We start from the raw sequence: 72,089 nt of genomic DNA, 5'->3' as shown, positions 1-72,089 counted from the left end.
TCGACAGAATACCAATTATATTTTATACGAACTCCAAGGAGTTCTCGTTCTGGAAAGTAAATCCGAATTCACTGGCAAACGAGGGGCTTGGTATCGCACAAGAAGCAATTCTGTCCCACAGAATCACAAAGGATGGTAGTCTCGCAGTGAGTGTCGCTTCACTACCTGCAGCGAATAAATTGCTAGCGACTACTTCTCTCACGGTTTTCGAATTAAAGCCATCCACGCCAAAGTCATATTTGGAAAACATAGGAAAAATCAAAGGAGTTTCACTACAGTTCACAGTCAACGACCTTCTGGAGTACTTACATGATGCAGGTGTTACGTACGTAAAAAGGCAGGTCGCATACAGAAGACAAGAGGACGGCAACTCAACGCCACACCCCAAGGACAGCGTGATTCTTAGTTTTATACAAGATTGTCCGATGCCAAGTCGTGTGCGTCTAGGTTTCACGAGCCACCCTGTGGAGGGATACTTTGGCGCCCCAATTCAGTGCTACCAATGCCAACGGTTTGGAGATATCACAGAAAACTGCCGGAGCACAAGATGTTGCAAGATCTGTGCCGGTCCACATCACCACAAGGACTGCAACTATTGCTCTGAACCAAACTGCGCATATTGCGGATGTTCTCAAGCGGCAACATATGCCGGCTGCGCCAGCAAGAAAGCTAACACCGTGCTAAGGAAACAGAAAATACTGAACGGTCGCGCCCCCATTCGCAGATCGCCACCTCCGAATCCAGGGACGGTACACCAGCCTGAAACACCGAGTCAAAGAGAAAAATCAACGCCTCAGAAAAAAACGGATGTACTCGCATGATTTGCCACGACCGCCGAAGAAACAGGCAAGTACCACAAGTGAGAAAGCTCAGTGTGATCCAATGACCACTGCACCAATTTGACAGAGAGTATCTCAACAGTCAGGGTCACCGGTGCCTACTGCATCTGCTGCCCGCAGATCTTCAAGACCCTCAACTTCCCATGTAAAAATATCGACCAGTTGTGACACGGCCATCATCGGTACAGGCATACCAGTCACCCCACCATGCCAAGGGGTAGATCAACAATTGATTCTCTAAATTGTCTTTCCGGCAGTGAAAGCAATCATTAAATCGATTCCCGATGCCCTGAACATCTCGAAGGTAAAAACGCTTCTAGCTATGGAGCCACTTTTACTGGCTTCGAATAGGTCGATGTAACTGAATGAAGAATGTCGCCGAACGACAATATTTCAGTGGAACGCCAATTCTCTTCGTACAAAAATGGGCGACTTCAGGAAGCTCGTCGCCGAATTTAAGTTTCCTGTTATTGCAATTTTTGAAGGATACGCGGATGACCAATTCAGACTCGCTGGCTATGTCTTATACAGCTCAAAACGTTCACGTGGTCCAAGTCGAGCCTTGATTTGTGTGAACAAACAATACAATTCGAGCTTTTTATACACATCTTCTGATGGGCCAGAATATGTTGCATGCAAAGTCCGGTTTGGTGAGAAAGTATTGAGCGTAATTAGCATTTATATCGAACCAGCTATAGCTATCCCCGAAAAAGATATCTCGTCCATCTTAGATGCTGTTAATAGTCCGTTCGTTATGTGTGGCGATTTTAGCGCACGTAATACACTATGGGGAGGTATGCAATGTGACAAACATAGTAAAATAAAAGGAGACATCATTGACAAAAATATAAGGGCTCACAAACCATTCGTGGATGCAGTTATTTGAGCGTTCTGGACCTAACAATTTGCTCGCAATGATACCTTTTCTGATATGGTCTGGGACATAGATGTTGAAACGCACGGGAGTGACCACCTTCCCATTCTTGTACAGTATTCAAAAGCAATGTTTTCAAGCCGGAAAGAAAGAAAGATCAATATCACGAACTGGCATAGCTTCCGGCGACTGAATACAATGCACTGCAAAGTATGGACAGGTTAGAAGATGTTTATCTCGATTGTGAAGGCGAATTTTGATCGTGTAACACGGCAGTAATTGCCCCCGAAGGGTAGGCGGGAATAGATGCATCACACGAGAAAGGGCGATACGCCGTAGAGCAGAAAGAAAATATCGAAGGTCGGGGATGATAGAGGAATATTGAAAAGATCAGCACATACACGACCTTATCCGCCGCAAGTTGAAATAGCTATTCAGGCATCGATGGCGACAGCTTTGTGCCAAGATGGCAGCTGTGAGAGATCTCACAGGGCAGTGAAACATAGTCAAAGCACTCCGTTCACCAGCTATACAGAGGTATCCCCTCCGCGCAGTGGCGTTGTCAAGAGGAGTATCAGATTTGGTACTCGCAGACCAATTTTGTGGATTAATGGTAAACTCGAGCAATGCAGCTCAGACCTCAAAGTACCGTGCATCGTGTGTAATACCCCAAAAAAGCCGTTGACTGCGAATTACATGCCTCCGATACACAAATGGACCGTCCTTTACTACTTAGTGAAATGAAATGCGCCTTACAATCAACTCGCAGACGGAAGTCACACGGTCCCGACTTGATAACATGGGAAATACTGGCGAATCTCGGTCTGACCGCCACTAGCAATCTACTCAAAATGTTTAACTCTGTCAAGATTGGCGAAGCTGTGCCTGAACAGTAGGGGACAACCAAAGTCACGGCTTTCCTGAAACCAGGATAGACACCTATATGGAATTAGCTTCGTTTCGGCCAATGAGCCTCACTAGCTGCGTTAAAAACCTTTTTGAAAAAAAAAATATTAATCAACGCTTACAATGGTGGCTTCAAACAACCAAAAGCCTTCCGGATGAATTAGCCGGGTTTCGTTCAAAACGTTACACAATGAACTGCATTCTAGACTTAGTCATTTTGGTGCAACACGAACGTAAGCTTGGAAAGATTACAGTTGCCGTATTCTTAGATATTAAGCGAGCATATGACACTGTTAGTCATGTAACGTTATACACAGCTTTCTAAAGCTCTAAGTGTTTTACGATCGATTAAAAACGTCATTACAAATAGAACTATATTTACGCAGACAACAACTGGAGAGACCAGAAGACGTTCTCAAACACGTTCGGCAGGGAAGTGTGCTCAGTCCAACTCTATTTAATTGAATCATGGCTGAGCTACCAAGTCGTCTTCCATCACCGATGGGCATCACAATATATGCAGATGATATTTGTATATAGATTTCAGATAGCTGTGTCGAAACATTAAAAAGACAGCCTCAAACTGGACTCAACATCATTGAGCAATACGTAAATGAACAAGCCATGAACATAGCCCATACCAAATCGGTTATGCTCCTTTTCACCAGGAAGCACCTTAAAGGACTTCATATCTCAAGAAAGGGTCAGATACTCAAACGCATAAAACGCCACCGATTTGTCGGAATAATCATGGATCAATGTCTTACATGGGTCAAACATGTGGACATGTTGGTAGACAAAATGCATGGAGCATAAATATTATTTTGCTGGGCCAAACTGGGAAGTGTCAACGGGGTCACCAGTCAGTTTTACACTCATCTCTGCACTGTTAGAAAAACTCCTGTCAAAATATGGGACACATACATGCTAACCTTGTTGCCACAACATGTACTGTATTACCGGACTACAGAACATGTTCCATACTTCTTTAGTACGGGGCATTTTGTTGCTGTATGGGCAGCCACAACAAGTTCCATACACCATCATCACGGAACAAGTACTGTATGCTACAGGAAATGTACCATCGTGGCACACAGCAGCACATGTTCTGTTGCAAGCCATGCCAGAACATGTACCATTTTTACGAAGTACATTACATGTTCCAATGCGTCCAAAACAACACAGGTTACATTTCTTGTACGTACGGAAAAAGTTCAGTCTTGTTTGTGATAGTACTCGCCCCATTTTATGTTACTGCCGCTATTCATGAGTACATCCGGGCTTTGTATGTCACATGCCAAGCCCCTCCTTGAAAAAGTTGATATGCGACATGCAAAACAGGGATGTCCTGGCAGTTTGCAGGCGCAACTTGATGCACGTCTTTGCAACATAAAATTACCTGCAATGCGCAAATGTTCCCAAACTTGTATGTATGGAAAATTTGAACTGTCGTATCTACTGCGAGCACTATCCTGAAAACAGAACTATGAATCTGTGACATATATACTCAATAGAACAGCCAGGAATGCCATGAGAAAGTGTTCACATGGTACGTCAAGTTTAGAGAACATTGTACATGTAGTGACGGGGATAAAGGCAAATAAACATTTGTAAAAAAAATCGTTATCAAACTAAGTTCACGCTTGGTCCTTTTGGTTCCAACCCATAGCAACGGACGCATTGCAAAGAAGACTGAACAGTTTGCTGCTTCAAAAATATTTACATTTATTTTTCTTTTAAATGACTAGAGCAGATACACAATAAAAAAAAACACAGTTCATGCCGCAAATATTTTGGGGGGCAGCTCAGCCATAAAAAAAAATCAAAGTGAGCAGTCTCCTAAAAAAATCTGACCAAAAATTATGCTGACATGCTACATCTCGAAAAGAACCATCTTGGCCTATACAACAAATTGTAATATTAACAATAGAAAAGAAAGATTAATCTAAACAAGCACCGAAGTTTCTTTCCACTTCTTTTGGAACTTCGAGAACTTTTGGAGGGCTCCCTGCGCCTTCAGATGCACCAGAGCAACTTTTCTTGACGACTGCCGGGACCCCTCCTGCGGGTTCATTGCCACAAGTCGCCTGAAAAAAAAAGATAACATAAATAATGGGTGGGATTTCTTAGAGGAGGATGTATAACAGAAGCTAAGGAGTTCCTGGCTCCTTCTTTAACTTCTCTATCGGTTAGTAATCCAATCTGGACAAATTCTAAACCTCGTCTATAGTATACTTTCAAGCCGAGACACGCCCTTAATTTGGACGGTCCGTGCACACACCATGAGCCTCCAAGTCTGATCCTTGCATCAAGGCGAATTGTGATTGTACACAAAAAAACAAAAACAAAAAACGATTCAGCTTACTGGCATCAGTTCTCAGTAATAACTGGACACATTTCGGATCTTGTGTCAGCACACAACGCTAAAACATTCTACAACCCGAGACGGAGGCTACAAAGAAGGACGAACACATCAGTCTCAATTGAAACGTATGTCTTCGAAGCCTCCATCTCGGTTTGTAGAATGTCATATTAACCAGCTCGCCTGTCTAGTAAAGTTGTACCCAACGATACTTCGGTTAAAAAAAGGAATTCACAGTACCAGTAAATGCAATATTACAAAAAAACTTGCCTGAAGTGCTTAAGCAGAATATTCTGGTTATTATTAAAGGGAGGTTATCATTTGAGCCCGTTCTCGTTTCGCCCTTCTCACTTGGACCTGGCGCATTTGGTCCTTTCCCGTTTCGTCCTTCGCATTTCAACCCTCCTCATTTGAGTCCGTTCTCGTTTCGCCCTTTTCACCTGGCCCTTTTCAAAACAGCCATTCTCAAGAATATCTCGCCTTGACCCGTCGCACTTGACTCGTTCTATACGAAAATCGTTTTTTTTTTTTTTTTTTTGGGGGGGGGGTTATATTAATAAGTACATTGATATATTTTGTGCGTGCGTGTGTGTGTGTGCCACGCTACAGGCATACTCTCTCTGCCAAGGATTTTAGCAGTGCGTCGAGATCGTCGTGAAAAGCTACTAGCTGACAATAAAACAGACCAAGTATTTATCGCAGCCAGATCATATTCCGAAATGTCACGTTTTTTGGGGTCTCTCGACCTGGGACAATGCCACCACTTCTATATTGCAGTGTTTCTCAAATGGGGGTCGCGAAGGCATCTGAGGGGTCCGCGAAGCCATGTCTTATCAGTCAAGCACGACAATATTAGTTGTCTTTCTTCACGTCGTTAAGAAACGTTCAAATTTTTGGGTGAGTAGTCTCGTGCGTGTGTCAATGAGATAAGTCTACTTCACACTAGCAATTAGTTATATCCATTTATTAAATCATTATCATGATAGCCTATACCTTTTTATTCCCCTCACCCCGAGCGGGTTCCTCCATCATCTCCGCCTTTCTATAAGGGGTCTGTGAAACATATATGGTTGGGAACCACTGCTAATATGTATGCTATTTCTGTTCAAACAAAGTTTCCAGATTCAATGCTCATCGCTTTTTTTTTTTTTCATTTGCTTAGAGGAAGGGAAGGACGCGTCATTGTACTATTCTCAGTGCGCACCTCTACACATAACATACATCTGATGGTATGTTGGGGGCCCAAGCAAGGTAAGGCTCATCAACAAAGCCGCGAAGGCATAACAACGTTAGAAGCATGCCGAAGTAATGCCATTCGGTCGTAGGGCGAACGGGCAAAATGAGAATGGGCCCAGTTGCGAAAAACACGATTCGGATCTTATGAGAAGGTTCAAACGAGAAGGACCAAATGAGAATAGGACGAAATGTGCAAGGTTCAAATGCGAATGGGACGTTTTGAGATACACCCATTATTAGAATGCTGAACATTCACGTCTTTTGGTTCATATTACTTATTCTAACTGATAAGCATAGCCCGGTCACAGGTATATTCGTGTGCCCTTGCAGAACAAGGGCTCATGTATTTGAAGCCGATCGATACTAAGGCGGATTAAAATATAAGTTGCATGCTCCGTAGGATGCACAAGTTCTAGTATTGGTTCTATATGACAATGTATCTGAATACCATATTCATACTGATTCTTTCATTATATTGCAACATAATAATATGACTTACAGAGAAACGGTCCTCCCAAGCAGGTCACGCAGTTACTGCAGCACATCCAATTAATGTGAGCAACGAATATTTTCAAGCGAATTGTGAATAAGGGTGTCTAGAAAGCAGCACGTTAACATCAGGCCTTTGCCTTTCTTAGTTCGAAGTTTCAACAAAAACATGGTACAACATGTTCCAGGTTGCTGTTGAACGTGCCAAACAAACACAAATGCTAACCCTAATATGCTGCTCTACAAAACATATTTCTTTCCGAATTACTGCCGAAAGTTAGACACTTTGTTTAATGTAATTGACAATGCCTCAGCGAAAGTGTGACCAAGCTGAATGAAACCCTTAATATCTACATGGGAATACTGCAATACGTTTGAGGAATCGTTATGCGTCTGCTACACCGAGCGTTTTTTTTTTTTTTTTTTTTTCTTACAGTTTTGTTTAAAAAAAAAAGCCATGAAAGCTACACTTATCCGATTTGTGCGAGTGAGTTATACGCCCAGGGAGGATTTGGGGGTGGTTAATCTTCGTGATAAGTCGGCTAATTAATTAAAATTCGTTAATTAACTTTTTAATTGCTGAAAAAAGTCATATGGTTCCAATTAGAAATTTGCTGAGCGTCGTCCAAAACCCCTAAGTCAGTAATTTTTAGAAAGACTTTGAGCGCGTGAAGAGAGCAACACTGCGCTGAAGTTACTACTCGTGGAGCAGGTACAAGGCTGGGGCTAGATAAGAGACAGACAAATCGCACAGGCGCCTTACCGCGACAGCTAGCTTTGTATGTGCTCCACGAGTTGTAACTTAAATGCACTACTACGCTTCTCACGCGCTGAAAGTCTTTCTAAAAATGACTGATTTAGTGGTTTTTGATAACGCTCAGCAAGTTTCTAATTGGAGCCATATGTCTATTTTCACTAATTAGAAAGTTATTTAACAAAATTTAATTAATTAGCCGACTAATCGCAAAGATTAGCCACCCACATAATGTCCCCATTGGCGTATAACTCACTCGCAGAAACCGAATAACTGTAGCTTTCATGGCTTTCTTTAAACAAATCTGTAAGAATATAAAAAGAACGCCCTCTGTATGTACTCACCAAAGGAACACGCTACTGTATTACCTCTGGAGATTACATCAATCCATGACGTAGCGCACAAAATTGTTGCATTAAGCAACATGTTATAGTCGTCGTTCGGCCACCGACAAGTTAGCACTTTTATGAGGTAATGAACAGTTGGTGTGTTCCTATAAGTTTCGGAAACATTGTACATTGCCGAATGAAAACAGAATTTGAACTTTTTTGACTTGTACCACATTATATAATGTAAACGAAATATGTTTCGAGGGCTCAATATTTCCCGATTGAGGTCAAAGTTGAAGTTTTGGAATAATTTGCGGGTTCTAATTTTCACGATGCGGTGCGATCTCAATATAGTTTCCAATGTGTTTATATTTTACCAGAATTGTTCGCGGGACCTTTTTTTTTTCTTTTTTTTTAAATTGTGGGCGATTTGCGAAAATTAGGTTCTTGCGAAAAATAAGTCGATTACAGTCTTCGAAATTTCTAATTTTGAGCCAAATTGGCTTTGCCGGAAATACGTTGAAGAGCACACCATCATTCAAAAGTATGCCAAACTGCTTAGGATGTTGGCAAGGACACGATAACAGATTAGCTACATAATTTATTGCTAACGGCCTATTATGTCATTAACGCTGTCAAAAAGCAGTTAGCAGTTATCGCTGCTTCCCAGACAAAAAAATCGCCTATTTATTTCTTCATGAAATGCAATATCCACTAGACGATTCTACCACCTGAAGGAATTAGAACTGTCCATACGATACATTTTTCCAAAGCAAATTCACAGCGCACATTTTCATAACTGAAAGGAACATCTATAGTTACCTCTAAACGAACTTCAAAGCTGCTAGCAGCTCAGCAGGGTACTTTAGATATGTGGCGTACATCAGCTCCATGGCAGAGAGGAAGCTGACTCCTTCGAAGCACCTGGTGCCATCCAGTGGCTGTCGAAGATGCTTCTGCCTGAAAAAAAGTCGATTTTTTTAGTCATAAAGGAACGCTGAACCGAACGTTTATGATTTTAACGGTGTTTGAGAGCATTAATACCTAGGACTTCGGGAGTTATAATTGTTTTCAAACATGGCACACCTTTTCAGTTTTTATCTGGGGAGGAGATTCTCAGTTTCTTCCGGTTAACATATATATCCACGAGTTTTATCGCTTTATTCCGGTGATATATACAGTATTTTCCTTTAATTCACAAGGAGAAATCGCACCCCGTTGAGGTGAAGGAACTTGATAAGCGATGAAAACAAGTCAAATCCCATCCTCAAAAAAAAAAAAAAAAAGTGAACTTGACATTTAACACCCAAGTACAATTCACGAGCATGCTCCTGAATGTGTGAGGCTGCATGCATAATGCGCGACTCTGGTCGCATATTCACGAGCAAGCTCGTGAATTGCGAGGTTGGTTAGGTCATGATGGGGCGAAAATATTTGTTTGAGGGGCTCTACAGTAATTTTTATTGGCAGAGCGAAGCTCTGCCACTATGGCCAGGATTCGGGTCGTCCAATCAAAGAACATCAACGCGCGTCGTGCGTACAGCCACTTCCGCTTGAGCTGCACGACGTCGTGCATGTAAAATTACTCTACATAAAAAGGGTGTCCTCAGGCCATAAGCGGGAGTTCACTCTGAGCATGCGCAGCGTTCAGAGAGCTCCGATGTGGCGTCCAGTGAATACCACCTATTACAATAAAAGTTTCAACTCGACCGGGGTAATTTCGAAGTAAATTCGTTTATCAGAAACTCAAGTTATTTAGGAAATATCAGTCCTCAAAAAATGGCATTAATTTGGTACGCAAAACGCCCGGAGCATCCGCGGCACGCACACGAGTATTACCACGACGATGATTGATTATACTGGCACAGCGCGGATAAGTTTACTGGGCGACTCAAAATATCGCACGATAATGCGTTACTATTCCTAAGATGCAAAAGCTTGCACTATTTCTCTGCATCAAGCAGGTGCCACCCTTATTTCACCGCATATTTAGCAAGCTGCCAAGATCGCTCACACGGTCGAGTAGCAGAGGAACGCAGTGCTCCATTATGCTTTCAGACGCATTTAAAAAAAGAAAGTTAAAAACAAGCTCCGTTTCTCAAACGCTGTATTGAGAATATATTACGCTTTCGACCTTATGAAAATACTCCGTTCCTTAAAACATAACTGACCAATGTTCACGCCTTCTAATCCAATCTTCCCTCATCCTCCAATTGCCCCATCCCCCTCCCCGATCAAGCGCTAAACTTTGAACCATGTGAGGTTGAACTTGGCGGCGAAACAAGTTTAATTCGACGCGCTGAAGCACGCATGTTGACAGCGGCTTGGCATAATAATGCGGGAGTACTGCGAAAACTGTGCCCTCCTAGTGCCCAACTACTAAGTAGGAATAATGAATCCTTGGAGTTGGGCTAGTTGGTTTGACATTGATGGTATGCTGCGCTGCGTAGTTACGCGGAAAAAAACTGGAGAAATGAAGTTAATGCAGAAGGACAGACAAAAACATGCATGGATCGGCGCAGACTAACAACTGTTTAATTTCTTTCTCTTTTTTCTCCCCCGACCCGTATTTCCAAAATTGCGGCTAAGAAAACGAATGGTTGATGTCTTGAATTTGTTGGCTTCTGAACTTGATGGTGTTTGTTGTAGCTGTCTCTTGGATGTACGAACTGGATGGTGTGTTTTTTGTAGCGTTTACCTGGGGCCTGATGTTTGCTCCGACAAGTTTGGTATCTTATTGAGTAGATCTATTTCTTCTTGACGCAAAGCTAGTGATGGCTTACTGACGCACGCTCCGTGTCTACCCGAGGCCATGTGAAAAGCCTCGATTATTTCACGCTTTGTTCTGTCCTTTGATTTGGCCAAGATGGAAGTAGTGTCAAGGAGAGCTTTGCAGTTGCATTTTGAACAATGCGCTGCAAGGTTGCCAAGTGCTTGCAGTTGTCCGCATGCATGGTTGTGCTCCCTTAGTCTCTCTTTGAGGCATCTTCCAGTCTGCCCGACGTAGGATCTTCCACACGACAGTGGTATTTTGGATACCACACCTTCGACACATTCAACAAATTTGCTCCTGTGTTTCACTTGACACAGTGCCTTGCTGTTAGTCTCGTCCACTTCATTGTTGACCTTCCTGCATAATCCTTTGAGCCTGAAAGGGGCAGATAGTGACACTCTGACTTCGTACCTTGCGGCGATGTTTTTTTATCCTGTTTGAAAAATTGTGTATATATGGCAGTACCACCTGTACATGGCAAAAGAAAATAGAGAACTACAGGGGTTTTTCCAGAAAAATGGAGTCAGCAAGTGCTTTAGATATGTAGACGATTTTCTGGTGTGTTTTCCAATACGCAAACTAACAGACAAGGTACGTTCAAAGATCATGGAGAAGTTTCGAGAAGCGCACAGAGGACTGGATTTTACTTTTGAGTTACCCGAGAAAAGCAGCCTTCAGTTCTTGGACATCCACATGACTTGATTACAGACACACATGCTGGATGTACAAAACTAGAAGAAAAAAACGAATTCTGCCGTATGACTCTGGACACACAAAGTTAGTAAAGAGGAGTGTTGCCTCAGGATGCATGTGGCGAGCAATTCAAAAATCGTGTCACCACAAAGTCTCAGAAAGTTTACAGAGGCAGACAAGCAGACTACACGCAAGTGATTATCCTGAACCCATACTGGTAGCTGTCGCAGAAAAACGTATTTCCACACTTACAGGAAAATGCAAAACCAAGGAGAAGATCTTGGACATAAGACCAATGGTGGTACTGCCATATATACACAATTTTTCACACAGGATAAAAAACATCGCCGCAAGGTACGAAGTCAGAGTGTCACTATCTGCACCTTTCAGGCACAAAGGATTATGCAGGAGGGTCAACAATGACGTGGACGAGACTAACAGCAAGGCACTGTGTCAAGTGAAACACAGGAGCAAATTTGTTGAATGTGTCGAAGGTGTCGTATTCAAAATACCACTGTCGTGTGGAAGATCCTACGTCGGGCAGACTGGGAGATGTCTTAACGAGAGACTAAGGGAGCACAACCATGCATGCGGACAACTGCAAGCACCTGGCAACCTTGCAGCGCATTCTTCAAAATGCAACTGCAAAGCTCTCTTTGACACTACTTCTATCTTGGCCAGATCAAAGGACAGAACAAAGCGTGAAATAATCGAGGCTTTTCACATGGCCTCGGGTAGACACGGAGCGTGCATCAGTGAGCTATCACTAGCTTTGCGACAAGAAGAAATAGATCTACTCAATAAGATACCAAACTTGTCGGAGCAAACATCAGGCCCCAGGTAAACGCTACAAAAAACACACCATCCAGTTCGTATATCAAAGAGGCAGCTACAGCAAACACCATCAAGTTCAGAAGCCAACAAATTCAAGACATCAACCATTCGTTTTCTTAGCCGCAATTTTGGAAATACGGGTCGGGGAGAAAAAAGAGAAAGAAATTAAACAGTTGTTAGTCTGCGCCAATACATGCATGTTTTTGTCTGTCCTTCTGCATTAACTTCATTTCTCCAGTTTTTTCCGCGTAACTACGCAGCGCAGCATACCATCAATACTAAGTAGGGTCGGGCAGTATGCCGCCCCGAATCAGGAACTATAAAAGGCCTAGCTTTATGCAGCTGGGAAGACGAGACGCTACACGCTGGGCATCCCGAACTTGGAATATACGACACCCTTAGAGATAGTAAAATAACACTGCGTTAGGAACAACTTAACGTATACGTACCTTGGAAAACAAAGCCGTCTACGCACCGCTGAACGCCTCTAACGACGCGATAACAACGTCGAACTCGCCTTCCGAACGAGCAGCAGCACTCCGCAGCTCGCGGGCCCACACCGACGGGCAGCGGCTTGCGCATGCGCGGGTGAGAGATGTCTTCCTGCGCGTGGCGTAACACGGCTCACGGGCACTGTACTTCCGCAGTCTGATAGAGTTCTATAAAAATTGCTGGATATCCGGCACTTTTGGGCGCGTTCAATCCGCTTATACCAGTTGAACCGACTATAAACTGTAGTCTTGTAAGGCTTTTTTTATTTATACGGATAAGCTCCTACTTATTGCCTAAATAGCACATTTCAATGCATATGGTACAGTTCCCGTTTTTGAAAGCAAACAGCACATTGTATGCATTTCCAGAAAACGGGACATGTTCTATTCGGTTTTTCCACGTAGATTGATGGAATTTTCTAACAGTGTGGTACGGCAAACAATTGCTTACTCAATCCCAGCACTATCTGGTGTATCAGCAACTCAAGAGAATAGAATACATTTTATGCTGGCTCGAAGTGTGCGAGTTTGTCTCGGCGTACCACGATCGACGTCGGGAACCCTTGTATTAGCAGAGGACAAGCAATTACCACTATCATCATTACGTTAACGGGAACTACTGCGTCATTTACTACGAGTATCGACGCAGCACTGTAACCACCCGCTTGCTGACCTGTTATTGACTTGAAGCGAATCCTGTACAAGCTACGCACTTGCAACATCAACTTTTCCACTCCCTAACTATACGGTGGGGGTTCAAGAACCTAATAAACCACTCTGGATATACGAGACTCCAGAAATCAAAATAGATCTGCCAGATTTCAAATCGAAAGTAAAAGCGACTGCATTGGTTATTGCTCGAAGTGCCCTTACATACATAGAGGTAACATATACTGATCATATACACGTATACACCGATGGATCCACAAAGGAGGACTGATCAACATCGGCATAAATCATACCAACACTTCGAGTCCAAAACTCATCCCGACCCTCCCACAAAACGTCATCAACAACAGCATAGCTACAGGCTATCCTCTCTTCAACAGAACAGATAAGAGAGACAAGCGGTTCAAACAAGTGGCTGATATGTACAGATTTTCAGGCAATATCAATGCAATGAGCCCTCAAAGACCAAACTGATCACTCGTTTATAGAATTATAGGAACTAGCTTCTCTAACAATGGAAGCTAGCTTCTATTGTAACCTTATTGCTTCTTCATAATTTAAGCATCCATTGATAGATATCAACGATTTCTTAAATTGTGGACAGGCAATATGGTTACAATGGATCCCAGGCCATAGTGGTATCCAAGGCAATATGGAGGCGGACAAGCTTACCACAAACGGACACACTTGTAACAGGGTGCAAATGATACCTTATGCAAGTACCGACATAAAGTCTATGATAGAGAATCACTCCGAAGAAATATGATAGAATATATGGTTTAAAGGGACAATGAAGGCGATTTTATTTAATTTTTTTAAATGGTGTTTTTAGGCTTCTTGGGAACCTAGCATGCTGACCAATTTTTTTGTAGACATTTGTGACGGGTATTTCTGTGTCTACAAAAGAACTGAAGAAACCGAAACTGAACTATCTCCATTCTCATTTCTGGGCCTTCAAAAACGGAGGTGACGTAGGGAGTGACGTCAAGTGTGAATAGTCGGTATCGGTAGCATTTAGGAGAACGAGACTGGTTACCGCGATGGGTTATAGCACCGCGGTGGCGCAATCGTTTCGTCGGATCTGTCAACATGGACGACAATGCCGCTCTCGCGAGCGAGTTTGGTTCGGGCTTCCGTTCAGTGACCTAACACCAACGGAACGGGAGTACGTGTGTGGCGTTCTTCGCTATCACCCGAGGCCGACGGTGACCGCCCATGCCGGCAACGAGCGGCCCGCTGGCTCCGAGCAGCAGAGCTGTAAGCAACATTCGCACGGGCGAGACGAGAGCGGCGCGTTGCCGAAGGACAGGCCCTGTCCCTGTCCGACAGGGACGCGGGGGAAATGCCGAGGGGAAAGCGGCAGCGATCCGGGAACCGGTTCCACCGCGGGGGACGCCTCCCCGAGATGGAGAAAATGAACAGCACCATTTTTGTTTTCGCCGGAGTCGGACGTCCACTCATTTCGTCGTCAAAGAACAAGGACGATTACTGGTCTTCAGTCGACCGTTTTAACAGCCATCTACGGCGAACAAATTTGGCATGACTACAACTTTGCAGAATCCTTCGAGTACCGTGTTCCCAAAGTAAACACGACATCGACGTCTCCAGCGTGCTCCACGCTGTGTTCTTTTTTATTTATTTCGTTTGCTCATAGTTGCTCGTTGCCCGTTTCGCGTTCAACGTAGCAAAGAAAAAATAAGTATGCTGTTTTATTTACGGTTTAGTAATCATCTCGGGTCCGATTTATACTTTTCATGGTTATTCAAGCGGAAATTAGAACAGCATTCCTAAAAACTGCGAACCAAAACGTGACCGAGGGAACGTCTCTCGTTCCGACCAATGACTGACGCGTCTCTTGTGACGTCACGCTTCTTGGCCCCGCATCGGTCACGTGAGCTCCGCTTCTCCTGGCTTCTCCCGCAACTCTCGGGGCGTCGCCCCAGTCGATCTCGGTACGATTATTACCGCGACTGTTTTATTGATTTGCGCGGCACGCAAGCGCTGGTTTCGGCTGAAATTTGGGCAACGTGGCCTGAGACGTGCCTGGAACCAACTTCAATCGTCAAAAAAAAAAAAAAATATCTGAAATTGTCTTCATTGTTCCTTTAATGATCGAGGTAGAAACACTATATTATATCAAGTAGAGCCAAAATATCCTTCTACCAATGCAAAATGACATTTCAAGAAAGATCGAAGCGTTAATACATCGCTTACGCTTCGGAATAGCATACACGAATGAATTTTTTTTTCTTCATAAAATTAACCGAATAAATGACCCTTGCTGTGATAGTGTGCACGAGACAGAAACAATAGAACATCTTTTCATCGATTGCCCTCGGTTCGACCAGAATCGATCACGACTAAAAGTACGACTGAACATTATTGACAACCGAGCATTTTCTCTCAACAAGGTACAAGGGCCGTGGCCTAACCATAGCTCGGAGAAACAAGCATTTTCGCAAATCAAACAATTCCTAATAATAAATAATTACTAAAATGGGATGTACTAAATAATGTAATATGTATCTGTTCAAGTGACTGATAATGTCACGAATGGCGATGTGACAAACAAGGAATAACTGATGAAACTGAAACGTATGATGGGGCGAACTTGTGCCCAAAATAAAAAGGAAACAGACGATAACAGCAGAGCGTCGCGGGCGTCGAAATCGGCGTAAAAGCAGAGTCGAACGCTGGGGCGAAAACTGACTGCATTCGCTACTCGCGTTCATAAGCTTGCAACGCTCTCGCGGCTGCGGATGCGAGCATGTGGCCCCTTCTGGCCCGATTCAACGTATGCGAGCGAAGCCTGTGCGAAACGCACAAGTATGCTTTCTCTCCAAACATTAAAAAAAGAAAAAAAAAAATAGCGAGGTATTTGAAATCGTGGAGAATATAATTGTAATTGTGCGGTTTCTATGAGGATTAAAAACGGTTTGCGATTCCTTTGAAACCGAAGGGCCGGACAAGTACCCATGAAGCACTGACCGATAATTCCACTCGGTAGGGACGATTGGGACGACTATACAAAGCACTTTTGGGATTCACGGTTGACCGAACAGACCTAGGGTGGCTTCATGCAGGGCGGTCGGATGCGAATGCGGGCTCTAAATGAGGTCGTTGCCATACTTATATGACGAGAGAAGTCCACACGACCGTCATCGCGCCATTCCAGCTGACCGAGACCTGGAGACGCTTGGGAACATCCAGAGGGCGCCTCCGTCGCAAACCGGAAGTTAGAGGTGGGGTAAGGAAGGTTTTTTGGAGGAGGGGTGACGAGAATGCGCCACTTTTCCCACGTAGAGGGGCTTTAGAAACGCACGCATTCAGGTGTCACGTTTCGCTACAGTTGTAGCTCTCGCTACAGTTACTCTCATGGGTACTGAGTTACTCTCGAGCTCAAGGTCCGAGAGTAACTCCCTACTGAGAGGAGATTAGGATTTAAGGATGCAGGGGAAAAAGGGTACTGATATGTAGAGAGAGTTAAAGGGACCATGAAGGCAGTTTCGAAGTTTTATTCGACGATTGAAATGGATGTCAGGCACGTCTCAGATACTGTTGACCAAGTTCTAGCCCGAACAGAAGTTTGGGTGCCGCACCAATCCAGCAAACAGGCGCGATAATAATAGCGCCGGGAACGACGCCTGAGACCCCACCGAGGCGGCGGCAGAAAGGTGAACTAAAGTGCGCCGTCGAAGCGTGACGACAACGGGCTCCTCGTCTGGCGATTGGTTCAAACGATAGACGCGCTCTTGGTTTCGATTTTGGTGGTGAGATGTGATGAAAAAGTGAAAGCCGTTTACAACTCCCTGTAACGCCGAATTGGAGCGCAGCTCTTGAGGAGGAGGAGTGAAGGGTACTAGGGGAGGGTAGACCCCTCCTCGTTCTCCTCCTCCTTCCCTCATTCTTTAATATGCTCCGGGGGGGGGTCACGTGACCTCGGGAGGGTGTCACGTGACTTCGGGGAGGGGAGGGTCACGTGACCTCAGGGAGGCCTGACCTGGGGAGTCACGTGACCTTGGGGTGTCACGTGGGGGTCACCTTGGGGGTCACGTGACCTTGAGGTGACCTTCGGGGGGGACCACGTGACCTCGGAGGGGTCACGTGACCTGGGGGTCATGTGACCTTGTGTCACGTGACCTTCAGGGGGTCACCTTGGGGGTCACGTGACCTTGATGTGACCTTGGGAGGGGTCACATGACCTTGGGGGTCACGTGACGTGGAGGGGTCACGTGACCTTGGGGTGACCTTGGGGGTCATGTGACCTTGGGATGGCCTTGGTTACGCCGACGGCGACGGCGACGCCGCTCAAGCCGGAAACGGGCGCCTAAGAGCTGCGCTCTAAAAAGTTTATTTGAACGTTGGATAATCTTTTGAAGTTGTAGTTGGGAATTAATACGTTTCATATCGTGTATAAAAGCATAATCTGAAGCGATCCCTCCGTTTGTCACTGGTTGAACGCATCCCGCACTGCTACCTCGGGCACGTAACAAGCATCGAGCAACCATGGACAAAAAAAAAAAAAAAAAAAGAAAAAGAGGTACGAGCGCCGGGGGCGGCGGACTCTTGGTTCTGGTTTCGTGTGTCGTCTCGTGTTCGCTTTGCGAACTGGTGTCTCACCAATCATGCCGCGTTTATGTGCAGTAGTAGGTTGCGCGAAAGGTCGGCTAAAGACGTGCGGTCGATCGGGCGACGTTAGTTTGCATAAACTGCCGACCGATGCAGCAATGCGCAGCATTTGGTTGCGCGCCGTCGTCTTGCGTATAGCTGTGGACAGTGGTGTCAGGATTTGTTCGTTGCATTTCCGACCAGACGACTTTGGGCAGCACCTTCACGTCAGCCGGAGTCTGGCTAAAACTGGGGCGGGGAGTCGCTCTGAGGCGGCGACCGAGGAGTTGGTGGTAGGTCTGAGGCGCCCTCGTAAAGCGCCAATCCAGAGTTCTGCGTCCTTAGCAGCATCTCCCGTTCAGTCGGCGTGAGGTCGCTGAACGGGAGCTCAAACTCGTTCGCGAGCGCGGCGTTGTCGTCCATTTCTTCCAGGTTTTCTTCACAGACCGCCGTGCACTAGAGCGTACCACGGGAACCACACTGAGTGTGCACTAAATCCTACCGTTGCCGACAGTGCTCCCTGACGTCACTTCTCTTTCCAGAGGTGAAAAAGGGAAGAAATCTGAATGTTTGTTTCGGTTTCGCAAATTTATTTGCAGGTACAGAAATAAGAGTCACAACGTTCTAGAAAAAAAATTGTGTGGCATGCCAGGACCCCAATGCTTCCGAAAACACCTTCTCTTTAAAAAAAAAAATAAAAAATAAATTGCCTTCATGGTCCCTTTAAGGTAGCGTAACTCCTTCCGCTTAATCCACTTTTACACCTTTTTTTTAGAGCGCAGCTCCTAGGCGCCCGTTTCCGGAAGATGCACGTATCCTCCCGCACATCGCGATCTAACAAGACGCGAGGCCGTCCAATGGCGCAAACTACAAAGAGGCAGCTTTCCACACCCGCTTTTATACAATAAAATCTTTCCACAACAGATAGCATCCAGGTGCAAACACCGCTCAGCTCCGGGCACCCTCATACACATGGTGTGGACATGTACACACTACAACGCAGACAACTTGAACACCCCAGAGACATGGGAGTCCCTCCTGCGTACGTCCGAGCCGGAAGACCAACGCCGGTTTATCCAGCGCGCGGTGGAGGCCGCGACATCCCAAAGGATCGCCGCCGACCTCCTCTAAGCGAGCGCAACCGGTCCTGGGACTGGTCCCCTGTGTTTATGGGAGAAATAAAGAGTTCACCACCACCACCGGTTGAGCGTCGTCGTCGTCGGCTCAACCGCGCGGTGCATTATGGGTAAATTGCCCCTCTAAATTTAGCGGAAAAACTTCCCCGCTAAATTTAGCTGAAAAATTCCCGGCTAAATTTAGTGAGAAAATTACCCGCTAAATTTAGCAGAAAAATTTCCCTCCAAACTTAGCGTGAAAAACTTTCCGCCAAATTTAGCGGAAAATTTCCCCCAAATGAAATGGGAGGCGAGCAGGAGAGGAAGAGGGGTATAGCCCCCTCTCAGTACCTTCCCCTCCTCCTCCTCTAGAGCTGCGCTCTAATTCGGCTTTACAGGGGACTGTAAACGTCTTTCATTTTTCTTTCTTCTTTATAGTGTAAAAAACGACTGGATTTCCAAGGTTAAAGGACAGATGAAGACTGTCAAGGCAGACCGCTAGAAGGCAGATATGCAAAAGCATTCAAGTTTGCACCTCTACACGTCCTACAAGACCGACATCGCTCCTATCCACTGGTGTGGAAATACGATGGGGAGTCGCCTCCTCACCGAGGCCCGCAGTGGTGTCTGGCGTACCCGTCTGCACTGAAGATATGACACCATCGTAACGGACAGGCTGTGCAATGCATGTGGTGATGTGAACGAAACTTTACAACATTTGCTTCTCGAGCGTCTAGCACTGGAACCTACAGAAGGCGTCGGTACTCGCTTCGAGCAAGCTCTTGGATTGAAGCGCGAGACACATGCGCGAAAAAGCCATGCGATCCGACGTGCGAACCGCCGGAACGACGTCCGAGGGCGAGGGTTTTCGTCGCACCGGAGCGTCGGACAGGGACTCCGTCCGGCGCCCGCATGCGTCCAACTTGCCAGATATCGCCGCACGCACGGTCCGATTTTCGGAAGGCCGCTGTGGCCGCAGCCAATGAGCACGGATGTCGAAGGTCATGTTGTCAAGTGACTTTCGGACCGATCGGGCGAGGAGGCGCTACGTGGTTCGGGGAAGCGGATGTGGCGGTGCGCGGTGCGTCACGCGCGGCGAGTCTTGGTTGTGAAGGAAACGGACGCCATCGAGTTTTCCCGCGCGCACAAAACGAGCCGCTGATTTCGAGCACCAAAGCAAGCCTGCCTTCTGGGACCGATCGAGCCCGTCGAAACCCGAATATACTCCGTTTCACCTTACGATGGACAGCAGCGGACGCTACGAGCCATTCCAATGTCATGTGAGCTTCGGGAGAGACGCAGTTATGTGCGCGGTACGTAGTCACGTGATTTTTACGCAGTGCTCGTTTCTCTGGCATGGCTCTAAGGTCCGCTGCGGTCCTTCGCGATTAAGTGATTTTGAGCAAAAAAACAACCTCACGGAAAATCTTCACACACGCACACTTTAATAGAAGGTAATAAAAATATTATGTTTGTTTTAAAGTCAGAAAAACCAAGAAGGGCGAGGGAAGTATTTTAGTGTTCTAGGCTAGGTGGCGCGAGCTACCGCCCGTTATAAATATAGCCATTAGCATCCATCCATCCATTTAGTAGAGGGACACCCGAAACTGGGCGGAGCTGAACGGAGCGACGCAACGACGCGTCGGAAACCATGTGTCGCGAACCGTCCTGCGCGGCGATTCGGAGCAGCCATCTTCCCGACAGTTCGCACGCCGGATCGGACAGTTTTGACGCGCATGTGTCTCGCGCTTTACAGAAGAGACCAAATTTCTGAGGTGCACGAAGCGGAGTCTCGAGGTTGGGTGATCGGTCCACCTGTGAAACTAAAAAAAAAAATATTATTCCGTTGTTGTCAGATTTTTTTTTTTTTTGGGGGGGGGGGGGGGGGGGTGGGGGAGTGGCGTGTCTGTTTTATAAACGCTCATTACAGAGAACAAGCGCCCCATAAATGCATACATACATACACATACCTAGAAATAATGGAAACAGCGCGCAAACGACAAGGACGTTAAAACGTCCTTGTCGTTTGCGCGCTGTTTCCATTATTTCTAAGCATGAACCAACTCGCCCACATCGCTACTCTGATACACATACCATAAGGTGGCTTCAATTTGGGTGGTTTCGGTTTCAGCGATCTCGCAGCTGTGTTATGTCGTTTTTGCTTTGTTGTGCAATATAAATGTAGCCCTTGAGGTTCAGGAGCAATGATGCAGTGATAATCGGTAAGCTTGAGAGCTAAGACGTAGCTACAAGCCTAAATTGTGGACGTTTTAACGCACACTACGTCTGATCATATTCCTCGTCCGGCCAGGTACCGCGGTGAGAAACGACTGAAATTATGCGGAAAAGGGTTAGCGTTGTCTACAGCCGTACTGCACGTACCCGCTGATTCTAGTTTCCATTCAAATAAACTAATGAAGAGTCTAATACATAGAGGCAGTGAAAAGGCAGGCCGACGGCTTGACTAACGATGTCCTGAATTGCACAGAACAGGTGAACTCGCTAGTGTAGTGCTCGCTGTTCGGTTTTTGAGGACATCAACGTTTGTGAAAATTCCCGACCGGGAACCTCCCTGTAATTGCACGTAAAATGTAAAAAAAAAAAAAAAAAAAAAAAAAAAAAAAAAAAAAAAAAAAGATATATATATTTTTAAGTATTTGAGAGATGTTTCGATGGCGCTTCCTAGGCCGAGTAGGACATTTTCTTTCAAATCCAGCCCTGCACTCTAAAAAAAAAAGGTGTCAAGGGAGAGTAACTGCCCTAAGTTACCCTCCTTTAACCCTATCTTCATCCAAGTTACTCTTTCGCGACCGCTTCTTTCGATGATACTCTCCCTTAACCCTCACTCGAACTCTAGAGTAACTGTAGCTAGAGTTAGTTTCTCCTCGCGATATCACGGGCTGTCAACAGATGGCGCCGCTACGGGGTCGGCGCATTTTCGACGCTGCTCGGCGCAGATTTTTGTTGTTGTGTTTTTCTTTTTCCGGGGAAGGTGTTTTTTTTTTTTTTCCCTAACCGCTTGTTTTTTTTGTTGTTTTTTTTTTTTGGGGGGGGGGGGGGGGCGGGGAGAGGGGAAAGACGGCAAGGATATTTTAATAAGTGATTTGATACAGCCTACCTTTACTTAATTTTGTCAACGCGCAATTCAAATGTTTTTTCTGCTAATTAAAAAAAAAGTGCAGAATTTAAGGTGGTTTTTTGCTGCTCCTTTGTGCATATCCGTCGCCAGCGATACGAGCTTATAGGGACCACCAAATGAGGCCGCCGATGTCCGCGTCTATGCATCGCCCTCCCGTCGCGGCCAAACGCATGGGACTTTCGCTTTAGATTATTATGTAGACTTATGATCTTGATAGAAAAGCTTCGTACCCTAACTAGGGGTTTATGGACTGCACTTCGTGTCAGGAGAAGAACATTTTTTGCCTCCAACATGGTGACAAGGCACTGATAGTAGACGACAATGTTGGTTTTGACCTACAGTTTAGCCGGAAGTGACGTCAGCTGCAACAAACGTATACTTAGAAGCGCCAGAAAAAACAAACAACCTAACTGAAAGAAGTAGTAGTGCAAACTCAGAGCGGCTACCGGCAGCTCAATTTTATTTGGAAAACACGAACATATTTGCACACCAGCGGCGTAGCCAGGGGACGGGGCGTTGGGTGTTGAAGGGTCGGAACACCGCCGAAGTTTCATGGTTGTCCCCCTTTACCCCTTCCGCTTTTCCAATGTCAGTATTTTTTGTGTGTGTGTTTCGTTTTGACAATCCACTACGGCGAGGGGCGGTGCATGCCCACAACATACCGAAGCAAAACGAAAAAGACGAGGCTGTCCGTGGACTGCGTGAAAAACACATCTCCGGCTCCGGCTCTTCGAACAGCCCTCTCCAAACTCGGCCACGTTTGTAACCGAAGCCTTTCTTCAGGCTCGCAGGTGCGAATGGCTTAGCTCCCGACGTCATAAAAGCCGCGAAATCCTGACCTCGAAAGACGCTGGTCTCGCTTCGGGGAATGCAGGCGGCTTAACTAAAGTTCCCCTACCCTTTGAGTGTCAAGGACTCGACGACAATCTCAGGGCAGCACAACAAAATTCCAAAATAGCAATGATTTGACTTTACAAACCCTACAATGCGGAGAAAACCGGACGACAAAATAACAAACAGCTGAGCGTTTTTTTGTTTTTTTTTTGTTTTTCTTTTTTTGCTCAGTTTTTTTTTTTTTTTTAGGGTTCACTCTCCTGCGCTTATTTAGCTTCAATATGGCACAAAAATGCAAAAAACACACACACACAAACATCCCCATCGTTAAAAAAAAAGAAGAAAAGAAGCAACAGAGAAAAGCGACAGCATATGCACTGTTGAAGCATATTTGTAATGCTCATAATCACTTGGTTTGAAAGCGTATCTAGTTGACTTCTTTAATCGCCGAAGTGGGTAATGTTTACATGCTTGCGTTCAGCACGTGAGTCGTGGAACTTTTTCAAAAATGAGTTCAAAAGCCAAGCCGTTCTTGACGTTCTTTTTTTTTTTTTTTTTCTTTTTTTTAAGAATGATTATTGACCTACAACTTTAAGCGTGTCATCACCGTCTCCAACAGCTAGAGTCGGCACATTCACGTCAGGCAGCATCGTCCGCCCTAGGCGAGAGCGATGTTGTGGCCAACGACGTCGGTCTCTATGTCGCAAGCCTCGACTTCGATCAAATCGGCGGCCTGTGCGGAGCATTCGTTTTGTTAAATGCACTTCCTGGGGAAGTACTGGTTTTGACACAGATGTGGAGGGACCGCACCGCGTAGCGCGTCTCGGCGGTACAGGCAACTTGCATTTGCCTAGAGGCTTTGTATCCTAATGTAACCCGCCTGCTTAGCTTAACCCGCCTGCTTAGCGCAATAGCTTCCACCATGCTAATTATAAACACCGTCGAACTTGTTGTCCGTAAGGTAATGACGTCACGAGAGAAAACCATAGGAGGGCGCCACCAAAACATCTCGCCTCTAATAGGGGCTGCGCTTTTGAACATTCACCGAAATATGCAAATCGGCACCGAAAGGGTACTCTCACTTCTTTCTATCGACCGACGGCGGCTTCCACTAAATGTTTAGACCCCACAAAATGATAGAAACTGCTATTTTGTTCTTCCACTTTCTCGTAAAACGACAACGAAGAACGGAAATAGCCTAAAACATGACTATACAACGATATTTTCTGAAAAAATGTGATCCGCGCAGGGGAAGTACTGGTTTTGACACAGATGTGGAGGCACCGCACCGCGTAGCGCGTCTCGGCGGTACAGGCAATTTGCATTTGCCCAGAGGCTTTGTATCCTGATGTAACCCGCCTGCTGCCAATCCTGGCCACCATGCTCGTTAGCAGCGCTGAATTGGAACGTTTGTTTTCTAGACTCCGAATACTGGGACGTTGAAGCACCTGAGTGCTTCAACGTCCTAGGGGCGCTTGCTACTCCGTTCCAAGCTGAGACCAGACGCTCCACCTTCAACGCGAGCTCGCTGGCTTCGGTAGTGCTTTGGTTGCGCGTGCCTGCGCGATCACACTTGTTTTTGCAAGGGCAGAAAGATGGCGACATGTGCGATCAAAAGCGTCGCTGTGGTCAGCCTTCTACGATTGGCCGAATGGTGACTATGACGTCAGCAAAGGTTTTCTCATCGACAGAAATAAGAGTAATGAAAGAACTTCAATTTTGACGGGGTTGGCAGTGTTGGTTTCAGAGCGCAATGATCTCAAGCTTCCACCATGCAAATTGTAAACACCGTCGAACTTGTTGTCCGTAAGGTAATGACGTCACGAGAGGAAACCGTAACGAGGGCGTCACCAAAATATCTCGCCGCTAATAGGGGCTGCGCTTTTGAACATTCACCGAAATATGCAAATCAGCACCGAAAGGGTACTCTCAGGCCTGGTTCACACTTGCGCATCGGCGGGCGAATCTGCAAGAATTCGGCCGCCGGGCATAGCGTCCCCTGTGCATTGCCGCGGCCAATTCCGCTTCGGCGACAGCGCATTAGCTGTAAGTGTGAACCAGGCCTCACTTCTTCCAATCGACCGACGGCGGCTTCCACTAAATGTTTAGACCCCACAAAATGATCGAAACTGGTATTTTTCTCACACTTTCTCGTAAAACAACAACGAAGAACGTAAATAGCCTAAAACATGACTATACAACAATATTTTCTGAAAAAATGTGATCCGCGCAGGAGCAATGAGAGTGACGCTTCACTATTCACTTCACTCATTGCCCCTCTGCGCATTGCAGTTTTTGTGTTTAATCGTATTCGAAACTTCGCTATTCTCTGGCACTTTTCCATAGTTTTCAGTCATTGGATACCCGAGTGTTCCGCATTGAAGTGCACGCACCGTAATTTTTTGTGAGCCTGTTTAGACTTTTTTGCTCGAAGTCAATTATAATATTTTCTGACTGCGTTCTTTCGTCGTTTAACATTAAATTCTCTTTTTTTAAATACTGGACGAACGAGATGGTGGAAAAGAAGGTTGGACTTTTGTCGTCTAAGAAACAGGAAAATAGCAAACAAAATTGTGTTTGGGCAGTTTCTTTTCCCGGTCTCTTCTTTTCTTTCTGTCTTTCAAACAGCTTAAGCAAAAAAAAAAAAAAAAAACACACATGAAAGAAATTCCCTGGCTACGCCACTGGTACACACTTTATTATACCTCAAGCCAAATGAATCTGAATTTCTTATTTGATGAAACGAGCGACGACGCACTGATGCAACTGTCATCTTCCTTTACACTGATTTTGAACACCTCGAAATTTTTCCCCTCTGTTTTCTGTTCCTACTTGCCCGGAATCTGTGGCTTATCCAGCAAAGGGTCGTACGAACATTTATCACAGTGGACTGCCAAGTTCCCTAAAGAAGACCGCTTTATAGAAAGTTCATGCTCTATGTGCGATCGGGTGGTGCACGAAAGCACCCGATATCAAATGCCCCACGACTGACACCCGCCCTTTTGCCCTGCCTTCAAAGGGCTAGTTTTATCAGAGGCCCATGACGCGAATTCCCAGATCATGTGGCCTGGTCCTCACTGTGACGGCGGAGCATTCTGCTTTTCATTAAGAGACAGCTAGTGTGCACGCGAGCGCGTGGAAGGTAATCATGCCGTCATTTGTAGACCCTCAAGATATTAGGTTATGACATGAAACAACGGCGGTTCAACCGTGTACAAAAATTCTGCACGTGGGGTTATAATACTACACCCGTACGATCGCCCACATGTCGTTGATATTTTAGACTACCGATGTGGCGCATTCTTCATGTTTGTGTGCATGTCTCTTTGAGCGCATGCTCTCCTGTTTTGTTTATTTTGAGGCATAAGCTAGTTAGCTTCACTGGTGCTTTGAGGGAACGCCAAGTGGCCGACAATCTTCTTGCAATTTATATCACCCCTTTTCTTTTCGTTGGGAGACATTTGATTTATCATTAAATTTTTTTTTTTTTTTTTTTGACGAGGCTTCAAGCTGAGTTCAGTGCTTCGTGTTTGTCAATTCCTTTTTGTCCCCTTGTTCTAGAGTTATCATGTGTAAGCAAACTCTACTATATTGTTTTTTTGGTTACCCGGATAGCAAATACCAGCTGAGACAAACCGACGAATTCGAGAGAGGGAAGAGCGTAGTGGAGGGGCGCGCCGATGGCCTCGAAACGAGACGAAGGTCCCTCGGCCTGGCGCAAGAGCTCTATCTCTCCCTCGAAAAGGGCGAGAGAAGGTGCTGAGAAAATAATTTCCCTCCCGTTTTCCCCACCCACCATCACTAATCCCTCCAAATCTCTTGTGAGCCTAGGGGACTCGGCGTCCGCGTCCTTGAAGGAGGAGGGCTCCCTTGATACCTAAGCTGACAGTGTCGGAGGACCGTCGAGCCCGCCATGCCAGTTATCGCGTGCTCCGCTCTCTGCGCGTGGTTACGGGAGGGAGCGTGATCATGTGATTAAAGCCAAATGTACGATTGGCTCACCGAACACCGTAGCTTCCTCTTCACTTTCAGCTTAGGAGTGACGGAGTCCAGCCCGCGAAGCGCGCGCACACATACACACTCACAGAAAGTGGAGTCGCGTGAACCAAGGCCTAACGATAAGGTAGGGACTGGACGACGGTGGGGACGGTCCCCTCAATGTCCAACACGCGCATCCGCGAACTGGAAAGGAGCAGAGGCGCTTCGCAATTTATGGAGTTTTTTTTCCGGCAGAGATAGCTCTTTTCAAGAATGGCAAGATGAACATGCTCATATCAGGACACCGTGGTGTCAGTTTCTTAAGTTGTTTAGGTTCATTTGATTGCTTAGCGGACGTTTATTTTTTATATTTTTTTATCGGGTGAACCGGCTCGGCATCTCTTTTATCCACGCTTCCCCAACTGGAACCGGTAAGAACGATGGTTTATTGCCAAGAGCGATCTTCAACATGCGGAATGTCAAGACCTTGGATATTCTCTCGGCAGCGCCTACACACCGGCGATCTTCCTTTGTTGTGGCCATACATGTCACCACCAGCTTCGACGGACCGAAGACACGACGGACCACTTTCTTTTGCACGTGAGTGACAATGAGAGGATCCTCTCCTTCTTCTTGACCATCGGAGACATGTGTTCTTGCTATGTAATGTACGTTTTGTCATGATCCGATCCGTTTGAACCGTGTCTAACTCTGGGCCGGGAGTCTCCGACGAGTCCCGCGTGTAGTCCACAGCGATCGGCCTGAAAGGTCCTGTACAGCGTTATTTGTAAATGCTTTTTATTCCAATAGTCTGTGAGAGACGTTCTGATTGGGTATTTTCGTGTTTGAAGTCTATAGTTCATTTTTTTTTTCTGTTCAAATATGGCTGTCTTCTTGAAGGTAGATGTGTGCTGTAGTAAAGTCCTCCCAGTATGTCCCAAGCCGAATTGCACGGGGCGTTGAGTAGTCCTTCTTTGCCAAGATTCAGCTAGTCGGGTGGTTGTGGAGTGTCAGCTATGTCACTGCGCTATGCGAGCGTATTTGCCAGTAATCGTCTTTACTTGACAAGTTTTTTTTGTTTTTTTTTACGTGAGTGATTTATTGATTGAAGCATCATGTTCCGTTGAACTGTCATATTTTGTTTGTATAACAGGGTATTTATTGGACTGATAATTTAAAAGTACATTTGACACTGGTGAGCTCAAGGGGAGGCCCGCGATTTGATTTATAACTTGTAAATAATATAGAGGGCCCCCCCCCCCCCCCCCCCCCCCCCAATATGCGTACATTTATAACTACATATTTCTGCGCCGCAAACACCGCAATTCCTTAAAACTGTTTCTTTTTTTCTTTCATATCAACGTAGAAATATAGGTGTGAACTTAAATGTCGAGATTGCAATAAACATGTTTTAAGTTTAGATGAAGGATTGAGAGACGCTGTGATGCTGCCAGTGTAGGGCTAAGCAATTTATAGATTAACCTTTCCACTATGTGGAAAAAAAAAGAGCTCTAAATTCGACCTTTCAATGCATGTGCCTGCCCCTGCATTCAAAGTGGTGCAACCAGTTCATCCGCATGCAATAAAAAACATAGAGCCCACATCTATTGCGCAGCAGCACGATGAATTGGCACACATGAGCAGCTCGCTGACGTTCTATACTCCGTTTCACCTTCAGTCCGAGCGCAGTGGACGCCACGAGCCATCCCAGCCGATCCAGCGCCGGGAGAAAGTCGCGTGACCTGCCGGTGGGGTGGGGCGACACAGGGAGCTCAAGGTCGCATGACACTCCCTCAACGCCGCATTGGCAGGGATGGCTCCTAGCGTCCGCTGTGCTCGGACGGAAGGTGAAACGGAGTATAGTAGTATCGGTTGTGGTAGAACTTAAGCTCGCCGCGATGCATGTTCTGTTTTGACATGTAGCATATTTATCAGTTATTTTAATACTCGCCAATCTTAATTTGTATGTTCTTGGTATGGCCTACTTTTAAATTTCTTTTTCTTCTTGTTTTGTTTTGTTTAGAATTCGTGAATTTTAGTAGGTACAACTTTTTCTTTATTAAGGTTCAATGGTACTTTATGGCGAATTATCCCCTTGTAGAGCTGTAGTTACAATATTTAATGATTGGTCTCCCCAAACTTAGATGTTACTTGCATTCGTTAGCTTCCTTTCTAAAGTTGTGAAATAAACTATAATATATGGCAGTCAGCACTTAAACGCAATACGTTGTTTACACTAATTTATCTATAAAAATGTTCCTAACATATTGTATGCCACTTGGACAAATGCAGATGTTAAGAAATTGCATTTGTCCTACCCCTCAGTCTAGTGTCTATATAATAAAGCTATGTCTTGCACCGCTATGGGCAGAGGCCAGCTGATTTGCTACTGTTTGGAAGGTGGAGGAGTGATGTGCAAGGAAGCTAAACTCTGTCCCTCACTCTTATATTGCCTGTTATAATTGTTCCAAAAGTCAGGGACAAGGGGGAGGGGAACTGCCCCCTCTCCTTGCCCCCTTTTTCTGATGGGGTGCAAACTTGAGGATACCATAAATGAATGCAACCGCTTATGGCTGCTATTGCATACAAAGGAAACAAATAGAGAGAGAGCCAGGGATGTGGTTTATCTTTCTCTTAGGTGTTCATAGCAGGGGATACGAACGGTTTTGGATTTTTGCGGCTGAGCGAGCTAGCAATCAGTGCTGCCTTAGTGTTCGGTTGGGACTCTTATTCAATCGGCAAGAAAGCGAGCCCCAGCCAATTATTGGAGCGCATCCTATGAATGGCTCCTGGGATTTTCGAAAATGGTCTATTGTCTCGCAAATGAGTGCACTGGTATTAACTAAAAGCACTTCGCGAGCTGTTTCTTCTCTTTTAATATTGCTGACTCTGCATTTAAGCATTCATTCTTCACAGGAGGAGGGACACGGCCGATCGACCTATCCGGTGACGAGAATTGACGAAGAGGACTCAAGTGCCATAACTGTGGTGTTGGAGGACCACTCCTTTGAGGTGACGGGCTGGTGCAGCGCTCGTTCTTGCATCGCACGGAGTCGACGACATTTCTTACCGTCAAAAAGCAAGCCAGTCACTCGCGGTGATTGGGCACTTCATTAGTTTGAAGTACAAATAAAGTCCGTCTTGGCTTTAGACTTGATAACGAAGTTAAAAAAAAAAACTGTTAGCCAGAGGAAATTTGTGTGTTGGTTTTGCCTTTTTTGCCATGTGCTGAAATTAAAATTTTGGTTTATTAAAATCTATTCTACTGTTTTATTTCAGTGCTGACTTTTTATGAGAACCTATAGCCTCTGTGCAGGCTCATGGTTTATATTTTGTCATTTTTCAGCTGCAGTTCCACATTTCCTTTGCACCCATCTCCTTGTGAACATGTACATAGCTGCTTTTAGATTTTCGGGTTTGCTGAAGAGGGTGCTAATTCTTTTATACAGAGTTTAGGGAACACATCAGATGGGTCTGTACTTACTGTACACAATTATTTCTGTAGAGTAATTACAGTCCCATTCAAGTGTTGCCTAAACTCTGTATTAAAGAGTTAAGTACTATCTAAGGAGGGGTCATACAAACTGCTCAAGTGTGCTGCTATGTGACATTAACTCTTGGTAGAGAGCAGAGTTAACTCTTTAATACGGACTCAAGGTACAATTCAACTGGAGTTGTATTTACTCCATAATAAGGTTAAAACTACCCTTCCTGGAGAGCGTGCTTAACTCTTAAATATAGAGTTCAGGCAACACTTCTAATGGAGTTGTCATTACTCTCCACAAACGAGTGGATTCAACTCTTCGCGGAGAACATGTTTAACTCTTGCATACAGAGTTTAGGCAACACTTCTAATAGAGTTGTGGCTACTCTACACGATGGAGTGAGGGTAACTCTTCCTGGCGAGTACGCGTAACTCTTGAATACAGAGTTCAGGCAACATTGTAATAGAGTTGTAGTTACCCTACACGAAGGAATGAAGGTAACCCTTCCTGGAGAGTATCCTTCACTCGTCAACAAGGAGTTTCGGCAACACTTCTGATAGAGTTATAGTCACTCTACACAAAAAAGTGAAATTTACTCTCATCAAAGAGTTTAGGCAACACTTGTCATGGAGTTATAGTTACTCTGCACAAAAGAGTGAAGGTAACACTTACACTTACAAATCAAAAGAGTAGCCCTGACTCTCTCAAAGGTATTGGCGTGACTCTCTATAGAAGAGTTAAATGAACACTTGTATGGAAGAGTTAAACATACACTTGCCTCCGAAGAGTTATAGTTACTCTTTAAAAGAGTGGATTCTGTGACAAGCCAGTTACACTCCAAAAAGAGTTAAATCGACACCTTTTTTTTTTTTAGAGTGTGCTAAAGTATTCAATAGCAGCATTTAACAATGTTGACCTTAGGAAACTATTTTTATACGGACATATCCAACGTATTTAGAATATGAGATAAGGTACAAACCCGGCAATTGAAGTCTGACGCCTGTCTTCCGTATAAATTGCGGAATAAAATTAAATGGCGCAGGAGAATTTACCTCCAGTAAGTTTGGCTGAAGTCAAATGCCAGGCACCACTTCACGGATTTGTATGGGCAGGTCTTTATTTCTTTGAAGACGTACTAGTACGCTTTTTTACTTTCAGTGGCGTCGAGAGTAAATTCGGCGTCGACAATGCGGCACTCGAGTGATTTCCACGCAGACGGCTTCTTTTCGGGCGTCACATATCACTTACCTCGGGCGCTTTTGTCACGCACTCGCAAGCCGTCTTTGAGAAGTTTTTCACCCGGGGAGCGCAACCCTTTTGTGTCTAAACATATTAATTAAATTGGATATCTTAAGAAAATTTAATGACCGCAGACATGAGACCTAGCAAAGTCTATATAGTGTATTTAAATTCACAAATAAACAGGACAAGCGAATGTCTATGCCGCCAAAAATGATTTCCCCATGTAATCAACATCAATTCGTTTTGGTTTCTTATGAAGGAAGTGCACTATGCTTTCGAGAAACACACAGTAACTCCTTGCGACAACTATATGTGCCTTCTTTTTTGAGATCATAAATGCGTGTTCATAAATAAACATTGCTTTTTCTAACAGCGCAGCTATCACTTAACCACTATCACTTAGCGAATTTGCGCTGTCATAGATAATTGGCCTCTCAACCCTCGTGTGTCTTAGAGTCATCTACACACTCAATGTGCGTCAATGCTAACGCTGATCCCTTTCCTCACGCGTACCCGCTATGCCGACGGTGCAAACAGTCAAAACGTGCAATCAAATCAAGTGCAGACGTTGTGCACATAATGATATGGCATTCAGCTAAGTACTAGCTATAAGTATCAGGCTACACTTTACAAATCAGGGCAAAAAGGGCTGTAAAACGCGGCAAAAAACACGAATACAACGCCTTCGCCAGGGCGCGGAGTGGAGAGAGGAGCGACGATATGAACTTGAAGCCACCTTATGGCGGCCGCGTCACGTTATTCCAAGATGGCAGCGCCCATGCGACAAAGGATGAAAAGGGGAAGTAGTCTGCTTTAAAGTGGCATCTGAAAAGAGGCAATTTAGCCAACACATGCAGCTACCAACCTGAGGATTCTTTTAAATTGAATGATGCTGTAGAACAATTACACGAATGCACGCCGGTACAATGCCCGCTGTTGTCGAGTTCATCGGGACTGTGGTTTGAGCTCATGCTCTCCTCGGAGTTGTGCAGCGCTAGCTTTTGCTGCAGTGCATGCGTCGCCACCGATCCCTCCATGCGAACTCCTGGGAAGGCTAAACGGTTCCTAATATCTGTATAGATATCCCTTTCCTTGTTTGCTTCCTTAAAAATGGCGGCTGCCGTCTAGTTTAGGGGAACAAAAAACAAGGACGTTCAGGAGGAAACGAAGTATGGGCATCAAAAGATGCCCTTTTTGCCGAGACGAGCGCGCGTAAACCAAAATCGATATTTTGCCGTGCCCCACAAACGTAAACTGCTAAAAAAAAGTTTTATATGTTTTTTATGACACGCAAATGTTTAAAAGGAGAATACAAAAAAATATCGCAATAGTTTGTTTTACCCTACGATGGACCGCAGGACGCACGAGCCATCGGATCCCAACCCAATGCCGTGTGCGTGTTACGTGACCTTGAAAAGAGTTACAGCGGCGCGCCTAAGGTCACGTGACACGTTCACGGCGCTAGATTGGCTCGGATGGCTCGTATCGTCCCCTGCGGTTCATCATGGAGCAAAAACACGGGATCTGCGTGCTGCTGATATTCCGTGCCGGAGCTGTACCAGCAACAAAGGACAAGGCGTGCGGGGCCGTCGTCCGCCCGCGTGCCTCGCTCTCGCTCGATAGGAAGGCTTATCCAGTTAAACGAGCGATGACACCACCGACAGACAATCAATCATGCTGACCACGCGGACATTTTTAACGATTGTTCATCACGGCGCCTCCCACCGAACCGACCCGCGCTGGAACGACCATGTCGAATGTCCTCGAGCACTGTTTGGCTGCGGCACGTCCCCTTATCTTTCTCCCCCCCAACTCTCCCATTTCCCAGTTATCAGTACGCGTATAGTGCGTCTAGATCTCAGAGTGCTTCCAACTGCTTGATTGGGGTCACGTGGTTTATAGGACGCCTTTAAAGTACGAACTGCAAAGAGGAAGCGTCCATCGTGTGCAAGCGCCTCCGCCCCTCATCACGCGACGACGAAGCGCACGCACACTTCCGGCGAACCCCCGCAAAAGGCGTCCACCATTCAATTGGGAGCGCCCTCCGGGGCTTGAGTTGATGCCTCTCTTAAAGCTAGGCTCTTCTAGAGCGCACGCGAGGGCCCCGCCGTCGTCACCCGTTTCGGATCAGCCGCCGGAGATATGTTTATCTCTTTGGTAACGTTTGCGCCGAGAACGAATCATCGCCGATATTGATTTTCGGATACGCTGGCACCCTAACTTCTAAAGGACACGGAGCGAAGTTTCGCGACAATCGAAAGTGTGACCAGCGCGGCTCAGTGGAAGCGGAGTTGAGGAAACATCGACGTCTTCCATCGGGATTGTGCGGTGCTTCTGTGCTCCGGATGATTTTGGCGACATGTGCGCCGCACAGGCCGTGTCCGTGTCTAGGCCTAACTTGTCTCCGGCGGGGCAACAGCAAAAGAAGCAGTTGAGTTTGGCTTACGAAGATTTGACTGTCGTGCCGTACAGCCTCATCGAGAAATACACGTCCGACGTCGAGGTTTTGGACTTGAGCCACAACCAATTGAAGTACGTACGCACTAATAGGTTGTTTTCCTGTGAATGAAGGAAGCTATAAAACACTGTTTACATCCGCGTTTTTCCCCGTGTACATGAGGCCTGATGAACTAGAGCTGATCGCGTGCATCCCGATAGAACAAGCATCTTATTGATGCCCAGTAGTCTGATCAATTTCATGTGGATTTTTAAACGAGGCCGTTTCCTTTTTAACTTTTATCGCTTTTGTGACGCCTGCCAGTGTGACTGGGGTATATTGCTGCAGCGCACCAAAGTGACGTAGGCACCGAATTACGTCACATGCGCATTCGTACCGGGTCAGCTTGCCCTGTTTTGAAGCTGTAGTGTCTAAGGGGCTGTGATAGTCTCGTTGTTTCTTAGTTGCGAATACAGCTTTATTGCATGGGGTAAAATCGGATCGATCGTGCACGGGTAACAGGCTATTGGCGAGGAGATCGAACCCGTTTGTTTTCTCCGCATTTTGGCGCTTACCTAATACAAGGCCTGGGGACATTCCCACAGGCCTTGTGGGCATGTCCACGTCATCTTCAATAAAGCGCGGGGCTCAGTGTAACGTAAAAATACCAACAGTAAACCAAGTGTCGTTTATTGTTAGTGCCGGACCTCTCTTCCGAAAGCAGTCGTCAGAAAATGTGAGCTTTACCCACTTCGAATTTTGTGCTGAGCTATGCACCGTGAATGCTGCATTGTTCAAGCAGCCGGCATGGTAACAAAAGAGCCCCTCTTCCCCTTCGGGCGACCGGAGAACACGAACTCCAGCCGAACGCTGAGGCGGTGATCGCTTACGTCAGCCGAGCGTACCTTTGCTAAGGTGGGAAGAGCTGGGAGGATCTTCCCTATGCTCTAAACCTGTCACCGACTGTAATTTTCTGTTCAGATGGGTAACTAAAGGCTCGTTCAGGCACCTGCGACTAACTGCGACCGACTTCGACATAACCGGTTTTTAACTCGCTTGTGACTGGTTACGATGGGCGGCGCAGCGGCGATGGAGGTCGCAAGCGGCTTAAAAACCGATTCTGTCATAGTCAATCCCAGCGGTGGCAAAAATGTGAACCAGCCTTAAAGGCCGTATAGCTAAAGGCCCGTTCACACACTTCCGACCGACTACGACCGACTTCAACACTACCGGTTGGTCCTACGTATACCCCGTCGTAAGCAGCAGGTTCTACGCCGTCGTAAAAGGCTTAAAACCCGGTCTTGTCTCTCTCGGTCGTACTCGGTTGCACGTGTGTGAACGGGCCTTTAAAAACAGGTCTTGTCTCTCTTGGCCTTACTGTCTTACTCGGCTGCAAGTGTGTGAACGGCGCTTAAGGCCTGTTCACACTCTTGCGACCGAGTAAGACCGAGAGAGGCCAGACCGGTTTTTAAGCCTCTTGCGATCTCTTAGGACCAGCTCCGCTGCAGCGCATCCGGTCCTAATAAGTCGCAGAAGGCTTGGAAACCGGTCTGGTCTCTGTCGGTCTTACTCGGTCGCGAGAGTGTGAACGACGGCGCTTAGGACCGGCTGCTCTGGGGCGGAGCCGGTCGTATAAGCCGTGACTAAGGGCTTAAAAACCGGCTTTTAGCCTCGCCTTTGACTATGCCGGACTGAGACTAGACAGGTTTTTAAACCTCTTCTGACGTCTTGTGACCGGCTGCGCAGCAGTGCAGCTGGTCGTAAGCAGTCACAAGAGTTTTAAAGTGGTATTGTCTCAGTTAGTCAAACGCAATAGTGTGAACGGGCCTTAAGCACTCGCTCGTGTAGCCAAGGAAGCTCGTTGTAGCGCGATAGTGACACCGAGTTTCAATGATAATTTAAATATATTTAGGGGCTGCACAACATTGCAATGCCTAAGCTTCACTGTGCCAGGAGCATTCGCACAACTCTCTCAAGGTGGTTTCAGCTTATCATAATTACGTTACTTCATTACATTAATCAATGTTTGCAAGGTAGCACTTCGGATCCCGTGTTTTTAGCGTTTATTTTGTGCAAAAGTCGCGCTTTTTCGGTGTTTTCTTCTTTTCATTCGGCTTCTTTGCTCCGAGTACTTTTATCACTAAAAGACCCTTTTCTGCCCGTGTAAAAACTGAACAGGGTACAATAATTATATTTTCTTTCTCGTCTTATCATGTACGTCGGTGAAAGAGAGCCCTCGAGGTAATCTGGGACCCTGGTAGATTGTGGATTTTGCAACAAACAAGTGATATCCCCACACATTGTTTGACTCTCCCCTTTTGTTTTCCGTGAAAGCTTCTTTTCTTTCTTTTTTTTCATTTATTATTTATGTGGTTATCACTTATGTCAGTTTGCCAGCCAGTTTTATAACGCAAATGCTTTTCGGTATTGATGATGAGGAGAGTATTGGAACCTGCGATAGTAAAAGTATAATATGCCTTTGCACATTATTGGACAGAAGTTACACGTTCATATAGAATTCTACAGACTCAGTCCGAATGTAGGGCGCGAAACCTGTTTCGCTTAGATTGGTCAAAGACGAAAGTTGGAACCCCAACAGAAGTTTGACGCGACAAATAGAGATTTGGGGCAGCTCTTAAATGATTATTGATAAGGCACACTTGAAATAGGAGCCCCGATGGGGAAGGCGGAGAGTTGAACCTCTCTCCCATCTTCGTTGCCTGGCGCGCTGTTTCATAAATTGATTAAACGTGAACCAACTCGCTCACGACGCCGCTCGCTCTAAGAGAGTTTCAACAACGGCGAAGTTGTTCACGCCCTCTGCGACATCGGTAAAGGTCACATGGAAAAAACGTCATCATGAACGGTGAAAAAAAAAACATAGTGGTTGGCGGATGCCACGCATTGGCAAAACAAACGTCAAGCAAAAAAGAAAAAAAAGTGTTTTTGCCATTTGGTAAATTTAAAAAAAAAATATGCAAGTCAAACATTATACTGATAAAGAGTATATTTTGCAAGCTAACTCGCATCAAAATCGCGTTAGTCAAACGGTCAAAATTCATAGCTGCAATAAACACGCAGCCTCTCGTATTTTGGTCAGTACCGAAAAACGTGAAAATATTCCGTACAGATCGGCTTACCCCTCTTTCCCCTGCTGGGAATATTTTATGCCGTCTCGAATAACGGTCCCGCCTATTTTGGCATTTATGATGCCTCGACCGCTTAAAGACTGACAACCCCTACATCGATATTTGTTTTAATATCGGTGCAAACGATTGAAAATGATCCGAGGGATCGCCCTAAAGATATCGAGCTTGATAATTGCGTATTCGCGGAGAAAGAAAAATGTTTTCAGGAAGCTTGATCTGAAACGTCTGCTTGAATTTATGACGTAGTTAGCGAAATGGTACACTCCTTGACTTTTCGGATGACTTCAAATAGGAAGTGCCGTTTAACTTTCTTGATTTCCCTCTTGTCTTTCGCTGGCACACGCACGTGCCACCCGGCCAACCAGCGAAGATTCTGCATGAGAGGTTATCCGAGAGCTTATCCGGCACGGAAAAACGACTCGTCCGAGCCGTCCTCCACTTTTCCGTCCTCTCAACGCCCTGAGCACAGCCGCCGGGTGCCGCCATGTTGAAGGAAAAGCTATAGGAGACTCCCGATGTTTTCTCATTAACACTTCCGCACTCCGAGTTTTATTTTTTGTAGTACAGTCTTCGTAAAAACACGTATTTTGTGAATGACAGTAATTTTTTTACAAACATGCAACTTGCGCCACTCCCCCCCCCTTTTTTCCCAAAAGAAAGGAAAAAAAAAGCGAGAAGGAGCTTAATTTGAGGGAGCAGGACACACGCACCTTAACTAACTCTTTCGGCGCGCTAAAAAAAAAAAGATTTTTTTTTCGATAATTTTTTTATGGTGTGTTTCACCACGTGCTTCCGGAGCGTTTGAGACGGTAAAAAAAATAATATCGATATTTGTGTTGTCAGTGGCCCTTTAAGCCGTGGTCACACTGCTTATACATCATACAAAAGACAGTCTGCAAACGCGAGTGACCGCAATATCCGGGGTTCGAATTCCGAGTGCCAAGTTCCTCCTTGAGCTCATTGCCAGGCGGCATTCGAAGCAGGGATTTCGTAATTATTCGCACTCGAATCTGTATGCAGACTGACTTTTGTATGATGTATAAGCAGTGTTTAAGCCAAAGACACACTGGTCGAATACTTCACGCAGAAGACACGGTGTTTGCTGCAGACAAGTGATGATCACGCATCAAGCATGTTCTGAGCATGTTTTCTTCATACATGCTTTGAACATGACTCCAGACGGGTTTTAAATGTGACCGTCATACTAGGGAGAAACACGCCTCAGACAGGGTCTCCTAACAACGGCCAGGGGATGTATGCAGCACGAAAATGTGACACTGCTTAACTCTGACCGCACCGAAATCTGAAAACGCCCGGTTACTTTCGAAATATATACGAAGTATTGAAACGACGTGAACAGGTTTTGCTGGAATCGCCAATACTTTATCCTCAGAATCACGCGCAGGACAACCATGTGCAACGCAAAGGTGCAAGCGTGTCGTATAGGAAGCAGGGTGCCCACATGTTTCCGCCGGAGCGGAGCGGAAACATGTAGGCACCCTAGGAAGCCTTATTGCCTTAAAACAGCGCAAATAAGGTAAGGAAGATACAACAGGAAGGAAAGAGCGCTGTATCTTCCTTACCTTATTCGCACTGTTTAAGTTAATATGTTTAACCGACTCGCCCAGCAACTCATTTTGGTATAGGAAGCACCGTGTCTTGCGTTATGACTCGTACGAAGCGAAAAAATACCATCGCGCTATGCCATCACTTCACTGTCTTTGATAAGTATACAGCTCGGATTCGACACGAGTGCTGACGTCGGCATTCGGCGTGAACTCGGATCCAATCACGCGCCTCGGGTTCAAGCAATGGTTACCACCAATGTTGCTCGATAGACTTTTGAAAAAGGCCGATTTCGTCCATTATTCTGTTGTTACGAGCTCTCTGGCGCGGGCATAAGGCGAGCATTACATGCATTCACGTGACAGGCTTGAATGGCTATGTACAAGTCGTCACGCCGACGTGGAACAACAAAAGGGCGGATTGTGAATCTGATTAGTAGTGAGACGGGGTGGAGAAGTTGATGCACGCCGTGCCGTCGGCAGGGACGTCCGGTTCCTGTCGCATTTCGAGTGCCTGCACACGGTGATCCTGGACCACAACCGGCTGGACTGCCTGTCGGCGCTGCCCGTGCTGCCCCGGCTGCGGGTGCTCTGGCTCAACTTCAACCGGCTCCTCAACGCCACGCTCTTCGTGCCGGGCTTGGCGCGCAGCTGCCCGGGCCTGCGCGTCCTCTGCCTCATGGGCAACGAGCTGGCGCCCTCCTACCTCAACGGCGGCACTACGCAGCAGAACGCAAACTACAGGTGAGCGACGCCCGCAAATTACGTCCGAGCAAAAACTGCGCCGTGTCGCTCCGCGAGCGACGTAACCATAGCGACCGTCGCTGACACTTTGACGTGGCGGCGCGACACTGAAATGGCATCGCCCATACAAAGCTACGGCAAAGCGTGTATAAGAAGCTTTGGAGCAGCTGCGTAGGGGCTCCGCCATAACCGACCTTCAGTTTTCCTTTTCTCTAAAGCGGGGTCACACTGCTTATATATTAGGGATGCCGCGAACCACCCTAGGTTCGAATTGGAAAGGTTTCAATATTTTCGAACCGAACTGATAATCGATTTCGAAAAGTTTCAATACTTTCGACCGTAGGGAGGTTCGAATTCCAAAAATTCGCAACTTTCCAAAATCGTAGGGTTTCGATTTCGAAAAGTTCGAAGCTTTCACGGTTTCTAAAAGTTCGGGTTCGATTATTTCGAATATTTGTTTACTTGAGGTTCGATAAATTCGAAGATTTCGAACTTCCCTAATTTGAAAATCGAGATTCGAATGTTTCGATTTTCTTTGGGTCTAAAATTCGAAAAATTCGAACGTTGCGATTTTTAAAGACCTAGAGTTCGATAAATTCGAAGATTTCGAATTTATTTCTACATAAAGTTCGAAAAGTTCGAAAGTTTCGATTCTCTTTTAAGGCTAAATTCAAAAAAAAAAAAAAAAACACCTCGAAGGTTTTTCATTACTTTGAAGTCCAAGTGCGCAAAGTTCGAAGTCCTGTTTCCATGTTCCGCCACAGTTTCAGTTTCAAATAACGTTTTCACGCCTCACTGGTTTTCACGAAATCAGGTTTAGAAAAGTTCGGGTGTGATATTTAGACTGCGCGAAGTTGGTCAGGCAATTAAATGAGACGACGAGTGCCCCGGATGTGCTGGAATATTTGCCAGTGCCGTGACTTGAAACAATAGATCAGTGATTGTGACCGCCAGCCCGGGTTGGTCATTAACGTGCATTACGAAGTAGTGATCCTACGAACGCACTGTTTAACGATACTCATCCAGTTCGAAACGGCCAGGGGCAGGCAGGTGGTTGAGGTTCAGAAAAACCTTGAAGTGATCTGGCAAACTGTCCCCTACCCCCTTGCACGCTGGTAGTAATCTGATCGAACGCCGCCCGAGTGATGCTGGCATATAGTAAGTTTAGTTTGTACATGATACAAAATCCTGAGACTGGGAATGAAATTCGAAAGGAAAAGTGTAAGAAGACAGAAGAAAGGGGACAGGACAACGTCTCAAACTCAACTCAGCTGAAAACTCAGCTCAGGACAACGTCTCAAACTCAACTCAGCTGAGTTTGAGACGTTGTCCTGTCCCCTTTTTTCTTTCTTCTTACACTATTTCTTGCGAATTTCATTCCCAGTCTCTTGAGTTTGCATCATGATCAACATACACCAGCTCGCCTGCACCTTGACAATTTTTTTGTTTGTAATTGCTTTGGAGGTTTATTTTCTGGGGCGGAAGAAACGCCGAGCAAAAAGCAGAGAAGCTGACGCAACTTGAGGTCGAGGAGCGTTCTACCGTATACCAGTGGCGTCGGAAGAGGAAAAATGGGGCGGGGGGGGGGGGGGGGGGGGGGGGAAGGGAGCTCCAGTCTCTCTCCCCCCCCCCCCCCCCCTTCCTCCCAGATATTTCGGACTGTTAAAGAAAACAATACGAGGAAAGAGGACATGGTCGAGTCTATTTTAATCTGAAATTATTTATGCATATGTATAGCTACTGTCGCTCTTCACTGCATAAAAGATCGCGTAAATGGTCATTGTTGTTTCGAAAATTTTATTTACAACAGTGGTGTCATGCCCATAACAAAACCAAAACTCGAGAACGCGCTATGTACAGTATATAGTCTTTCAAGCTAGCCAACCCCGTGCCTAAGGCGCGGGCACGCACCCACCGCTCGGCAAAGCGCCCGTCCGCGCGATCACTCGAGCAAAGAGGCCCCCCAACCGGTACCGTGCTCGCACGTCCCGACCCTGCGACGCCTCAAAGAGAGGGCCGCATCGTCGTCCCGTTCCCCCTTTCTCCGCCTAACGCGGTCTAGATATGATCAACATATTGAAAACGGAGTTCAATGCGAGAGTTGTGCACGTGTAGGTATCGGCAGGACCAGCGCCGCAGGAACTCCTGCTCTCCGAGGAGGAACAGTAGCGCCTCGAGGTGGGACACGAGCTCCCGCCGTAGCCTGAACAGAAGCGGCCAGAGCGCGCGCAGCCTCCGTCCCTGTCCCAAGGCGCAGCACCGGTTTCGCCACAGGACGTACTCGCTCGCGGCGAGCAGAAGGCACGCGAAGAGCCCCGAAGGACATCGTCCGCGCAGGAGGTAAAGTGCCACGCCCAGCCCCCGAAAGCTAGAGCGAACGACTCGCCAGAACGGGCGCGTCACCACACATTCCGACACAACATGCACGTTCGTCTCTCGGGCGTCGCAGTTCGGGCACTGATCGGTGCGACACACGCCCCACCGAAGTAGCCGGTCTCGTGTGGGAAGCACTCCCCAGCCTCGCTGCCACTCGAAGTCTCGAAGGTGTCCTGGAAGGTTGGAGGATGTGAGGCGGACCCATGGGAACGAATCCGAGAGTCCAATCTGCACGGGAGTGAGCTGTGGTTCCAACAGGGCCTGGGCGAGGCGTGACGCAGGTGTTGTCGTGATGTCCAGTTGAGGCGCCTGCTCCACGAGGCGGCGATACAGCTGAAGCGCCTTCCAGTAAGCCGGCGGCGGTGTCTCAGCACAGGCACCCGACGGGCCGGTGAGGTCGACACCCAGGTCTCGGCGGGAGTGCCCCACGAAGTAGAGAGCGAGAGATCTGGCCGGGTTCTCAGCCTCGTGTAGGATCATGAGCATGGTCTTCAGCTGGAGTAGCGCGGGCGTGCCATCCACGCAGGGGAAGCCCCATCCTCCCTTCTCGCGTGGAGGGAGAGCACCTGACGGGTGACGAGCTCGGTTTTATTCATCCAGAAGAACCTGAACAAGGAACTTCGCACTTGCCTGGTGAAGCTACGCGGCGGTACTACCACCTGCGCTAGGTACCAGAGGCGCCCGCAGAACACCGAGTGGGCCATATACCGGCGCTCGGCCATGGGGAGAGCGTAGTCACGGGCACGATCCACACTTGCCGTGATGTCGCGCGCAAGGCGGGTCCACATCTCGGGTGAGATTCCCATCGCGTTGTACGTTACGCCCAGTATCTTCACCACGGCAGCCGCCGGGAGCGGGGAAGCTGGGTCTGGTGGGCGGTTAACCCACAACGCTCTACTCTTTTCCTCGTTGAGGCGTGCCCCCGAGAGCGACCCGTACGTCGCGAAGACCTGAAGCGCCGCGCTAAGGTCGTCAGCGTCGCGTAGGTACAGCGTGATGTCGTCGGCGTACGCAGTCGCCTTCACCTCGCCGCTGCCGGGGAGAGGGAGGCCGCGTACCAGGGAGCACCGGTCGATGTTGGCGAGGAACGGCTCGAGCGACAGGACGAAGAGGAGCGGCGAGAGTGGGCAGCCCTGGCGTACGCCTCGCGTGACGGGGAAGCTGGCCACCATGCGGCCGTCCACGCACAGATCACTTTTCATGCCAGCGTACAGGACCTCGAAGAGGCGAACACCCTCCGGGGGGAAACCAAAGGCGTCGAGCGTGGCGAAAAGGAAGGGGTGCTCAACCCGGTCGAACGCTTTCGCCTGGTCCAGGGAGGCGATCAAACCCCTGGCGCAGCGGGAGTTCGTGTAGTGAAGCACGTCCCTCGTGAGCGATGACAGTGTGTGGATGCTGCGGCCCACGACCGAACACGTCTGGCGTGTTGTTACAATGTCCGGGAGGATGTCATGCAGCCGTTGTGCAAGCACCGAAGCGAGCAGCTTGTAACTTGTGTTGAGCAAAGTGATGGGTCGCCACGCCCCTGGTTTGCTGGGGTCTCCTCCCTCCTTGGGTAACAGGATTATCCTGCCCTGCCGGAAGGACTCCGGCAGGCGGAGCTCCGTGAAGAAGATGCGGAGGACTGCACACACATGCTCCCCCAGCACATCCCAGAATGTGCGGTAAAACTCGGTCGGGAATCCATCCGGGCCCGGCGCAGATCCAGTCTTCATTTTCAGGAGAGCGTTGTGAACCTCCTCTGCATTGGGAGGCTTGAACAGCTGATCGCCAGTGGTGGGTGGAACTTTGGGGAGGTCGTGCAAGAAAGGGTGCATGGCCAGGGTCACGCGGTCTATCGTTGACTCCGAAGTCGCCAGGGCCTCGAAGTGGGAGCTGAAGCTTGGGACAGAAGGTTGGCCAGGCGGAGGCGTCAACGGAGGAACTGGAACGGGCGGGACTCGCCGCTCCTTCGCCTGTGTGCGATGTGTGTAGCGAAGCACTTCGGGGTGTAAGGAGGGTCCGCCCCTCCCCTGAAGAACTGTCGCTGCTGTCGTCGACGCCCGTAGTAGGCGTTGGTACCGATCGAGGAGCTGCGACAGGTAGCCCCTCATAAGGGGAGTCCCAGCGCCCCCGCGACGTACGATGCGGATTCGCAGCGATGTTTCGCGGAGCTCTTCAACTTGCCGCTGGCGCAGGGCACGGCCCTCCGTCACGCACGCCACCCGCCAGGTTTCCAGAAGGTGGTCCCAGTTCGCTGGATCTGGCGTCACTCCATGTAGAGACCGGCGCAAAACTTCTTTCAGGCGGTCGCGGCTCGTCGGGTCCTGCAGGACGCGGGAGTCCAAGCGCCAGAAGCATTGGTGCCCGGCCGAGGGAGCCAGACAGAGCTCCGCTAGCACTGGCCGGTGGTCTGAGATGTGACCGATGGCGGGTGGGAAGTTCACAGCCCCACAAGCTTGAACGGCTGAGGCCAGGGTCTCGGTGACGTAGACCCTGTCCAGGCGGCTGCTTGACCCACCACGTTGCCAGGTGTGCTCGAAAGTAGCACCGTGGAGGAGGGTCCAGCAGTCCACCAAGTCGAAATGTCCAATCAGCCGTCTCAATTCGCGGGCGTTCCATGTAGAGCGGCCGTACCCTGGTCCCCTGACGTCGCGCCGGGAGTCGACGACGCAGTTGAAATCTCCAAGTACCAGGCAGTGCCGTGCGTCGAGGAGGTGAACATCCAAGTTCTTGTAGAATGCCGTGGAGTGCGAGCGTTGTGCCGGGGCGTAAACACACACGGTGCGAAAACGGGCGGCGTCCAGAAAAAAATCGAATGTGATGAATCGGCCATCGGGGTCAAAGCAGCACGAGCTTTGCCGCATGAGCGCGCGATTAAAAATAATAATTCCTACCCCGGAGCTCCGGGTAGTAGCAAAGGAGAAGAAACAATCCACTGCATAACGTTGCTTGAAGAGGGTGACGTCGCGTTGCCTAACAAAATTTGTCTCCTGGAGAAAGAGAAAGTCGCAACCGACAGTCCGGGCAAGCTGGAGAACCTCCACTTGTTTAGTCGCACTGCGGAACCCCTGGACATTCAGGGTGAGGACCCGTAGCCGTGCGAAGAGGAGGAAAATGAGTCACCGGCACTTCGTTAATCCGAGGGTGTTCCGGACGATGGCTGGCTGCTGGGGCTTCCAGTGGGCGAAGGGGAGTCGTTCCGCGAGCGCTTGAGGCGAGCTGCTGCGGCCGGGATGCCTTGCGGGGTCGCGAACTCGTCGCTGCTGGAAAGGACACGCTTCCCTTCCTCAGCACCACCGTGTCGGCTGCGACTGCGGCTGCGAAGTCTCCGCGGTTCCAGGCTTGCGTTGCGGCGGCGTTCACGGTAACGCGGTCTTGAGCGGGTTTCCACTCCTTTCGCGGCGTCCCCGGCGGCGTCCCCGGCGGCATCCCCGGCGATCTCGTGGATGACGAGGCGTTCCTCGTCCGAGCCCTCCGTGAGGTCGCTCCAGTTGAGGCTCGGACTGGACTGAAATTCCGGCGCAGTCGGGGACTCAAGTTGTATCGCCTCTTCATCGGAGCTGGCGCTCGAGGGGAGTGGAACGCTAGGCTTAGCGTCGCTCAGAAATGTGGTTGCCGGCGCGTTCGAAAGTATGGCTACTGGCGCGTTCGAATCTTCACCTGTGGCCATGGAGGTAGCCGGCGTGGGTTGCGGTGTCGCCGCATCAAGCTCAGGCGAGGTTGTCTCAGTGGGCTCGGACGGGGAGGGCACGGTAGACTCGGTGGGGCCGACGGCGGGTGTCGGGGCGGGTGCGTTCGACGCTGCAGGTGCGGGGGTGGCAGGGGGTCCATCCCGAGGGGTCGATGTCAGGGCCGGGAACTCGTCCGGGCTCTGGCCGGCCACGGAGGAGTAGGTGCGACGTTGGGTGCAGTCCACCGTCGCGTGGGCCGCCCCGCAACGTCCACAACCAGCCGCGCATCCGGCTGAGTCGTGGCCGAAAGCGGCGCAGCGGGTGCAGTAGGGCACATTGCAGGCCGCCTTGATGTGGCCCTCTCGCTGGCACCGTCGGCATACGCGTCGGAGGCCGCGGTAGTCAAAAGTTGCCCGATGCCCGGAGACGCGGAGGAAGTTCGGGACAGGCGTCGCCTCTTTCATCTCCATGCGAATGTAGCGCGTGCCCGTCCGCAGGGTCGGGTGGTCTTGATACACTCCAAAACGGATGTCCAGGACCTTCCCGTAAGGTGCGAGGGCAGCGGCGAGCGCTTCGCTCTTGACGTAGACCGGCAACAAGAGGCATGTGATGGCTGTTACTTGCGGTCCGACGGGGACGATTGGAACGAGGGTTCCACCGATGCTCAGGGCGCCGGCGTTTACGATGCGGCTCATGGCCGACGACGAGGTGACGGACAATTGGAAGTTGGTTGCTCCCAGGTGTTGCACAGAAAACAATTCGGCGGTGCCGACAATGCCCGTGGCCGCGTCGAAGATAGAATCCACAGACGCGCCCGGCGGACAGGAGACATCGAAGGTCAAAGCCTTCGTTGGCTGGGGCGGGGACGCTGGGTGCATGACGCACCTGAAGCAACCCCGGCCAGAGACGACCGGTCCGGGGTTGCAGACGAAAAGATGCTACACGTCGAACGATACTACAGAGGCCGGTTCTCACATGCAGCGAAGCGCTGATGTAACGCTGCTCACGTGCCGTCAGGTACTTATCATATGCTATGAGCAACAGTTTTGACGGTGCGATACAAAGCTGGTGAACGCTCCCGTCGGCACGTGCTTAGCACGAGGTCAGCGCTATGCTTGTAGCGCCCCGCTGCATGAGTGAACAGGCCTTTAGAAACTCGTTGTCAGGAGGCACTACTCGTCACATGCTCGGTGGCTCGAAAGTTGAAAGCTATGTCTTTTCGACCTAAATAACTGTGCCATTGGTAAAAAATAATAAATAAACATAACAATAAATGCAAAAATAAAAAGCTGGAGAGAAAAAAAAAAACTATCAAGAACCCGCCGGAAGTGTTGTATTCTTGCATATTCAGAGGTCCAGAACTATGAAACAAGTTTCTCCTACCAAAATGTGTACAGGCCAAAAGAAACACGTCCCAAAAACGTAAATTGAGAAAAAAAAATGTTTTTTTTTTTTTTATGACGTGCTGAACTTGAACAATTTTAGAAATCTTCCCCCATGAGTTAATTTGTTCCTCAACGGGGGAAAAAAAAAGAAATACATTATCTTGTAATCTGCAGATGGTAATGATATGTACTGTCTCTGGTGCTAATTTAAATACGATACCCGAAACAATGTAGGCGAAAAAAATTACCAAGTTTAGGGCATAATTGTCCGCAGGTACATGTTTGGATATTTATTCAAAACTCGTCTTGAACAACAATAATCACATCTTAAGACGACGCTCACCTAGGCTATTTATAGATCATTCTTAAAAAGTTTAACATCTCTACCATAAATAGCTTCGGCTATAGCGCGCTTCAAATATGGCACAAACGACAATTGTCAAAAACCCGTCGTCCTTCCTCGCTCCTTCGGGGATATATTTTTCTAAAAACAAGCATGCCAGATGATTGAAATGAATCACATCGTCCTTCGCAAGGAATGCGGCACCCCATGTAAAATTGCGAAAAAAAAAAACAAAAAAAAAAAAAAAAACGAATGTATTTCACTGCTTGAATCCAAACGAAACCGCCCGCCGGTCTTTCGAAGTTCGATGAACTTCGAACTTTTACCCTAAAAGTTCGAAGTTGGTCGAAGTTTTGACTTTTCTGGAATCGAAAGTTCGACAATTTTCTAATTCTTTAGATTAATAAATTCGAAAGTTCAAAAATTATCGAATTTCTTAGCGTAGGAAGTCGAAAGTTCGAAAAGTTGCGAACGTTTTAGTGCAAGAAGTTCTAAAGTTCGAAAATCATCAAATTTTTTAGTCTATCAAGGTCGAAAGTTCGACAAGCATCGAATTTTGCAGCGTAATAAGTTAGAAAATTCAAAAAGCGTCCAAATTCTTAGTTTAATAAGTTCGAAAATTCGACTTCCGTCGAATTTCTCAATATGAAAAGTTCGAAAATACGAAATCTTTTCAACCTTTCGAACCGCTTGATTCGATCATCGAAACTTCGATTAAAAAAAAGTTCGCGGCATCTATTATATATAAATCATACAAAAGACAGACTGCAAATGAATCCGAGATCCGTGCTTCGAATGTCGCATGACAACGAGTTCAAGGAGGAAACTAGTCACGCGGCATTCGAACCACGGATATGGCGGTGACTCGGGTTTGCAAACTGTCTTTTGTATGATGTATATGGGCAGCGTGACCCCAGCTTTGAGGCTGGTTCTCACACTTGCGTGAGTCCGACTGAGTGCGACTGCAACACTTGCGACGTACGGGTCGCGGTTGCAACAGCTGCGTCGGCTGCAACAAAACGGGATAAAAACGGGTTTTGTTAGAGCGGGCGCAGCTGCGGCCACAGCAACCCGTACGTCGCAGGCCGTTGCAGTGGCACTCGTCCGGGTTCGACGCAAATGTGTGAATCGCCCTCTGTTCCGTTCACTTTACTTCATCATTACAACAGCAGGACAGGCTAGTGCCATTCTAGATTCGACCGTGTCCTTATCCCCAGCATTGGACTTTGTGGAGGCTCGTCAACGCCCGCTTCAGTGGCTCGGCGTCTCGATAAGACAAGGGAAGGTCAACAATGGTCGCCGGCGGTTGCTATGGTTACGCCACCCGGCGACGCGACGCAACGTTGTTTTTGCTTAGATGCGTGCAATGCTTAAGGGGCGATTCGCAGGCTTCCGTCGAGTCCGACGAAAAAAATAATAAAGCAGTTCAATCTGCAAATAGCGCAAAAATATAAAGGATAGACAAAACGAGAATGGGTGACGGTTACGCTTATATTCTAAATGCCTTCTATTGGCGTGGGGACGACAAAACAATGTTTTCGCCCATACTGGAAGTGACGACATTTCAAGATGGCGGCGTCCTTGTGAAATAGGTCTATACTGAGAGACTGTGGCCAACCGACGAAGCTTGGGGCCCACAAGAACAATCCGACTTCGCGATAAACAAAGTGGCGTGGATCGAGAAACAGTCACTGTTATGTGTCAGCAACAAAGGGGGGATCGGTGGCCGATTGGGCTAGCGCACACCAGCTTGGAGCTCGCGCTGCAGAACCCAGAGATTATGGGTTCAATCTCCACCCCATGCCCGTTTCGATCTGGATGACATCGTGCCGGCGTGCGGTCGTGTATCACTACTGCGTGGTGCACGTTAAAGACCCCAGGCTAGCATTTGTACTGCACTGGCTAAATTGCTCATCTACAGCTGGGAGACTCGTCGCCCGTTGAGGCAGATCAAGTTCTAGGCTGTAGAAACATACACAAAACCCAATTATTTTTTTTTTCAGCAACAAAGGATGGTGGAGGGAAGGTACCATTTTACAGTTGCCAGACCCCCCAGCCGTGGTGGACTGTTCGCATCTGTGAAAAACTGAATAACTCTCCCAATATATAAACGGTTGCGACCCTTCAAAATCAAATCCTTTGAGGATTTGATTTTCGCCTGTGGTTTAATTCTTAGCGACTGACGGAAAAAGTTATAGCTACGAGCTCATCTTCGTCTCCGTCTAGTCTAATTCTCTGCAACTGGTGGTTAAAGATACTTCAAAGCCTGAATTGTCGCAATCGCAAGCAAATGCATGGCATAGAAAGTGCTGAAAGGGAAATGTCCAAAAGATAATGGCATAGCTTATCACAAAGGAAAAGTGATAGGAGTATCGTCTTCTTTAGTTATTTAAATATTGTCAAACTGCAGTGAACCGGCTAAATATTTCATCTCTGGACACCGTTGCACGAACTGAATTTAGAAAAACGTGAAATAAACGTGATAATAAAATGTGAGGATACAGTATACTCGATTAGTTTAATCGCCACCCCTGCCCGTTTCCATCTGGATGAGCATCGTACCGGCGTGAGGGTCGTGTGTCACTACTGCGCGATGCACGTTAAAGACCCCAGGCTAGCGGTTGTACTGCACTGGCCAAATTGCTCATCTACAGCTCAGGCAATAGGCCCTCACTATGGCAGACTAACTTCCGGATGTATAAACATACACACAACAATTTGTACTGGACTATGCAATAAGATTCAATGGGTATTATTTATAAAGCTTGTGAGTTAGCTTGCCATCATGCTTTAGATAAACCACTTGAATATGCCAGAGTCTGGACTCTGGATGCAATATCGCCGAGCCGCCACGAAGACAGGAGCACGTGCTGAATTCTTTTGGAATCCCGGACAAAAGCCCACTGGACAGAAGCTCACCGGACAAAAGCTCACCCATTTTTTTCACAAACCCAGACAAAAGCTCACCAGGAGAAAATTTCATGTTGGTCTTAATACAAGTGCGGACAACTTAGGCGCATGCGTGCGATACCAATGCAACGATAAAGTAAATATGACAGGCGCATGGTTTGCTGATTAGAGTAGAAACAAGTTTATTTATCGATTGGTTAGAAGCGCGAATGCAGTCCTTTACTCGCTCCAGCAGTCTTGGTAGATTTGGGTGTACTTCAAACCCCTGGAAAATGTTTTTTAGACGATTCTGCAGGCGCAGAGTGGTTTCTCGCACCCGCGCGCTTCTCTGGGGGTTCAGCCTTCGATCCGTGCTTGTGTCAATGCCGTGGCAACGAGCGCCTGCTTTTCATGTAGGCATTCAATCAGCCTCCAGGCGCTTGCATAGGCGTGGCCGACAAACTTCTGGAACCCTGTATTAGATCCTTCGCGGTTGTTGTTCGTCCGGTCTTTATTTTGAAGAGTGGCGTCGTACATATTCCGCCGTTCCGGAGGAAACTCCGGTCGTCGTCGGTGCACACTCAGGCACAGAGAAGAATTCGCTCTGGGTGCCGCCGCAGAAGGAGCAGAAGCATAACTGAAGGGGTCGTTGACATACATGCAATCAAGGTAGTCCAGAAGGTCGCCGATGTCACGGGCAGACTTTTCCGTGATGTGGGTGAGTCCTTCGGGCACAAGCTGTGGTGGAAGGAACGCCAGCCTATCCAAAATTCCGCACAGCTTTCTAAATTGGTTGTCTGTCTTGCACTTGTCTAAAAGGCCCAACTCCCGCTTCTTCAATATATTAAAAAAAAATCGCAACTCAATGCTTTGTGTATTAGTTTTTCTTCAGTTTCCCTTTCACATCACCCTGAAACAATCCTTCATTGCCAATACATTATTACGACGCTCAGTGACGGAAATTATTTAAATTTCCTAGCCATTCACTTCAAATATTTCCCTGAACCCCAAGAAAACCCATGCATTAGTAATGACATTGTGCCTAACCTTTATGTGCGCGTTTAGCGTGACATAAGTACAATGACAAAGCGACGTCACCGAAGGGTGACTTCGCTTCTTCGGTCACTCTTCGGGCTCAAAAACTTCGGTTCACGTAGTTTCTTGAACGTGGCACAAGGGTGCTCCGGCATACCTCGAGTCAAGCAAGCTTTATCTTATCAGCTCCACTCAGTTTCAGTGACCTAAATTTCAGTCCAAAATCGTTGCTTCTCTGCCTGTTATGGCTTATCTGTCGACACGTTTTCATGGGATGGGATGCCAGTTCTCCTAAAAATGGTGCAATGTCCATCACGTCTACACTTTATCCCAGCCCGTGTTTTGCCCGGGTAGCAAAAAAAAAAAATATGGGTGAGCTTTTGTCCGGTTACCATTCTTTTGACACGGCCACGGCTGGGCTAGAATGAAAAGGCGCGCTTTGCTCCACCTTTGGGGGTAGTTTCTCCTTCCCACCGTAGATCGGTAGGATTGCTGCGACCTCAACCCTCCTACGGCGCTTTAACTCGTTCTAAAAAAACACCCTGATATCACAGTGAGACCGATCTCACCAAGCCTTCGGCACATGCGTGAAGCCGCCATAAATTTGGCTCACAAGAGGCAGGCGGCAATGCCCGAGTCGCCTCGTGCCGTCTCGCACTCTGCACGCGAAGAGCTCCAGCGAGAATGGGGCACGTGCAGAAAGACGAAAGTTCCCTCGATGCATTGCGGCAACGGTGGCATAGCCAAACTGACTGATCAAATTGGTCTATTGGAGGAATTTGCAGGCTAGTTAGATCTGCTACTAAAACCCTTTAATGAAGGTTTTTTTTTTTTTTTTTCTTCTGCAAGTTGTAGAAAAAGTTATAAGTAGTTTTTTCGACAACAATGGTTGGTGTACTTGTAAAATACGCCTTTATCTAGAGGCTTTAGGATTACTCTTCCGGAATGAAACATATCACGTCACGCGTTCCACAAGGAAGTATTTTAGGACCACTTTAACTTACACGTAAACGACATTGTGAACGCTAATACGAAAGCGAACTTTGTCAGCTACGCAAATAATACAAGCATTTTTTTTTTTCGAACTAAGTGATGGTTTAATGGATATGGCGAACCTGACTTTATTCAAGATAAAATCCTGTTGCGATAGTAACTATTTAAAAATAATCATTAATCAAACAAAATCTGTCATTTTCCTTCCAAAAAGCAAGTCGGTTGTACTATCTAAATCACTTCCTATTCCATCAAAATAGTAAGTTCCTTCAAAGCTGTCGGCGTATTTTTTAATGAGAACATGTCCTGGGATTAAATGATCTTATCCCAAAGCTATCCCGAGTGATACGAATCCTAAATCGCTACCGTTCTTTGTTGCCCACGAATGCTAAATTGTTCATTTACAACTCTCTATTATACTCTCACTTAACATGCTGCCATCTAGTCTGGAGTTCATCAACCCTGACCAATATGGAAAAACTGGTTCTGTAACAAATATATATATATATATATATATATATATATATATATATATATATATATATATATATATATATATATATATATAAGGAGCGTATATGTAATATTCTTTGACACTCACACTCCTGAAATATTTGGGAGCTTCAAGATAAATGTTGTTTACAAGTTATATGAATATAAACCATGCGTCAGTTTCAAGAAGAAAAAAATAAGGGGCTCATGTATTTTCCAAGAAAAGAATAAAAAACTTGCGTCTTTGGCGGAAAATTTACCAACATACCCCATTCGCCACGCAGAGAGGTGAAGGCCGGTCACTCAGCGAACGAACTAAGCATTTCAAATGCTTAAACTTGCACTGCTACAGTTGTTAAATAATTTTTATAGTAATAATGTGGATTTAGGCTGTATCACTTTTAAAGATTTGAGCTTGTATTTTTGCACGTGATTTCCGTTTTTTTTTTTTTTTTTCCTTTGATAGACTAAATACGCGTAGTCATTTGAGTTTCAATTGTCGCTTTCTGTGTGCGTGTAATTACTTTTCTCTATATTTCCTACATGCTTGTAGCTAACCATTGTAGGGACATAAGCACCAGTCAAGCTGCGCACTGCAGCTTTTTTTTTTTTTTTCTCTCAGGTCCCACCATCATAATCGATAAAAAATAAAATTATTTTTACTATTGTTAAAGGGAACATTAAAAGGTTCTTTAAAAAGACGAGTTGGAGGTGAATTCTGTATTCCGTGAATCTGAATATCTCCGAAGATGTAACTAAACGCGAAAAAACACTAAAACCCTCCGACCAGTTGTTACGTTATAAAAGTCTTTCGGCCGCCAAGCGCGTATCGCTCGCCTTAGACAGCGCGTGCAATTGCAAGCTTGCCAAGTATATTCCCCCGGACTAACACCAATCTTGAGTTTTTTTTTTATTTTTTTTTACACCGGTACGATGCTCATCCAGATGCAAACGGGCAGGGGTGGGGATTGAACCCAGGCTCCCCGTGTTCTGCAGCGCGAGCTTTCGCTCCACATGCTCCGAGCTTGTGTGCGCTAGCCCACTCGGCCACCGACCCACAGCAAGCGTACGCGTGCATAGCTTTGATAGGCGCTGAAGATGCGGGAGATCGCTGATTCCGAAAACTCCTTTTATGACGTAGCGCTCCGAGAAGAAGGGGCATTAGCGGTACATTGAAAATGATTTTCTGCAGCCTCCGTGCACCAAATTGAAAAATAATCTCGATACTTGTGATTTAATGACAAGATGAAGACGATTTAAGTGTTTTCACTCAAATACAAAACCGCTTCAGTTTCCATTTAAAGCACCTCGATGTATTTGCATTAGAGGGGGTTAAAGCGCTTTCCCCTTCATGTCTTAAAAGTAGTGCAACGTGCAACCCTTGAGAAGGCCATGACGGCACAGCGCAGCACTGAGGTAGATTTCAGATGCCATGTTCTTCCCAGAAGCGGCGCGCGGCACGTGTCTCGAGGATATCCGCAGCGATAAATGGCGCCACTTTTCTCAGGATAGATGGGCTTTAGGAGAGATCAGAGCCGTTTATACTTGGAGAGTTTGGCCTTCTTAAGGAGATTTTGACAGCCTGGCAACCACAGCAGCATAGTCTGGCAACCGGGGGATGACTACTGCTGTCCATCATTTTGTGACTCTGACTCATAGGAACTCCATGCGATTTCTCAGGAATAAACAAGACAAAGGAACGCCATATTGTGCTATCGCAAAATTCGCTGGTTCTACCGGGCAACAATCTCTGCCCATTGGCCAAACACACACTGTATAAACGACTCTGGGAGGGATGGCGTTGTCGCGCCCCCATGCGGTAGAAAAACTCTCATTGCTTCTAAGTCGAGAGCAAAGCTGCCACAAGGAATGCCGTTCCCGGCCGTGCAACGGCGAATCCACCCGTGCCAATCGAGTCCAACCTTGCCTGTAGTCACCTGCTGCGTCACAGTTCGACTGTGACGTCATAAGCGAGCTCGGTTCTTTCTTCCCTTATCTCAGAAGTTGCGAACGTCGTTTCAGTGATTTCAGCGGAGTATCGCTAGTTTTAGAAGTTATTGGATAAACAATTCGAGCAAATGGGCGTTATATGGCAGTTCCCTAAAAAGCAAAACCTCCCCCCCCCCCCGCCCCCCCCCCCCCCCCCCACACACACTTTTTTTTTAACCTCAGCACGCCAATAATTAAGATTATTTTCGGAATTCTTTAAAAAAATAGTGAGGGGAGGTTTATCGTTATTTAATTTCAGATTCTCATCTCAGGCTTACTCTTTTTAGGTGCGTAACTCGGAACAAGCCTGGAAGAATGTTGCGCGGTGCTTTTTTTTGTGCGTCCAGTCAACGTTCCTTTTCTCTTCCTGCCTGTTTCAGGTTGTATGTGATCTCGCACTTCCCGGAACTGGTGTACCTGGACGACCAGCCCGTACGCGCAGACGAGCGCCACAGGGCCCACGCCGTCCGCAGCCACATCGCCGAGGTGCTGCAGGAGCACGACGCGTTCGTCGCCAGGAACAGCCTCCAGGGACTCCGCAAGTGAGCGGGACACATCGCACGCCGAACTTCTAGCCCCATCGAGACCCCAGACGACCTCGTTCTGACGGTTGGCTAAGGAGACCTCGTCTAAACATTGACGGGACGTCATCTTAACGTTGGACCGGGGGGACGTCATCACAACGCCATACTAAGGAGACGTCGTCTAATGATTCTATGGAAAAGACGTCGTGCCGACGGTTAACTGAAGAGGTGTCTAGAGGAAGTTTGAGAAGACGTCATCCCGACGTTGAACAGAAGAGGTATCTACACGACGTTTGAGAAGACGTCGCTTAAAGTTTGAAATGAAGAGACGCCTACACGACGTTTGAGAAAGCGTCTTCCCGATGTTGAACTGAAGAAATGTTGACACGAGCTCCGAGAAGACGTCGTCCCGGCATTGAACTGAAGAGACGTCTGCACAACGTCTGAGAAGACGTCTGCACAACGTCTGAGAAGACGTCTGCACAACGTTTGAGAAGACGTCTGCACAGCGTTTGAGAAGGAGTCTTCCCGACGTTGAAATAGAAAGGCGTCGTCGGCTCCTCAGTTCTATGCGGGTAGCTGGTCTAACAGATAAAAAAAGAAAACAAAACATGTGGAATCATTTTGTGACCTGCACCTTCGCCTTGCTCATAAACGTGGTGTATCCCGTGAAATGCCCCGACACGCCGGGTCACTGAGAATTTGAGCGGAATCCAGATACAATATTTTAAGTGTCGTAACTCGGTTATAAATAAACATATTTATTCCAAAACAGCCGCAGTAAAATCAATGCATCGTTACAAGCATGATGAAAGTTCTTAAATATAATTTTTTTGTAAATTTCATAGTTGCACGTGCACGTATGGATGAATTCGTATTTATCGTTGCACATGTTGCACATATCGTTGCACATCGCTGCACACCTATAAAATGAGATCAGAAGTCGTGTCAACACTATACTCCGTTTCATCTTATGTTGTACCGCAGAGAAGGCCAGGAGCGCGAGCTCATAGCGTTGAGAGCTGCTTTTAACGCACGAGAGCTTGTACCGCCGAGATGCGCCTTAGAACAAGGAGCTCGCGCTTGTAGCCTTTCCTGCGGTACATCATAAGGGGAAACAGAGTATATTGTAAACACCCGATTAAAATTGTTACCTTTATGTAATCTTAAGAGTGGTTCATGCACAAAGTCGGCTGGCTTAATAGAATTAGCACCTTAGCTGAGTCTGTGTGAAAGAAAGTACTGCAGAAGCCAGCGCACGAGCGGAGTGGCGTCAAGCCGAGTTTCAAGCGCTTGGGCGCTCCAGGCTTGGCAGGCTTTCCTTCACACAGTCCAAGCTAAGACATTGATTATATTCTTAGTCTCACTTTAGCATGAACTAACTGTGAAGGCTGTGCAAGCGCGAGCGGCTAGCCTAACTGCTTTGACTGGAGCACTCGCTCCACGAGCGCTGGTGCAACCACCAGGGCTTCATCCAATGCATTAGCTCGCACTTTTAGCATGCGCGGTTTACAATAGTCCATGCTAAGGTGAAACAAAGTGTAGCAAGCCGGCCCTGACTTCGTCTTATAAATTTGCTTTTGTTTCTAGAGCGCAGCTCTTAGGCGCCCGCTTTCGGCTTGAGCGGCCTCGCCGTCGGCGTAACCGCGCGGTGCGTTATGGGTAAATTTCCCCGCTAGATTTAGCGGAATAATTTCCCCGCTAAATTTAGCGCAAACATTTCCCCGCTAAATCTAGCGAAAAATTTTCCCTGCTAAATCTAGCGGAAAAATGTCCTCGCTAAATCTAGCGGAAATATTTCCCCGCTAAATCCAGCGGAAATATTTTCCCGCTAGATTTAGCGGAAAAATTTCGTCGCTAAATCGAGCGGAAAAATTTGCCCACTAAATCTAGCGGAAATATTTCCCCGCTAAATCTAGCGGAAAACTCCCTCTGGGGGTCACGTGATCCCCCGATGTCACGTGACCCCCCCCCCCCCAAGGTCACGTGAACACACCCCCAGATCACATGACCCCCCCTCCCCCCCGAGAACGTGACCCCCACTACCCTTCCCTCCTCCTCCTCAAGAGCTGCGCTCTAATTCGGCGTTACAGGGAGTTGTAAACGGCTTTCATTTTTTTGTCTTCAGAAGAAACATGCGAGAGCAAACACAAGCTGGTGAAAGGTATTGCCGCTTGATCGAAGTTTGACAACTCCCACAAGCATAAAAGGAGTGCGAGCAATTACTTCGCAAATACAGGGATAAAAAGTGAAACCTTTCTGAAACAACACAAACCTGCAATTCCACACGAGAAACAAAATAATACGTAAAAATGGAGGAAAAAACGCTACTCTAAATGACAGTGTTCTACGTGATACTGGTACTTTGCCACCTCCCTTTCATACAATTTGCTTCAATTACCTTTTGGGACAACGTGGACAAATACGTAAACATAAATATTTAATATAGAACAGTCCAGCAAAAATGAAGCTTCCAAGATGTTTAGGCTCTATACTTACGCCCAATCCGCGTGGTTACAGCGGTCAGAAAAAATGCTATAGCGCGGCGCCGGTGCCACAGAAGCATCACACTATAATTTTGTTTCTATCAATACGGGCGCCAAACGCGCCCCGCCACTGGACTCGGTCGCCTGCGTCGCCGTCCGCCGTTGATCCTGGCAAGTTTTTGGCCCCTATTTTTTACACAAAGGAAGCTACGCTTTGTAGTTTTACATGGAAAAACCGACCTGTGAAATAGCACCTTGACGAAAAGGGCTACATGCAGGCGGCACTTTTTACGGCCAATTTTAGATTGAGCCTGGTTATTAATGCGAACGCAATAACTCTCCCATGGTGCGAAATCGGCGTTGTCTGCAGTCAGTCTGTAGCAGCGAAAGGCGACACCTAAATTCTCATTGTTTGAGCGAAACTGCACCTGAATTCTCATTGGCTAAAACCTCAGCAACGAGATGCTTCATCACAGAAGCCGTGGTTCCGGCTGGGGAACCGCGGCTGCGTAGTGTACAGGGGGATGGCATCGCGTGATTTTTTTGAAGCCTAGTCATAAAAAAAAGTCGGCCCGGAAGTCGGCCGGTTGGCGGTATACTATAAGATGCTATGTCGTTCGGTGGGATTTACGGGTGATGAAGTTGTCAAAATGACGGGCGTTGGGCTGGTTGGTTGTTCATACTGGAAGTTAGAAGCCAAAACAACAGGGATACAATGATAGATGCAGACAGGACGAGGTGCCTTGTCTTGTTTGCCCCTATCCTTGCGTCCCTGTTGTGTTGGCTTTTAACTTTAAGCATGACGGACGGAGCCGACGGAGGAGCGACGCGCGGCGATGCCCGAGATCGTCGAGATGCGGAGTCTACGAACCACCGAAGCGTGAAATCCGCGTGATGACGCAGAGCACCGCTTGAGCAACAGTTCTGACGACGGAGAACGAAATCAAAGGTGTAGTCTCAATCGAAGAATCACCTTGCAAAATGTTTGCAATCACGGCGGTCGCGCTCGATTGTGTGGAGGAATCGTGCTGGTGTTTCCTAACCATGATGTGATTGTGTAGTGTACGAATTTGCAGTAATCGGTCCGAGCGATTGAAGAAGTCGCCCACTGGTGTCTCGTTTCGTCGGTGCTTTCGCTCTTTGATGATGAAACGCTTTATTGACAAAGACATCTTTAGTTCACTAAATGACCACATGCCTGAGAGTGAACCTATGGAGAACCACGCCTATCATCTCATGCGGTCTGTTGCACAGTAGTACCTGGACATCAGACAGCGAAGCATAAGCACGGTGTCCACGGATGAACTACACCAACAGAAAGTAAGGCGAAGGCATACCGAACTCGCACAGTTCAAAGGCCAGTAGATATATATTGTGGGGATTGTGATCCCTCAACATTCTGTCGCGTCAGCGTTTTGGCGCGCCGTGGCGGCCGCGCCGACGTAGCGAGAGATGGCGCTGCTTACCACTGTGAGTGACTTCCTCCTCTCCCCCTTTGGGGCGATTTCCGTAACGAACCCCCGCACAAAGGAGATCGACGTGTCGCTCCTTGATTGGCCACTTCGCCCCCGCCGTTATCTTAAAACCAGCGGACAGCAGGATCTCGCTGCTCCCTAACCCTTTTTCCTGGGATTCGGCGGCGGCGACAACGGGGAACTGTCCGGCGCACCGGTGAGCGTTTACCCCGTCCTTTACCTTTGTGAACGACCGTTCGGCCGTGGGCGATCTCCACACCGACAGCGTTCACCACCTTATAGCCGCTGTGTTCTTGTTATTTGTTTCATTGTAAATAAACAGAGTTTATCACCGTTACCAACGTGACTGGTGTCTGTTTGCGCTCAACGAGCAGCATGCCACGCGAGTACGAACCCGCTTCGCGGTAGAGCGTCTCGCCGCGAACGTGGTACTCCCAAAGGCAGTGGCCCCAAGGAGAACCACAATATATATAAGCCAGATTAAACAGATTACCATGTCTTCTGCCAACCTTGTAATTATTTTGTCCATCTGAAAGGGGTACCGTAACTAATTTTAGAAGTCAATGGTGTGCTGCAAATCTTTTCCTATGCTGTAAATAAGTGTTCTATATATATTGTTTTAATTTTCGAAGTGATTCTAATGTAAATAAAATACGTGAATTAAGACACTTCGAGTCTTCGAGAGCAGTGGAACTGGGCTTTACTCGCGGTGACAAAATGAAGCTGCCTCAGCAAGGTAAATTCATATCACACGAGCACAGCAGGAGGGGTATAGAGTTCACCATGATTCGTTTTCATTCCTGTGTTGGACCTTCCGAATTTTCGGGCGGACGCCTCGCATCGCTAAATCATTTCTCGGTGCCGAAGACATCGCGATGACAACGTCTGATCTTGTGCGTTTTCGCAAAAAAAAAAAAAAAAAATTTTTTTTTTTTTTTTTTTTGCGCGGTTTGGAAGAGAATGCCAAAGCGCACGGAAGGACCGCTGCCCAGGACCGGCTTGCCCGAATGCAGCGTCTCAGCTGAGACGAACTTAAAAAAAAGCACTGTCAAGGTTGGATCGCGCGAGCGCGTGAGACGTGATTTGAGATTGAGCGCTACGTTTGACAGCGCTTTCTTGAGACAGTCTCTGCTGAGACGCTGCTTCGAGCGAGCCGCTCGACTTACATTAATCGAAGCCTCCTAGAGATTCATTCACCAACGACGTAGGTGCACCGCAGAGAAGTGCTTTAGTTCTGAAATTCCACAGTTCATGCTCTATTCGTAGCGGTCGAGAATTAAAGGCAAAAGAACAACAAGCAGATGCTACAAATCCGACACCCACCGCCTCCGCGCTCACTGCCTACTCCGTATATACAAGGTAAAAGAAAGACAAGCAGACGCTACAAATCCGACACCCACCGCCTCCGCGCTCACTGCCTATGCCTACTCCGCAAATTGAACATACTACGGCTCACCATAATAGCGTCTCTACTAGAACCTACCAGAAAAAGTTACATGGCGGGGCCGACTCGTCCCGAGATGCATACCGTTTCCGGAAAAAAATGTGAGGAGGGTAGGGGGGAGAGGCGGCTTCAGAAGAAGTTGCCTTGCGGAGGCTAGGCTCGTGACGTCATGCCATCCCCCTGGTAGTGTAGAAGCGTGATGTCACCGCCATAGCGCCGTGTGAAAAAGCAAGACGTGGCGCGCTGCTTGTAGGAATGCTCTCGTGTTCCTACATGTAAGCAGTCTTAAGTGTCTTTGTTTTTTCAGTCACCCTAAGGAAGGCTTCCGCACCGACGCCCATCGGTCGAGGCGTGAGCTTGGGCACGAGTGCTGAGTCTGCCTTCGGCATGGGGCTCGTCGTGTTCAATCTGCGCGTCGAAGGTCGGGCTCGGGCCCACTAGCCGAGTTGGCGCCATCCGCGCCTCTGATGAAGCGAAGGGAGAGGAGGCCACGCGATTCGAGGACAAGGAGGTCTGGGGAGAAGGAAACAAACGGAATGCTGGAGAGAAGTACATCTCCTCCTCTTTCCAGCGTTCCGTCTGCTTCCTTCTCTTAGCCTTCCTTTCACTCGAAAACTTTTCTTAACCTGTAACGGGCCAGTCTGAGGCCACTGGTCGAACAGGAGTGAATGGTGGAGACAAGTGTATACACCAACTCATGTTTACAAACAAACCGGAGCGCCCCTAGCGGACGTCACCGGCGCCGCGCATGCGCCGTGGATGGTGGGCAAGAAGTCCGCCGTCGCCCATAAACAGACCATTGAATTGCCTTGTTGTAGGCGTCGGTGGGAATCCCCGTGCTCTTTTTCGCGTTGGAATTGTTGATTCTACGTCCTCCTGACATTGTCTGACTACTTGAGCGGCTTCAGCAAAACTATCGAGGCAAAACTTTGCGTGGATAATGTGACGTGCGGCGATTCATTTCACGTGGACGCCGCAGAATGGGCGCTAAAGCCTGACTCCCACGTCGAGATTCTGCTCGCTATTTTCAGTCGCGACGTCGCTCGGACTGCAAAAGCGTGGACCGTAGCTGAGATGGTGGACATCGATACTGAAAACCTCAAGTAGAATCGGGCAATACAAGTCGGTGATGGCCACTGGTAACAATGATCAACAACTTCTTGTATCTGTTTACACTTAGCCGACTTACCCCAACCAACCTTCAAAAATGTTTTGAGGCCTGCACTTAGTTCTTATCGCAATTACCGGGTCAACGTTTGGTTTACGAGCCGCTGTCGTTTGAACGAACTAACGACAAAAAGCAGCCAAGTTTGAAAGAGCAGACGACAGTTCGAACGCACTCGCAATGGAGTACGGGCAAGAAGCACCGCGTCCCGCGTCAACAAACCATTCGAATGTCACGTTGTCGGCGTCTGTGTGAGTCTGCATACTCTTTTTCGCGTTGGAGTTGTCGATTCTACGTCCTCATCGCAATGTCTTACCACTTCAATCGCCTGAGCGAAATGATCGAGGTTCGTTACGCCGCTAAACTTTCCGTAAGTAATTTGACGTGCGGCGATTCATTCGCATGAACGCTGCAGAATGGAATCCAAAACCATGATGAGATTCTTGTAGCTATTTTCGGTCGCGACGTCGCTCGTGCTGCAAAAGTGTAAAAGGTAGCGGCGATGATCGACGTCGATACTGAAAATCGGAAGCGGGAACAGACAAAGCGTAACAAGTAGGTGATGGCCACCGGTACCAATAATTAACATGTATCTACTGTTTACACCGAGCCTACTTAAGTCTTTTGAGGCCTGCGATTACTTCTTATTGCAATCACAGGGTCAAACTTTGGTCTACGGGCCGCTTTTATTTGAACGAGCAGACGACAAAAAGCAGACAACTTTGAAAGAGCAGACGAAAGTTCGAACGATCAGGCGACCGTGCGAATTTGAAGACGCACTGAACCCGTGGGTGGTTTGGACAACTTGGACGTTTTCTCTCGTTCATGTTGGAACAAAGCAAATGCATCTGGCGACTACGAATTGTGGCCCGCACACGCAATCGCAGTTCGACAGCGTCAGGTTTGCCCTTTTCACGGCTGCTATCCACGTTCTCGGACGAACGGAGGGTGCAAAAACACATGAAAACTGATCTTCAAACCTTCCCAGACTCTCTTGGTAAAGCCCCCATCGCAGCATTTTGACGAGAAGGCAGGTTTTTTGTCTCGTTTGTCTCGTATCTCGTACGTCACGCCGCGGTGGTGGCGCGCCGGACGCACTTCCGGTCTCGGGCGGTGGGCAGAAGTCGCCGTGCCAGGCATGCATTCCTGTGTTCCTTTGGAAGAAACGAGACAAAAAACCTGCCTTCTCGTCAAAATGCTGCGATGGGGGCTTTACCAAGAGAGTCTGGGAAGGTTTGAAGATCAGTTTTCATGTGGTTTTGCACCCTCCGTTCGTCCGAGAACGTGGATAGCAGCCGTGAAAAGGGCAAACCTGACGCTGTCGAACTACGATTGCATGTGCGGGCCACAATTTGTAGCCGCCAGATGTATTTGCTTTGTTCTAACATGACCGAGAGAAAACCCCCAAGTTGTCCGGACCACCCACGGATTCAGTGGGTCTTCAAATTCACACGGCCGCCTGATCGTTCGAACTTTCGTCTGTTCTTTCAAAGTTGTCTGCTTTTTGTCGTCTGCTCGTTCAAACAAAAGCGGCCCGTAGACCAAAGTTTGACCCGGTGATTGCAATAAGAAGTAATTGCAGGCCTCAAAAGAGTTAAGTAGGCTCGGTGTAAACAGTAGATACAAGATGTTATTATTGGTACCGGTGGCCATCACCTACTTTTTACGCTTTGTCTGTTCCCGCTTCCGATTTTCAGTATCGATGTCGATCATCGCCGCTACCTTTTACACTTTTGCAGCACGGGCGACGTCGCGACCGAAAATAGCTACAAGAATCTCATCATGGTTTTGGCGTCCATTCTGCAGCGTTCATGCGAATGAATCGCCGCACGTCAAATTATTCACGGAAAGTTTAGCGGCGTAACGAGCCTCGATAATTTCGCTCAGGCGATTGAAGTGGTAAGACATTGCGATGAGGACGTAGAATCGACAACTCCAACGCGAAAAAGAGTAGGCAGACTCACACAGACGCCAACAACGTGACATTCGAGTGGTTTGTTGACGCGGGACGCGGTGCTTCTTGCCCGTACCCCATTACGCATGCGTTCGAACTGTCGTCTGCTCTTTCAAACTTGGCTGCTTTTTGTCGTCAGCTCGTTCAAATGACAGCGGCCCGGAAACCAAACGTTGACCCGGTAATTGCGATAAGAACTAAGTGCAGGCCTTAAAACACTTTTGAAGGTTGGTTGGGGTAAGTAGGCTAAGTGTAAACAGATACAAGATGTTTATCGTTATTGTTACCAGTGGCCATCACCGACTTGTAATGCCCGATTCTACTTGCGGTTTTCAGTATCGACGTCCACCATCTCAGCTACGGTCCGCGCTTTTGCAGCCCGAGCGACGTCGCGACTGAAAATAGCGAGCAGAATCTCATTGTGGGAGTCAGGCTTTAGCGCCCATTCTGCGGCGTCGACGTGAAATGAATCGCCGCAAGTCACATTATTCACGCAAAGTTTTGCCTCGTTAGTTTTGCTGAAGCAGCTCAAGTAGTCAGACATTGTTAGGAGTACGTAGAATCAACAGTTCCAGCGCGAAAAAGAGCACGGGGACTCCCACCGACGCCGACAACAACGCAATTCAATGGTCTGTTTATGGGCGACGGCGGGCTTCTTGCCCACCATCCACGGCGCATGCGCGGCGCCGGTGACGTCCGCTAGGGGCGCTCCGGTTTGTTTGTAAACATGAGTTGGTGAATAGAAGCATTCGTCTTCCGTAACAAGAGCCATACACTCAGGCTCGACGTGGTTGGCCGCTAAAGAACTCTGAAGGTGGCCACGATAAGATGGACTCGAGTCATGTCATTTTGAAGCCATTGTCGCGCAAGAAAGCGTGACTGCAAGTTGTGAGGTCCCGATAGAATTATCAGTGCGCCTCGGGTCCCTACACTAGCGGTGTGCTGCATGCCTTAGATAACTTGGCGCTCATGCGTGGACTAAGATGTTGAAGTTGCGCATGCACGTAGAAAATAGTTTACGGTGCATAAATATCCGGCCGCCTACGGGCTTTTACGGCGAAATTTGCGGCGATGGGTGGTGAATATATTGGAAAATCCTGTCGTAATGTTAAAATATCTGTTTTCGCGAGTTCATTTAAGCGCGCAACAAGCTGCACCGCGGTTCGTTTAAAAACGACTTGTATAGATTGCGCCGCTGCATGCAAAGCGCCAAATTTGCGTTGTGCACGTTTATATACTACCTTTTATTTAATCATAAATATACTACGACTTGTGTAGCGGCTGGAGCGACAATATGAGAAGTGCACTAAGAGCCCAGGGTCTTTACCGTGGCAACTAAATGAGGCATCAGGGAGTTTTATGGAACCGTTTGTGCACGTTCGATACGGTCTTATAGGCCCTCCGGTATACGAACTCCGCATGCGTTGCCACAGAAGACTCCCATATGTGCAGTTCGTACCGGGCGGCCCATCCTACCTTATCGGATGTGCAAAAACGGTTCCCTAAAGCTCTCTAGTAACTTCGGGCTATATTCAGCTTACAAAACACGGGGTGCGGCGACGCATCTCATTATCGCTTAACAGCCAATGAGAATGCAGCATTAGGCGATACGAACGCCGAAGAACCAACGACCGAAGCAAGACGCACGAACATATGTGCCTCGCTCTTCCTTTTTCACATTGACTCTTAGAGTTGATATATATGTCTAGCAAAACGACAAAGCAGCGCTACAATTGACGAAGGGTATGAGCGGCTAAGTGCATATGCACACACTATTTTCCTTGTGTCCTTCGTCCATTTTAGCGCTCGTTTGACTCATTTAACGTTCATCACATTTATCCATGGTCATCCATTGGTATAAAAACGTATTGAAAAGATATGGCTTTGTGGGTTCGCTTTTTCCCTTGTATGCGTGCGTGTTTCCCGTTGCCTTTTTTTTTTTTTACTTTTTTTGTCGTAGCCTTTAAACTAGCCCAACCACATAAATTGCTGGTAAGAGGTGTAATTGAATTTACGACCCGGGGGTTCACAGCGCCATCCTTTAGTTCAACGAGCTCTAAACACAGTCGATCCCTGTGAGGCTTACACACTTCGAAACGTATATGTCACTGAAACTTTGAATCGCGAGTGACTGTTTACCATATATGGAATGCGATGTTCCGAGTCGTTAGCGCTAAAATCAAATATGTTGCTGCATTCATCAGTCACAGAAGAGCATATATGTTAATTCCACGCAAACTGAGGCTCCTAATGACTGAAAGCTTCGGGATTTTAAGCAAGTCGCTTACGCGCAATCTGTAGTTTCCCTAATGAGCCTCGATGAACCAAGAAACGTACCGTTTGTGCGGCTATCTGCTCGTAGCAAGTTAAATTAATCGAACTTCCAGTACATTGGCGGTATCATATTATTCATTTGCAATTCGCAGGTCGATAATACCACGTGCTGTCTATAGGAAAGCGGGGGTTTGTCGGGACCTTATCAACCACAGGCAGCCGCCTCGCTCAGATCGATTCTGTTTGGTCATGGACGAGTGAAACGATCCGTAGACTCGTTAGGCATGCATAATCGGTAGAAGTTCGACCTGAGCGTGATTCAGGCGTACGACGAAGATTCAGTTGGAAGTCCGGCAGATGCGCCCACGCATGCGTGGCGTGCGTCGTAGCGTAGCTACAGTTTGTGTTACAGGCACCGTCTTTTACAAGCAGCAACAATCGGCACATATGCGTGACCAAGCCCATTAGCAAACAAACAAAAGTCACGGCTTCTAAGGAGCGGGAAGCTGTTCCCTTACTTACCGAAACTTGAAAAAAAAAAAAAAATACTACCCACTTTTTCTCAAAAAAGAAAAAAAAAGTGTTTATATTTTGCCAGGTGATTCAATAAGGCATCAGAACACTACGCAATCAGTATTTTTGGTGCAGAGTAACGCATATCTTAAATAAAGCAAAAAAACTCAACTGCTCGAAACCGAAACCAAAACAGGAGCACGGAAGCTCATGGCCGCAAGACACGTAACTGCATCCGACCGCGTTAATTTTTTATTTTTTTATTTTTTTTTATTTATTTATTTTTTTTGTTTTTTTGTATTGAAGAATTTGACGTTTTCGTTCACGATAAATTTAAATATTAATTTCTCGTCCTTGGTGCCACTTCCCGAAGATGTGAAAATATCTTCGAAATCATTTCGGCGTCCCCCGTCAAAATATTGGTTTTTCCTTATTTTGATATCTTAAACTTTGAACTTTGGTGCTTCGTCGTTTGGAGGTTCGGACTGGAAAGTGACCGAAAGTGGTAATGAAACAAATATAATCTTGCTCGCAGGCGGCGTCGCGGTTCAACACACACTTTTTAGAACAAATGTGCAGTCGGCTGCAGTTTTTATTACCTTTTAAGTAATGTGGAATGCAAAACAATCTTTTCAAAATACGACATCAGCTGTCAGGCCGCTCGTAATGTTTGCTTGGCTTTGTCCAACATTACAGAACGCGGCACTGTTGCTTTTCACGATTTATTTCACGTGTTCTGTGTAGACAAATGGAGCTGAATGTAGTGTCATACATTTGCAGTTGGTTGGAAAATACGTGTATCTCGTTTGTTCGTTCGCACCGGTCAAGAAGCATCAAGGAGACAATCTGTGTATTCACAACCTTTTACTCAAAATTTCTATCGTTTCGTAGTTAATCCACTCATTATAATAGAACCAAAAAGAAAATCTAAACTAAACAACGAACTCATGAAGCCCGGTTAAAAACGGCGGGAGTCGGATGCAAAGAGAGACTGCAACCATATAGGAGGTATTCACTGGACGTCATATTTGAGGGCGATGTTTAAAGCGCATGCTCAGAACGAGCTCACATTAATGGCCTGCTAAAACCGGTAATCTTGATGGTGCTAAATGAACGCTCCAAAAGGACTGCGGAAGCTCGCCGTCAGCACGCGCTCAGCAGCAGCGCACACGGATATGGCCTCCAGTGAATATACTTCCTATAGGAAGATGCGCTCGCACGATAAAGAGGCACAAGAAGCGTGCCAAATTTCTCAGTGTTACGGAGTGTACGCACTTATACTTGTTACGTGCAGGCAAGCCAAATGGATATACAGCTCGCCCTTGTTGTAGATTCAATATTTTAAGTGAGACGCGAGCCGAAATGACGTGCAAGCTCAGAACATCGCCACCGGGCCTGTCACGCCCGAAAGGATCGACTGTCGAGCCAGTCCAACACACACGCTGAATAACTGAATAAGACATTGCCGCTGCCATCGAGGACAGAAACTTCTTAGGCACGCAACCCATGACTCCATGAACACGTCAACCCAACATCCACAATTCCAGAAGAACGAAACCACGAAGCGGCTACCACTGTGATGGCTGCACGGCTGGATTGACGTGTGCGTTGAAATAATAAAGCCAGTATTTTGACGTTTTACGGAAGTGACGTCACAGACGTCGAAATAAGTTTTCAGATATTTTGACGGTGGACGTCAAAATAGTCACTGCCTTTTTTTATTTCTTTCTCCGCTTTTCTGGCTTGTGAAGAAGAAGACGACGATGACGAATTTGCGTGCACCGTTTGTCGTGCGATTACTTCGCACCTATATCCCCTTTAGATGCATGTTCTGCGGTTGAAGATCAATAGATGATTTGCAATTTTCCCAAGCGCCCCGACCCGCGCGCGAGGAATTGTGTGAGAAACTGTCCCTCGACTGGCCGCTCTGCCTTGAGACCGCATTGTCTTGTCGCTTGTCTCCTCTTAATCCTCTGTTTTTGATTCTATTACCTATTGTTATCTCTTCCAGTGTATTTTCTATTGCTTCTAAGTGTTTCTCCACTCTTCTGCGCGCGATATTTCTTGTATACATATATATATATATATATATATATATATATATATATATATTTTTTTTTTTTTTTTTGCCTTTTTCGACGGGATTTCCGACAGACAACACGCCGCGCTTCGCGCGTCGTTCCCCGGGTGAGTACTACCGTTGCTACCTATTCCTATCGCTCTGTTAGCTGTTCATTTTGGTTCATTTGAGCCGCGTGCCGTCGAGAGGAGCCATTTAGGAACACCCGCGCACATGTCATAGGGGTCAGCGGAGTTCTGATTCAACAATCGCGACGCGAGAGCCGAGTGCACTGTGATTTGGCCGCGCGCGCTCGCTCCGTTGACTCGCACTGCAGCGTATGCCTTCGAGTTCTGCTTATTTGACCAAGATACAGCACGCCGCTTTGTCGCCGCGAACTATTTGTCCGAATGTTTGCGAAGGTGAGGCATAGGCAACGCTGCGGCGCCTGACAACTGCGCGTTGCGGCGCGATCCCTTCGCAAACGCCGACGGCTCAACGTCGCAGCTTGAATGCGCCTATGGCATGCCTTCGTAACCTATCTGCTAAGCTGTTGTCAGTTGCCTACGCCCTTTATCAAGTGCAAAGATGTGTTGCCGCGAATCATTTGTCCGAATGCCTGCGAAGCCTTAACACCGTTCGGCATATCCAACGCTGCGGTGCCTGATAATAGTACGCAGTTGTCTTCACCCAAACGCTTCGCAGGACGCTGTTTTTTGGAAAGCGGTGCCAGAAAACATGCTGTGCGCTGACAGTATTGTTTGCACAGCCTGGTGCACAGCAAAATGTGCCACCGGGCATGTTGCTGCTGAAGGTGACCTAACGAAATAAAACATCTTGAGCTCACATCTTGACTAGAGAAAAAAAAATTATCGAAGGAACTACGAGTTTCAAGATAACTGCCTGGGTGACAGCACATTTCTGCACTTGAAAAAGGGTGTTTGCAACTGACAACCGCTTAGCAGGTAGATTAAGAAGGCATATTCGCGACTCCAGCGAAACGGACGCCGCCAAGCGGGAAAACCGGGAACCAGCCGGTCCAGGTCGCTCCGCGCCCCGCCGCGTCTCTGGTGGCTTTCGCGGACGCGTGCTGTCGGCGCGGCGGCGAGCAATGTTTTTGATGAAGGTCCGAAAATTTCTTAAGTTTGCCTGAGAGTGTTCATTAGTGTGGTGAAGCCTCAGTAGATTGTTTCTTTCCATCACGTGTTTGAAAGCCCGTTTATTCCACAACACACGATCGCGTGCTTTCAATTTTTTGGATGGGGAGGAATCACGGAAAAACGTTTTGATTTCTCGTCTGTCTCTAATCACAATCAAAGTGATGACTGCTTGGTAACTGATAAGCGGTGTCTTTATAAGGATGCAGAACAGTAGACTGAGGTCGACAGACGAAGTGTTTTAGTGGAGGGTACACCAATGTTGCAGTCAAGTGAATGGGAAGGTTCGATAGCTGCTTTCCTTGAGTTTGGTGGTGCTGGATTAGCTTCAGGTTAATTTGAGGCACTAACGCCGGCCGGTGCGTTGGCTATTCATCTTGGCGGCTTTTCGCCGAAAAAGACCACATTGAAGGAGTTGGGCTAATTTCGCAATTACTTGATTCAGAAAACCTGCTCGCTGCACATGATTAATGAGGGAAATTATCTGCTTTCAAAAGGTGGGGGACGCGTCTCGCAAAGATAGAAGCTGTCACGTCATTAGGATCTATCGCGCCTCCAATACTTATAACCCCTGTCGAATCCAGCAGCAATATACGTCTACATTGCTCAGATTGACCGGCCACAAAAAAAAAAAAAAAAAAAAAAAAATTTATCCGTTTAGGATTTGAAGTCAAGTTCAATGCAGAGAGGTCTGAGTGAATCTCCGATGAAAACTCTCCTCAGCTTGTCCGCATTCGTCCCGTTCTACCGGCTAGAACCATTTGGCTAAGTTTAAGTAGTATCTCTCTGTCTGTCAAATATACTTTTATTCAGCAGTTCACTCTAATAGTTAGTCAACTATGTTCATATTTCAACCCGAAGAACATACTAATATCGCTTTAGTGGGACCATAGTACGTAATATAATACATAACCGCATATTCATCAAAATGACTTTTCGATTGCTACTAAAACCTGAATTGAAATACGAGTATCAGCTGCTTAGTGAAGTGCCAGCGAGTTGACATGCTCCTTAGCTCAAGAAGCGCTTGTTTAATTTTCGTAATTTTCCTGCAGCCTGTGTTCTTGACCGAGCACACGACTGCAGCTGTTTCTTGAAACGCGGACAGGCACAAAAGCTCAATTTCGCGGACAGGTAAGTCGCATGATCGAGGCATGCGAGTTAGCTAAACATTACTCTTGGTGGAACAATTTTGTAGCCCTCGCCGCTTTCCTTAGATTATGAAAACTAATTAGAGTCTATTACCGTTTCTCCGGAGCCCATAGTTCGGTTTTGATCGAAGTTTCCGCAGCGAAAGTTTGATATGACAAGAACAAAAAAACACCGGCAAAACAAAACTATGCTCGGCAAGTTTATGCGCACCAGCTAAACTTAGCTGTCTCAGTTCAAATACCCATAAAATTGGGCATTCAACAAAAGAATAATTGTTAAATTGAATGCGCCACCCATTCAGGCGGCCCGGCCGAGCCGACGCGACCTGGACTCAGCCGCCATGTTTGTTTGGTGGTGGCGCCCCCTATAGGTCGCTGGAGTCGCGAATATACCATAAGCGCATACAAGCCGCGACGTTGGGCCACCGCACTCTAAGAAAAAATCAGACATGTACAAGTTACTCAAAAAAAGTAGTTAAGTTAAGTTACTGAGTATTGATGTCAAAAGTAATTTGAGTAGAGTAGAAATTACTCAAACAGAAAGTAATTGAGAAAATTACTAATTACCGTAAAAAGTAGCCAATTACTTTTCAACTTACTTTTAAAGTTACTTTTATGTTTTTTTTTGTTTTTTTTATGGTCCAAAGAAAGTGCAGAGGTTTTAATCGTCAGCGAAATCGTGCTAACCAAATATGGATCGTTTTTTTTTTTGTTTTGTTTTCACAGAAATGTTTTAATAGCTGGTTCTGCTTCTGCGTGCCTAATTGTTTTGTACTTTCTTGTTTGCTTGGTGAATGATGTACTGCGTGCGAATGTGTCATTTCAACTGTGAGGTTTAGCACTATCTGAGTTTGAATTTTTAGACAGTGTTTGCTTGTTTACAGTTTTGCTTAAAGTACATCTAAAAAGTACTTGAAGTAAAGTACAAAGTAAATTAGAGGGGGGAGGGGGGCTTATGAAAAGTTTGGGGGGGGGGGGGGGGGGGTTTCGGACTCTCCAAACCATTTTCTTCACCCTCCCCCTCTTTCTACGACACATGCTCCCCCTCTGCAAATATAAGCTGGTTTCCAACATCTTATCTCCTTTGTGCAGGAATGTTTGTTGATAGAAAAAACAACCACTAAAATTCGAAAGTAATTTGTAACTTGAGCAGAAGTTACTCAGAAAAAGTAATTAAAGTAAACTAC

The 72,089-nt window shown here is 47.2% G+C and overlaps 1 protein-coding gene across 1 annotated transcript; it reads left to right on the top strand.

Annotated features, from left to right (window-relative positions):
* The first annotated feature begins 33,711 nt into the window (after window positions 1-33,711).
* LOC115308617 (leucine-rich melanocyte differentiation-associated protein) lies at window positions 33,712-55,721 on the top strand. Its single transcript, XM_029966622.3, has 3 exons — window positions 33,712-34,182; window positions 39,285-39,545; window positions 55,081-55,721. Exons 1-3 carry the CDS (start codon window positions 34,010-34,012, stop codon window positions 55,244-55,246), a joined length of 600 nt encoding a protein of 199 aa, XP_029822482.1. The 5' UTR covers window positions 33,712-34,009; the 3' UTR covers window positions 55,247-55,721.
* Window positions 55,722-72,089: the final 16,368 nt, after the last annotated feature.

The sequence above is a fragment of the Ixodes scapularis genome, unplaced genomic scaffold, assembly GCF_016920785.2.
Source record: "Ixodes scapularis isolate PalLabHiFi unplaced genomic scaffold, ASM1692078v2 PGA_scaffold0__279_contigs__length_252992795, whole genome shotgun sequence".
Lineage (NCBI taxonomy): Eukaryota > Metazoa > Arthropoda > Arachnida > Ixodida > Ixodidae > Ixodes > Ixodes scapularis.
This window is presented reverse-complemented; position numbering and strand designations above follow the sequence as displayed.

What these genes read in the sequence shown, in the direction of transcription:
- LOC115308617 (XM_029966622.3), top strand. Translation starts at nt 34,010, where the DNA reads ATGTGCGCCGCACAGGCCGTGTCCGTGTCTAGGCCTAACTTGTCTCCG. An exon ending in TTGAGCCACAACCAATTGAA is followed by an intron (nt 34,183 to 39,284) that starts GTACGTACGCAC and finishes TGCCGTCGGCAG; the next exon opens with GGACGTCCGGTTCCTGTCGC. An exon ending in CAGCAGAACGCAAACTACAG is followed by an intron (nt 39,546 to 55,080) that starts GTGAGCGACGCC and finishes TGCCTGTTTCAG; the next exon opens with GTTGTATGTGATCTCGCACT.